Here is a 72089-nt window from a genome sequence, read left to right on the forward strand (position 1 = left end):
GGGCATAAGACCAGCACCAAAAATGTTCCAGAGAAGACTCACACAAGTGCTGGAAGGGCTGCCTGGAGTGTAAATGATGACTGATAGTATTCTCATTGTAGGCAAAGGGAACAATGATAGAGAAGCTGAACAAGCCATTACAGAAAATTACAAGTTTTACTAGAGCAATACAGGGACATAAAACTCAAATCGCAACAAATATGACTCAAGCCATACGAGATGAAATACATTGGACATCTGCTCCCAACAGAGACACTGATAACAGATCTCAATCAAATCCAGGCACTCAGAGACATACCAACTCCAGTAGATGTAAAAGGGATACAGCGCTTCATAGGAACGATACATTTGCTATCCAAGTTCTGTCCATACCTGGCTGCAGAAATGGAACCCATATGTCAGTTCACAAGGAAGGATGTGGGTGCGACTAGGAAGGTCTTCTACAGAAAATATGTAATATGCTGAAACAAATGATAACAGCTGCCCCTATCCTGAAGTACTTACCAGCCAGGAGAACCACTGACATGCCAGTGCGGTGCATGAGAAAAAGGATTGAGTGTAACTCTTTTGCAAGGACACTTTCCAAAGACTGAACAGGGGTAAACCCAAACAGAAAAAGAGCTTCTGGCTGTGGTATCTGGAGTGGAGTGAGTCTATCAATACATCTATGACCACCCAGTAACAGTGCAATCAGACCACAACCCCCTAGAGACAATTATGACAAAGCCCCTTCGTAGTTCTCAGAAAAGATTACAGTGCATGGTGATTCGTCTCCAGTACTTCCAAGCAGAGGTCAGATATTGTCCAGCATAATTACTGGTGTTAGCTGACACTCTGAGCAAAGTATATATACACCCACCTTCAGGGAAAGGGTAGCAGGAGATTGAATCCTGTAATATGATGCACTATCTCCCAGTTTCATAAGCAAAGCTGATAGAAAACAAAGGATGTCCAACTACAGGGAGTCAAGAAAGTGGTACTAGTGGGGTGGCCAGAAGACAAAAGCCACGTACCAGTAGCAGCAGAACCATATTTTCAAATTAAAAATGAGCTAAATGTGCAGGATGGAATAATATTTTGCGGACAGACAGCTATTGTCTTTGTTCATCCAAGAATATTAAAGGAATTGGCACCTGAAATTGCAAGCCCATTAGCAAGAATTTTTAATGAATCTGTAAACTCAGGAATAGTACCGAATGATTGGAGAATTGCTAATATAGTTCCTATTTTTAAGAAAGGAAAAAAAAGTGATCCGAGTAACTACAGGCCAGTTAGTTTGACATCTGTAGTATGCAAGGTCCTGGAAAAAATTTTGAAGGAGAAATTAGTTAAGGACATTGAAGTCAATGGTAAATGGGACAAAATACAACATGGTTTTACAAAAGGTAGATCATGCCAAACCAACCGAACCTCCTTTTTTGAAAAAGTAACAGATTTTTTAGATAAAGGAAATGCAGTGGATCTAATTTACCTAGATTTCAGTAAGGCATTTGATACCGTGCCACATGGGGAATTATTAGTTAAATTGGAGAAGATGGGGATCAATATGAACATCAAAAGGTGGATAAGGAATTGATTAAAGGGGAGACTGCAACGGGTCCTACTGAAAGGCGAACTGTCAGGTTGGAGGGAGGTTACGAGTGGAGTTCCTCAGGGATCGGTTTTGGGACCAATCTTATTTAATCTTTTTATTACTGACCTTGGCACAAAAAGTGGGAGTGTGCTAATAAAGTTTGCAGATGATACAAAGCTGGGAGGTATTGCCAATTCGGAGAAGGATCGGGATATTATACAGGAGGATCTGGATTACCTTGTAAACTGGAGTAATAGTAATAGGATGAAATTTAATAGTGAGAAGTGTAAGGTTATGCATTTAGGGATTAATAACAAGAATTTTAGTTATAAATTGGGGACGCATCAATTAGAAGTAACGGAAGAGGAGAAGGACCTTGGAGTATTGGTTGATCATAGGATGATTATGAGCTGCCAATGTGATATGGCTGTGAAAAAAGCTAATGCGGTTTTGGGATGCATCAGGAGAGGCATTTCCAGTAGGGATAAGGAGGTTTTAGTACCGTTATACAAGGCACTGGTGAGACTTCACCTAGATACTGTGTGCAGTTCTGGTCTCCCATGTTTAAAAAGGATGAATTCAAACTGGAGCAGGTACAGAGAAGGGCTACTAGGATGATCCGAGGAATGGAAAACTTGTCTTATGAAAGGAGACTTAAGGAGCTTGGCTTGTTTAGCCTAACTAAAAGAAGGTTGAGGGGAGATATGATTGCTCTCTATAAATATATCAGAGGGATAAATACAGGAGAGGGAGAGGAATTATTTCAGCTCAGCACCAATGTGGACACAAGAACAAATGGGTATAAACTGGCCACCAGGAAGTTTAGACTTGAAATCAGACGAAGGTTTTTAACCATCAGAGGAGTGAAGTTTTGGAATAGCCTTCCAAGGGAAGCAGTGGGGGCAAAAGATCTATCTGGCTTTAAGATTCTACTCGATAAGTTTATGGAGGAGATGGTATGATGGGATAATGGGATTTTGGTAAGTAATTGATCTTTAAATATTCAGGGTAAATAGGCCAAAACCCCTGAGATGGGATATTAGATGGATGGGATCTGAGTTACTATAGAAAATTCTTTCCTGGGTATCTGGCTGGTGAATCTTGCCCATATGCTCAGGGTTTAGCTGATTGCCATATTTGGGGTCGGGAAGGAATTTTCCTCCTGGGCAGATTGGAGAGGCCCTGGAGGTTTTTCGCCTTCCTCTGTAGCATGGGGCATGGTTGACTTGAGGGAGGCTTCTCTGCTCCTTGAAGTCTTTGAACCATGATTTAAGGACTTCAATAGCTCAGACATGGGTGAGGTTTTTCATAGGAGTGGGTGGGTGAGATTCTGTGGCCTGCGCTGTGCAGGAGGTCAGACTAGATGATCAGAATGGTCCCTTCTGACCTTAGTATCTATGAATCTATGAATTGTCCCCACTGCTTTACATAAGGATGTCATGCAAAAAATACATCCCATACATGGGCATTGACAGCTGTCTTAGAGTTTGTTTACTGAGTATGAATGAATACACAATTTCACTCCTTGATTGAAGGATATAACACCTGCTGGTCATGTAATAACCACCAGCAGAAAGAAATTGTGTTACTACATGAGCTGCCCACCTGATGATAGGAAAAGGTGGGATTGGACTTATTTACCTTTAATGAAAAGCAGTACTTGATTACAGTGGTCTACTATTTAAATTTTTGGGAGGTTGATGACCTGATTGATACAAGAAGCAAGTCAGTGATTGCCAAACTAAAGGCCTGCAATATATGCCATTCCAGAGACTGTATGTTCATCCCAATGGACCACAATTTGCTTTGGAAGAATTCACAGAATTTGCATGCAAACAGGAGTTTGATTCCTGCAGAGTAATGGTAAGGTGGAATCAGCTATCAAAACAGCTAAGAGACAGAGCTGTTTCTTCTGATTCAGATCTGTTATTAGTATTTTTGGCACACAGAATACTCCATCACAGGGGTGCTAAAACGGTCCAGTGCAGGTACTGATGGGACAAAGGACCAAAACTCTGTAACTAATGAAGGGAGACCTGTTGCAGTCAGAAGGATGGAGGTACCACTGAGAGAAGATGGTCAACAATCAGAGAAAGCAGGTACTAGAATACAACAGGTCATCCAAGAAGCTATTGGCTTTGGAGAAAGTCCTTCCTGTGAGGATCCAGCCATTAGAGAGACACCAGAAGGAGTGGACTAAAGGAGTCATGAAGGGTGCACTGGCACCCTGGCCATGTGAAGTGACTACCCAACAGGGACAAGGGATCTGAAGGAACAGGAAGCGCTTGTGAGCCAGCAGAAACAACACCCAGAGAGACCCTACAGAGATCACCATGAAATGGAGAGTTGGAGAACCACCCAGAAGACACCACATAGTGGGGGAGGAGACTCCACACAGAGATAGTTTACTACACTCAGAGACAGGTGACAAAGATAGGTCACTCCTGGTGTGGTTGCCAGTTGAGGAGACCAAACTGTTTCAAAGGCTATGAGTACATGGTAAAGGTGAGACTCCAACTTGGCCATGTGCTAGTAACCTCTGCCTGAGGGGGCATAGGCTGGGGGTTTGGGTGTCAGTTATTTGTTTTTAGTGTTTATATTAAAATGTTTGTAAAATAAGGATGATGTATCATGATCAGTGGAACTGGAGTCAGAAGGCCCATGTTCCCTGGAGGTATGTTATTGAGGTGACACCAGGAAAACAGGGAACAGGAGTTGGGTTGGAGACAACTCAGCTGCATGGACAGAGCATCCCTCAGGACTTAATGAAGTTCCATTTGTTCAGTTTAACCTCCATCTAGCTTCACGCTTGACAAATGAAACACTGGGGACCATGGAATCAGGGGCAGGAGTTCCTTGGGCAACTTAGTGAGAAAAAAAATGAAGGGAGAAGACAGTAAAACACCCGTGGGGAACAGGGTTCTCTAGAGTAAGTGGACACTTCTATGAACACAACACTTTGGGTGGGGATAGTCTAACACCTGCAATAGCGGCTCTCTTTATGAATGGGGTTCCTCCTGGGGATCTGTTATTGCAAGGCTAACTGGAGTGAACCTCTTCTGGTTGCAGTAATGGGGGCCATGGGCAGCTGACTGCTATTCATTCCACTCCTCACTTACAAGCCTCGGGGCACTGGTAGGGTTGCCAACCCTCCCAGTTTTGCCAGGAGTCTCCCGGCATCGGGCTCTATCTCCTGGAGGCTACTGCAGCTAAAACGGGATATTCTAGGCACTAACAGTTTGGCAGCACAGTGGGGCTAAGGCAGGATTCCTACCTGTCTTGGCTCTGCGTCACTCCTGAAAGTGGCTGGAATGGTCCTATGGCCCCTAGGAGGGCCCGGGGGTGTCTCCACGTGCTGCCCAGGCCCTAAGCGCTGACTCCCAGGTCTCATTGGCCAGAACTGTGGAACTGCAGGGGCGGTGCCTGTGGGAAGGAGCAGCAGCGTGTGGAAACCCCCTGGCCCCCCAGCCTAGGAGCCGCTACCGGAGGAATGTGCCGATTGCTTTCGAGAGCTGCCAAAGGTAAGCACCGCCCGCAGGGTGCCCTCACCCTCTCCCACACTCGACCCCCTGCCTCAGCCCAGAGCCTGCATCCAAACTCCCTCTCCGAGCTTGCACCTCTCACCCCCTTCTGTACCCAAAGTTGTTCCCAGAACCCTCAACTCCTCCTGCACCCAAACTCCCTCCCAGAGCCCGCACCCCTTCCTGCACTCAAACTCCCTCCCAAAGTGCACCTCCTGCAGCCTGACCTCCTGCCCCAGCCTGGTGAAAGTGAGTGAGGGTGGGGGAGAGTGAGCAATGTAGGGAGGGGTGATGGAGTGAGCAGGGGGCAGGGTCTCAGAGAAGGGGCAGGGCAGGGGCATGGCCTTGGGGAAGGGGTAGGGCAAGGGTGTTTGGGTTTGTGTAATTAGACAGTTGGCAACATTAGGCACTGGTAGTAACCCAATGTGGTTGTTCTGGAAAAACCAGTGGGGTGGCACAAGCAGATACTACAGGTTCCCTGACTATTGTTCAGCTGACTATGACAGTGATGCCAGAGGCAGCTGAACCCACCCTTTCCAGAGAGAAAACTCCCTTTTATCCAGCAGTTGCTTCAGGTCCTATTTTGCCAAGTCAGTTATGGAAAACACTTGTAAGGGGGGGAATATATGAATGTGTTTTTCCCTTGCACAAGGGACACACTTTGTAGAACAGAGGGTGATAAGCTAACAGCCCTGTAGTAAGAAAACCCCCATAAAACTATACATTGTTCCTTGCTTAGAATTATTACTGATGCTCCTGTGTTAATTCACTTAGTCTGCTCTCTGGACATTATTTACAAAGCCCAAAGAATTTATGAGGCTATGGCCGGATATAGAGAGGATGTCTGCAACAAGGTAGCTGTTTCCCCTAGTTATATGTGTGAGATAGTGGACTGTGGCTTGCTTACATGATATCTCATTGACTAATCATCCCAAACTACAGTCTGTGGCCTTTTGGCAGTGACATATGAACTTATTTGCAAGTAAAGAACTCTTTTAGAGTCTAGACAGATCATCAGGTGGTGTAAATTGGTGCAGCTTCATTGTAGTCCACTGAAGAGTTGGCCATGGAAGTATTTCCATGGAGTCCAGCTAGTAGCCCCCCCCACCGAGATATTACATTATTTTTACAAAAATTCTACACTTTAAAAAATAAATAGACTGTCCGGAAATGAGTAGCAAAAATGCTCAGCCTATTCCCCCTACACAGAATTCTCTCACTCATTCTCACTGCATCCAGATAATACCACCCACACTCCTCAGCTTATTTTTGCTCCCCCAAAGTTTGCAAAAATATGTGCAAAGGTCAAAATAACAAAGGAGTAGGAGATTATTAGAAATAGATCCCTTGAAGAAGAAATGGGGTTTTATAATCTACATGTGCTAATATTCCTATAAAGCACACACAGTGGCTCATGGAGTCATATCACATGGTCTGTCTCAAAATTGGAGACAAGTGGGGAAAAATGAAACAGTCAAACAGAATATATGTAAATAGGAAAATGTTAATACAGTAAAATAAATTGCGGTGCATGTTCATTACATTGTATCTATCAACCTATAGTCTGGACCAGGGCATCTACTTCTTTTATTTAACTGCAATCATACACCATTCTGCTTTTATAATGAATGCATGGAAAAACAAGCATAAACTTTAGCTGACAGCATACTGCTCTACAGATGTTACAAGCAGAAGGAAGGTCTTGTTCTTAGGACACTGGACTAGAGAGAAGGAGATCTGTTCAGTTCTTGACTTTTTTGCAGACTTCTATGTCCTTTGGCAAGTCACTTAATATCTGTTACCTATCAGCAAAATGTGATAGTTAAAGTTTCCTGCCTCAACAGTAGTATTGAATTAAAATGTTTGTAAAACACTCACATACTGTGGGGATGGGATAGATACGATAGGTTAATATTATTTCTCTGTTGATCCTTTCTCCTGCCTTTCAGGTAATCCATGGAAAAGAATCTACAGAAGATACCAATTTATTTCAGCCCCATTTTCCCCCAAGTCCTCTGCAGTAATCTCTAGAGATTTGCAGTTTTGGAATTACATTGAGAGGCAATGCAAATTTCCCTCCACTCCCATAGAAGCTCACAGTCTCCATTCCTGGATGTCTCTGGTATCTTCTGTGAGAATAACTCCATTCAAATTTATCAGTCTGGCCTCTGAGATTTGGCTTTCCTTTTCCTCACTCAGAGTTGTTATTGATGCTCTTGTATGAGTTCATTTAAAATGTAATCTCATCAAAACCAACCCCACATTGCACCTAATCCCCCATTAACCCTAATCTTTTTTCAGCAGTCTGTTATGTCAGTATCATTTGGAATCCCTGTGTAGCATTCCTTGCAAAAAGGCACTTGAATGAGAAACAGAGCAGAACCTGTTACTTTTATTACATGCACACTCTTTCCTATTCCAAGGTTGGATATGCCACTTTTATAGTTATTAGTCCTCTTGTTTCTGATCAGTCATTTCAGCAATCATTACTGCACCAAGGACAGCACAGAACAAGCATGGCACTAGGTGTCCTGTATTACAAGTGGTCAAGAGCTTTACCAAACTAAGGGAATGCAAAAGGAAAGCAAGAGGGGACTCTTTTCTTGAAATGCAGAGGGAAATGAAAAGGGACTCCAGGATGTTTTTGGACAGACAGGACTTGATTTAGGCAGGAGAACCAAGATTCTGTGATGGGCTACATCTGGTAAAACTGAGAAATGAGGTTATCAGAGCAGAAATCTCACAGGGAACTGTTGAAAGAACATATGAAGGCAAAAAAGAAAATTGCAATGTTAACCCATCAACAAGCCTCTTCACTGTTACCCCAACAACTGGTCCCCCCACCCAGAGCTGGCCCACAACATTTTGCCAGTTGAGGCAAGGAGCTCAAATGATGCCACCATGCCCTCCGCTTGGGCCAAAACCTTGAAAGGTCTCAATTCTGCCTTCTTCCTGTTCTATTCCTGTCATGGTACTGCTCTGATACCTACCCCAATAAAGAAGAACAAACAACTTAAAATGCCTTGTTCAAAAATTTTAAGTAACACTTAAATTTCAAATGCCTGCACAGCATATGCAACTTTTCTTGTCTGCATAGTAAACACTGGCATTTTTATCTGTTTGGATAATCGAAGTGATGCTTTCCATGCCTTCTTGGTTTCAAAGATTTGAACTGCTTCCTGACGAAGGTCCACAGTCTGGGCCAGCTCATGCTTTATTGAGATGGTTGCAAGGCCAACCAGCCTCTCCTGTGCCATTGTGGAGTGTAGATGTGTTTTTATTAACTTCAGCTTAGAGAAGCTGCTTTCTCTACTGGCAACTGTTACAGGAAGTGTTAGAAGTATGCACAGAGCAACAAAAGCATTTTCAAAGAGGGTGGTCATCTTATTTGTGCACATATATTCCAGAACAGCCTTTGGAGTTGATCCTGCTGAAATGTATCTTGAAAGGACCTTCAGTTCATCACCTAAATCACTCGCATCAATATCTCACATGTCATCATGTATCAACACTGTCTCTAGTGCTCTGCATTGCTGGTGTAAATCTTCTTCAGGTATAGTGAGGAGTTTTGGAATATCATACCACATCCCAAATATACTGCTGTGTTCCTTGAGCTGCATGAAATGTTCTTCAACCGACTGTATTGCACAATCTAGCACCTGGTTAAAGAATTCAACTTTGAATTTTTGTTTGAGGTCTCTTATGGGATTATCCTATGTCTCGTAATCAAAATGTCTTCTTCTTCGGTGACTTGTATTCTTGAATGGTTGGGAAAATAGCTTCAGTGTGAAGTTCCTCTGCCAACTTCTGTGCACTCTTTAAAGTGAACATTTTGAAATCCCTCATCTGACTGGTAGACTGTAGGTATGACTTTGCTTTGTGCAGTTGTTCCATTACTCCAGATATATCAAGGTCAACACCTTGGAGTACCTTGCTTAAACATTTATTTCAAACAGTATGTCATGCCACAACACTAAGACACACAGAAATTTGAAGTTATGTATGTTTCTGGTGATTCCATTTCCCTCTGCCACTCTTCTCCCACAAACAGTTCCTGTCATAGCATTATCCTCCATAATGGCAACTATGGCATCATCTATCTTCCCAATTTGATGTTTGATAGGCTTTATCACTTCCACTCGACTTTCCCATTGTGTGGCACTCAGTGGTTTGAGTGTCAGAGAGGATGTTCCCAGATGTTGCTTCAAAATTTGCCATCAATGAGTTGATGCAGAGAAAAATACATAGATGCTTTGAATTACATTAAAAAATTCAGCAACCTCACTAGAAGCTGATGCTGCATCACTGACCACCAAGTTCAATGAATGAGAACTGCATTGGACAAAAAAAGCTTGAGGGTTTAACTCGTGGATCCGTGTCTGCACTCCTCTATTCTTTCCTCTCATGTTGGCACCATTATCGTAGCCCTGACCTCTCATTTCAGCTATCGCAATTCCCGTAGCTTCCATCCTTTTAAGAAGCAAATTTGTCATATCAGCTCCTGTAGTATCATCAATGTCAATAAATTCTAGAAAATGCTCTGACAGTCACCATTTCAGGGACATTTTCACTAGACTAATAGAATATCAGGGTTGGAAGGGACCTCAGGAGATCATCTAGTCCAACCCCCTGCTCAAAGCAGGACCAATCCCCAACTAAATCATCCCAGCCAGGGCTTTGTCAATAATAATTGACCTTAATAACTTCAAAGGAAGGAGGTTTCACCACCTCCCTAGGTAAAGCATTCCAGTGCTTCACCACCATCCTAGTGAAAAAGTTTTTCCTAATATCCAACCTAAACCTCCCGCACTGCAACTTGAGACCATTACTCCTCGTTCTGTCATCTGCTACCACTGAGAACAGTCTAGATCCATCCTCTTTGGAACTCCTTTTCAGGTAGTTGAAAACAGCTATCAAATCCCCCTCATTCTTCTCTTCCGCAGACTAAACAATCCCAGTTCCCTCAGCCTCTCCTCATAAGTCATGTGTTCCAGTCCCCTAATCATTTTTGTTGAACCTCATCAGATTTCTTTTGGCCCAATCCTCTTATTTGTCTATGTTTCTCTGTATCCTATCCCTACCCTCCAGCATATCTATTTCTCCTCCCAGTTTAATGTCATCTGCAAACTTGCTGAGAGTGCAATCCACTCCATCCTCCACATCATAAATGAAGATATTGAACAAAACCGGCCCCAGGACCAACCCTTGGGCCACTCCGCTTGATACCAGCTGCCAACTAGACATCGAGCCGTTGATCGCTACCCATTGAGCCCGACAATGTAGCCAGCTTTCTATCCACCTTATAGTCCATTCATCCAGCCCATACTTCTTTAACTTGCTAGCACAAATACTGTGGGAGACTGTGTCAAAAGTTTTCCTAAAGTCAAGGAATAACATGTCCACTGCTTTCCCCTCATCCACAGAGCCAGTTATTTTGTCATAGAAGGCAATTAGATTAGTCAGGCATGACTTGCCCTTGGTGAATCCATGCTGACTCTTCCTGATCACTTTCCTCTCCTCAAATGCTTCAGAATTGATTCCTTGAGGACCTCCTCCATGATTTTTCCAGGGACTAAGGTGAGGCTGACTGGCCTGTAGTTCCCAGGATCCTCCTTCTTCCCTTTTTTAAAGATGGGCACTACATTAGCCTTTTTCCAGTCATCCAGGACCTTCCCCAATCGCCATGAGTTTTCAAAGATAATGGCCAATGACTCTGCAATCACATCTGCCAACTCCTTTAGCACTCTCGGATGCAGCGCATCCGGCACCATGGACTTGTGCTCGTCCAGCTTTTCTAAATAGTCCCAAACCTCTTCTTTCTCCACAGAGGGCTGGTCACCTCCTCCCCATGCTGTGCTGCCCAGTGCAGTAGTTTGGGAGCTGACCTTGTTCGTGAAGACAGAGGCAAAAAAAGCATTGAGTACATTAGCTTTTTCCACATCCTCTGTCACTAGGTTGCCTCCCTCATTCAGTAAGGGGCCCACACTTTCCTTGACTTTCTTCTTGTTGCTAACATACCTGAAGAAACCCTTCTTGTTACTCTTAACATCTCTTGCTAGCTGCAACTCCAAATGTGATTTGGCCTTCCTGATTTCACTCCTGCATGACCGAGCAATATTTTTATACTCTTCCCTGGTCATTTGTCCAATCTTCCATTTCTTGGAAGCTTCTTTTTTGTATTTAAGATCAGCAAGGATTTCACTGTTAAGCCAAGCTGGTCGCCTGCCATATTCACTATGCTTTCTACACATCAGGATGGTTTGTTCCTGTAACCTCAGTAAGGCTTCTTTAAAATACAGCCAGCTCTCCTGGACTCCTTTCCCCCTCATGTTATTCTCCCAGGGGATCCTGCCCATCAATTCCCCGAGGGAGTCAAAGTCTGCTTTTCTGAAGTCCAGGGTCCGTATTCTGCTGCTCTCCTTTCTTCCCTGTGTCAGGATCCTCAACTCAACCATCTCATGGTCACTGCCTCCCTGGTTCCCATCCACTTTTGCTTCCCCTACTAATTCTTCCCAGTTTGTGAGCAGCAGGTCAAGAAGAGCTCTGCTCCTAGTTGGTTCCTCCAGCACTTGCACCAGGAAATTGTCCCTACACTTTCCAAAAACTTCCTGGATTGTCTGTGCACCGCGGTATTGCTCTCCCAGCAGATATCAGGGTGAAGTCTCTCATGAGAACCAGGGCCTGCGATCTAGTAACTTCATTAGTTGCCGACTCTCACCATGACATCACCCTTGTTGCTCACACTTCTAAACTTAATCCAGAGAGACTCTCAGGTTTTTCTGCAGTTTCTTACTGGAGCTCTGAGCAGTCATACTTCTCTCTTACATACAATGCTCTTCTTTCACTTATGACTGCTGTTCTCAACACTCAATTGAAGGGGACAAATAAGCCGGCTGGTAGCGGGGCCTGAGTGAGGGAAGATATTAGCTTCTTAAGGGCCTAACTGGCTCCTACTACTTCAGTTGACTGTCTTTTCTCCTCAAGTGGGTTCAGGAAGCAGCAGAAAACAGGAAGCTCCTTGAGAAGCTGGTGTTAATCAGTTCAGGCTCCTGGGGGTGCTAGAGAGGTACATAAGAGGCTCCTTGTCCGCTCTTTCCCTGCAGCTCCTGCTGCTTTCTGTTATTCCTCTCACCTTTTCTCCAGCCTGCCTTCCATGTCTCTTGTGCCCTCCTTCCTCCAGCACAGCGCTCCACAATCTCTATGCATCTAGAGCATAGAGAATACATATGCACCAGCAGCAGACACAATTTTCTACCCCCTGGGTCCTAGTGGCACCCCCCACAGTCCGGCATCTGAAGTGGCTGCCTCAATTTGCCTCATGGTAAGGCCAGCCCTGCCCCTACCTGTTCATCATGTACCATCTCTGTTATACCATCAAATAACAGAAAAATAGGTAGTCAACTGATTATATTTTATCTATGTGTGGAATAGCTATATGAAGGATTACTGGTAGATTGGTAAAGCTTTATCGAATATGGGCCCTGCCTTGAACTGTTTAAATATTTCACTGAAAAATCTGAGAATGTCATTCATATTTTGAGAATGGTTCTGTAGCTATGTTTCTATAAGGCTTTATTCAAAAGGAACAAGGGAGATCTCAAATACCTTCTTGTCACAGAGAAGGAATTCTGAATAAATTTACTCCTAAAAGGAATTTTTCATATATATTTATTAGGTGTTCACATATTTTTAAACAAAGATATGTAAAATCAAAGAGAAGCCTTTTATTTACTTATTGACATATCAATCATTTTTACCATACAATAATTCTAATGCTTAGAGAAAAATGACTCTGTAAACATTCTTGCATTGCTAGTACACAATGGTAAGCCTCCAAATGACCTCAAGATGATTTATGAGACAGATATAGATTATAAATGATCTTCTAATTTCTTATGTCATACTAACAAAATCTAATGGCATATCCTCCAGTAGGTTTTGTACCTCCATGATGTGTGGTAGCCAATAGCTGTTGATATATTCCTTACCCTTGACAGAAAATAGAGGACGTCTATGTTCTTTACAAAACATTAAAAATGAGCAAAGGAGTAGATTATCATTTCAAGTCAAACTTTGTGAAATTTAAATTTTTGTAATTTACTTTTTTTGTAATATACATTTCAAATACCATACTGGATATGTTACATAGGTAGATGAGTGAAATATTTTCTTGGAATTTGCTTCTGCTTATCCAAATCTAAAACTAACACATTTTGCTAAATCCCAATCTGTTATGCAACTTTTGGATCATCTCTACAAAACTCCTTGAACTGTGTCCAGACAGCAGCTATAGTTCTGTCCTAATTGGATATCAGAGCTGGCAAATTAACATACTGTCCTGGTTTGAAGATTGTTGAGTTTTACTGCTGTGGATTCTGAAATTATAATGCATGTAGAACAGATCTTCATTCACAACAACTTGTGTGTCCTCAAGTTACATTTTCTAATAAATGATATAGCACTAAAGAGCTCTACCTTTTCATGTGGGCGTACCACTTTTAATGACTATGAAATTGCAGAACTATTAACTAGAGTATGCAACCTATAGCTAAAACAAGCAGCTGTGCCAGATGACTGAAAGGTAGATAATGCAACATTGACTTTTTAAAAGGGCTCCAGAGGCAACCCTGGCAAATACAAGCCAGTGAGCCTAACTTCAGTACCGGTTAAATTGGAAGAAACTGTAGTAAAAAAAAGCAGAACTATCAGACACATAGATAAAAATGATTTGCTGGGGAAGCATCAACACAGATTCTGTAAAGGGAAGTCACGCTTTGCCAATATATTAGAATTCTTTGAGGATGTCAATAAGCATGTGGATAGTGGTGGTCAAGCTGGTATAGTGTACTTGGACTTTCAGAAAGCCTTTGACAAGGTCCCTCATCAAAGAATCTTAAATACACTAAATAGCTATGGGATAACAAGGAAGGTCCTCTCATGGATCAGTAAATGGTTAAAAGGTAGGAAAGAAAGGGTAGGAATAAATGGTCAGTTTTCACAATTCAGAGATAAATCACAAGTTCCCCCAAGGATCTATACTGGGACTCAACATGTTCATTAATAATCAGGAAAAGGGAATGAACAGTGAAGTGGCAAAGTTTTCAGATGATACAAAACTATTCAAGATCGTAAAAACCAAAGCTGACTGTGAAGAATTACAGGGGGATCTCCCAAAAATGTGTGACTGAGCAACAAAATGGCAGATGAAATTCAACATTCAAATTCAAAGTAATGCACATTGGAACAAAATAATCCCAACTACACATAGGGGTTCTAAATTAGCAGTTACCACTCAAGAAAGATTTTGGAATCACTGTGGACAGTTTTCTGAAAACTTCAGCTCAATGCACAGCAGAAGTCAAAAAGGCTAACATAATGTTAGGAACTAATAGGAAAGGAATAGAAAATAAGGCAGAAAATATCATAATGCCACAATATAAATCCATAGTGTGCCCATGTCTTGAATACTGTGTGAAGTTTTGGTCACCCTATCTGAAAATGCATACAGTAGAACTGGAAAAGGTTCAGAGAAGGGTAACAAAGATGAGCAAGAGTATGGAATGGCTTTCATAAGAGGAGAGGCTAAAAAGATTAAGGCTGTTCAGTTTAGAAAAGAGTGGACTAAGAAGGGATATGATAGAGGTTTATAAAATCATGAATGGTGTGGAAAAATTGAATAGAGAAGTGTTACTTACTCTTTGCTACATACAAAAACTAGGGGTCACCCAATTAAATTAATAGGCAGCAGGTTTAATGCACACAAGAGGAAATTTTTTTCACACAACACACAATTAGCCTATAGAACTCATTGCCATGGGATGTTGTGATGACCAAAAGTATAACTGGTTTTTAAAAAGAACTAGATAATTTCTAGATAACTAGATAAGTTCTGTCAGCCAGGATGGCCAGGGATGCAATCCCAAAATGGGGATGACCCTAAACCTGTAACTGTCAGAAGCTGGGAGGGGAAGTCAGAGGTGAATCACTCCAACTGCCCTGTTTTGTACACTCTGGTACTGGCCACTGTTGGAAACTGGCTACTGGTCTAGACGGACCACTGATTTGAGGGACCCAGATCTTATGTTTGTTTAACTCACTCATTTCTACTTGCATTGTTAATGTTTGCACCAGTCTTTTTCAGAAGTGATTGTAAGATCCCAAATGTCAGGTTCATCAATGCAGCTGAATTTCTTTTCCTCATGTGGGATTCCTCAGTTTGTTGCCACTTATTGCTGGTATTGTCACTTGTCTTTACAGCAGCATTTTTTTCTAAATAGACTTACATCTCCATCTTGCTACTTCCTTCTTCAAAGAAGTTTCACCAATATTAGTCAAAAATCAAGTTTTTAGGCTAGGTAGTCAGGAAAAGAAAGACATACACCTACTTCATTTACATAGGAAAAGCTTGGTAACACATTAGTCCTAACAAAACAAGTTTAATTGGATGGACTTGAAAAAGGAAATCACTAGATCTATTGGTTTGTGAAAGGAATAAAATCAACACAATGATGTTCTAATAGTTGTGATAAATGCAAGCAGGCATATATGTAATCTGGAAGGGGAGCACTGTTGAAATGTAGACCTTGAAAGATTACTTTCAGGATGAGCCCTAAGTGGAGTTCTCTTTGAGTTTTGTGGATAGTGCCTATTATAAGCTCAGGAGAGGAGCTCCAAAAGACTGAAGTAGAGCAGAAAATTTGGGTGTTGTGACAGGGTGGGCTAGGAGGAAGAGGGGCCTGACAGTTACTGAGAGAAAGGGTCTGAGGGACAGTCAGACTGAGTCTAAAGAGGCTGAAGGATTCTGACAATGGAGGGTTGACTAGGAGGCTGGGGCCCCGTTTCCAGCAGGGCATCTCTGTTTACATCAAATGAAATGTATGGTCCTGTAATGATCTGGTTCGTATTTTGCTTGTGTGTGCTATTTGTCTATTGTGAGCTTTAATTGAAAATAATATTGTCAATCTGATTTCATTTAATATCCAATTGCACCTTGTTGCGGGGTAGGTACACCCCATCCTGGGTACTGAGTCACCTATGGGGTGAAGAAGGGAAAAAGAACCGAATAGCTGTTTGTCAGGTCCTGTGTTTGTGACCCTGATTACAAATGTGGCAGCACGACCCAGGGGCTGGAGTCTGTGAGTGGCCCATCCACTCAGGGCAGCGCATCCTAATGGCTAGAGTCAATAAACAGCCCTTCAGCTCGGGCAGCACAGCCTAATGGCCAGAGTCAATAGGGTAGCCCACCTGCGTGGGACTGTGTGGCCTATTGACCCGTTGGTGGGGAATAGGGCCCAGGGGAAGAGGACTCGGGCTCTCCCTGCTCCTCCAAGTCCCAGTCCAGGGCCTTGGCGGTGGTGGGGGTGCTCACCACTGAGTCAGTGGAGATCCTCCTGAAACATGCTGACTGGTTCCCCCTTTCACTCATCGGAGAAGATTCGAAGTCCCCTGGGCTGCTTCCACCCCTCTGTAAATATATATAATATTTCTTATGAGAGGTTCAGTACGGTGTGTGTCCACCATGAATGGACGAAAAAGGTTTGTGTTGTTTAATATCAGAAGCTTTCCTGAAGTTATTTTCAAAGGAAACATTTTCAAAGTGCTGCTAGAATATATTCATTGAATTGGCACTAAGATTGGTAAATATTTTTCAACAAAAGTTTTTCCATCAAAAAATGAGGGTTTGTTGAAAACAATTTTTTTTCATGAAATAATAGTTTTCAGTGCAATTTTTTGTTTTTCAAAATATATTTTAAATTAAAAAGTCAAGTACTCAAAAATTAGGAAATGCCAGTATTACTGTTGCCTGTCTAGGAATAAATCAGAGTAGTTTGGTGAAGGTGGGTATTGTCTGTAGGATGCTGTGTCATTTGTTGCAGAAGTTGGAAAGTGTGTAGTGAATGAGGACAAAGGACAGTCTTATGGTTAAGGCAGTTGCTTGACACTCTGGAAAAATGGATTCTATCCCTGCCCCAGCCACAGAATTCCTATGTGATGCTAAGTAAGATGCTTAAAATCAAAATTTTAACAGATGATCACTAATTGTGTCTTCTTCATTTTCTGGATACCCAACCTGAGAATCAGGGGCCTGATTTTCAGAAGTGCTGAGAGCTCACAATTGGAACTAAAGTTACTGCGGTGCAGTAGTCATAGATTCATCTATTTCTGGGCCAGAAAAGGACCACTGTGATCATCTTGTTTGACCTCTTGTATAACACAGGCCATAGAACTTCCCCAAAATAATTCCTTTTGAACTAGAAAATATCTTTAAAACAAAAATCCAGTGTTGATTTTAAAATTGCCAGTGATGGAGAATCCATCTATTGTTAAATTGTTTCACTGCTTAATTATTCTCACTTTGTTTGCCTTTTTAAAGATAGGTCCTATGTTTGCCCTCTCCAGTCCTCTGGGTCCTCACCTGTTCTCCATGAGTTCTCAAAGATAATTGCTAAGGGTTCCAAGATTGCTCCAGCTACTTCCTTAAGTACCTTAGAATGAAATTCATCAGGCCTGCTGATTTTAATACATCTAACTTATCTAAATATTCTTTAACCTGTTCTTTCCCTATTTTGGCTTGTGTTCCTTCCCCCTTGTTGTTAATATTAATTGTGTTTAATATCTGTTCACCAGTATCAATTTCTCTAATATCAACTTCCAGCCATTGGATCTTGTTATAATGTTGTCTGCTAGACTGAAGAGTCCATTATTGAATCTTTGCTGTCCATGTAGGTATTTACACATTGTTAACAAGTCACCCCTTAACCTTTTCTTTTTTAAGCTAAATAGATCAAGCTCCTTGAGTCTGCATGCTTTCTAATCCTTTAATCATTCTCATGGCTCTTCTCTGAACCCTTTCCAATTTATATATTTGTAAGGAGGAGTACAAAAGAATAGCACAACCATCTAGTGACAAAATCGGAAAGCCTAAGGCACAAAGTGAATTACACCTACTAAGGGACATAAAAGGCAATAAGAAAAGGTTCTTTAAATACATTAGGAGCAAGAGAAAGACAAAGGAAACTGTAGGTTCTCTACTTAGTGAGAAAGGAGAGCTAATAACTGATGACATCAAGAAGTCTGACTTGTTTAATGCCTATTTTGCTTCAATCATCACAAAAAAGTTTTATGGTGACCAGATATTCAACACTATTAATATTAACAACAAGCCAAAATAGGGAAAGAACAGGTTAAAGACTATATAGATGTTAGATATATTAAAATCAACAAAGCCTGATTAATTAAATCCTAGGGTACTTAAGGAAGTAGCTAGAGCAATCTTGGAACCCTTAGCAATTATCTTTGAGAACTCATTGAGGGCAGGGCTGTAGAAGGATAGCACCTGTCTTTATAAAGGGGAACAAAGAGAATCCAGGGAATTATAGACCAGTCACCCTAACTTTCACACCTAAAATATTCTTGAACAAATTATTAAACAATCTTTTTGTAAGCACTTAGAGAATAATAGGGTAATAAACAATAGCCAGCATGGATTTGTCAACAACAAATCATGCCAAACCAACCTAATTTCCTTCTTTGTCAAGATTACTGACCTAGTGGATAGACGTGAAGGAGTAGACATCATACATATCTTGATTTTAGTAAGGCTTTTGACATAACCCATATGACAGTCTCATAAGCAAACTAGGGAAATGTGGTCTAGATGATATTACTATAAGATGGATCCACAATTGGTTCAAAGACCATACTCATAGAGTAGTTATCAATGGCTTGCTATCAAATGGGGAGGCCACATTTAGTGGGATCCCAGAGGGGTCATTCCTGGGTCTAGAAGCATCAATATTTTCATTAATGACTTAGACAATAGAGTGGAGAGTATGCTTATAAAATCTGCAGGTGACACCAAGCTGGGAGGGGTTGCAAGCACTTCGGAGGACAGGATTAGAATTCAAAATGACCTTGACAAATTGGAAAATTGGTCTGAAATCAACAAAATTAAATTCAATATAGACAAGTGCAAAGTACCCTCACTTATGAAGGAAAAATCAAATGAACAATGACAAAAAGGGGAGTAACTGGTCAGGGGGTAGTACTGCTGAAAAGGATCTGGGTGTTATAGTAAATCACAATTGAATAAAAGTCATCAGTGTGATGCAGTCGCAAAAAAGGATAATATAATTCTGGGGTGTATTAACAGGCGTGTTGTATGTAAGACACAGGACGCAACTATCCCCTCTTGGCCCTGGTAAGGCCTCAGGTGGAGTGCTGTGCCGAATTCTAGGCATCACACTTTAACAAAGATGTGTACAAATCAGAGAGGGTCCAGTAGAGAGCTACAAAAATGATAAAAAGTTCAGAAAAACTGACGTTTGAGAAAAGGTTAAAAAAGTGGGAATGTTTAGTCTTTACAAAAGAAGATTGAGGGGGTAAACTGATAACAGTCTTCAATATAGAATCATAGAATCATAGAAGATTAGGGCTGTAAGAGACCTCAGGAGGTCATCTAGTCCAACCCCCTGCTCGAAGCAGGACCAACACCAACTAAACCATCCCAGCCATGGCTTTATCAAGCTGGGCCTTAAAAACCTCTAAGGATGGAGATTCCACCACCTCCCTAAAAAAAGAAAAGGAGTACTTGTGGCACCTTAGAGACTAACAAATTTTATTTGAGCATAAGCTTTCGTGAGCTGAGCTGTAGCTCATGAAAGCTTATGCTCAAATAAATTTGTTAGGGCTAAAGGTTATAAGGGGGTATCAGCATGAGCAGAGGGAGGCCATCAGTTAGGTGCCTAAATCCTTTTAAGAGGTAAAGCATAGTTAATGTCCAAAATATGAGATGAAAATTCATGATTATCCTCTATATAGAGACCTACATGGCTTGAGGGCTGGTTACTTGAGGGCTTGTCTCTCTCCTGATGCAATATTAGCAGAGTGGAGATCAGTGGAGGTACTTGAGTGGGCTGCCTCATTCTAAATAGGAGGGAATTGTTGGCAGGATGTTTTCTGTGAAAATCACTTGACTTAGGAATTTCCTCTCCCCAAGGCCCTAATTCCCATATTTACCTTTCAGGAACACTGCAAAGATCTTTTCCCCTGCTCCTATCCTCTCCACAGACTCTGGCCCTCACCCTGTCCCTCTGCCCTCTAGTTACTGCCCAGGTCCTCCCCCATTGCTATCCTGCTCCCCACCCCATGACTCCTGTTTTCCCACCCAGTGAGCTCCTGCTCTGTCCTCCTCCCTGCATCTTTTCCCCCATTCCTCACCTCTCTGCCCTTAAGCCAAGCTGTTTCCTCCTTTTTCTCCTTGTTTCTTGGGTGCCAGCAGAGGCAACATTAAGAGCACAGGAGACAGGCTGCCTGCTCTCAGTTCTGGTGCTGGATGCCACAGCATCCTCTGGCAGCTGGAAGGAGCAATTGCAGAGAAAGTTCTGCTCAGCTCTTGCATCCCTGGGATAGAGCATGCTCATGTGGGATGGTACATGCATAATCTGGAAGTAAATAGGAGCTGTGACAGGCTTGCGCATGCTCAATGCAGATGGATTTTTCAGAGAAATAAGCTGCCAGACTCTAAGAAGTCAATTTTCCAAAGCTTTACATCCAGGCCAAAAGTGTGTATTTCTTCACAGGACTGGCTAGAAGCACATCCCTGGCACCATGGCAACCTCTCTGCCTAATTCCAAATTCCTGCTCCAAAGCGTAGAGGTGTATTACAGCTTTTAATTAAAAAAAGGAGTACTTGTGACACCTTAGAGACTAACAAATTTATTTCAGCATAAGCTTTCGTGAGCTACAGCTCACTTCATCGGATGCATCAGCTCACGAAAGCTTATGCTCAAATAAATTTGTTAGTCTCTAAGGTGCCACAAGTACTCCTTTTGTTTTTGTGAATACAGACTAACACGGCTGCTACTCTGAAGCTTCTCATTGAAACACTGGTAAGATATTTTTACTTGTTCAAAACAGCATATTTTCCCCAACCTCATTCTTGTAAACAGCCGAAACTTTTTAACTGAAATTTCCCCCCCAAAATCATAAAGTCATAGAGTTTATGGATAAAAGGAACCACCAGATCATCTAGTCTGACATCCTGTATATCACAGGACACCAGTACCATGCAGCACCTGCACACTCACCCAGCAACTTAAATTATACCAACATATCATAGCCCACAGGAGACTAAACTGTAACATACCACGGGCAGAGAACAGGAAGGACCCAGGTTCACCAATGCCTGAGGCCCCTGCAATGACAGGAAATTGATTAAGTGAGATACCTAAATAATTCTGGCAAATGACCTGCACCCATATGCTGCAGAAGAGGTGAAAAAACCCCCCAAAACCCACGGTCACTGCCAGTCTGACCTGGGGGAACATTCCTTCCCAACCCTACATATGGTGATCAGTTAGACCTGAGCATGTCAGCAAGAGCCAGCCAGCCAAGCAACTGAGAGAGAGAATCTGTGATGCCATCTCAGAACACTGGCCCGCCCCGTCCAATGTCCCTTCTCCAGCCCTGGCCATCTCTGAAGAAGACAAAAACAAAACAAAACACAAAATACGTGGGGAGGGGAAGGGGAGAGGAAGTACTTTCCTGACCCCTGCAGGTGGCTGGCTGAAGTCCTAAACTGTGAGCTTTTAGGAACATAAGACATCAGTTAGAGACAATACGTGACATGAAAAATATCAGCCTGAATGGTTTAAGTCTGGCAAAGTTATACGCAATTGAAAACAGAGTCTTATAATAAAAAGTGTTAAGCAACTTTAACTATAGGTGGTGCTTCCTGCACCATCTACCATTTTATTTTAAAAATGTCACTATATTTTGACAAGAAATTAAAAAGAAAATAATCAAGGGTTTATTTAGGGTCTGCACAGGAAAATTTTTCAAAACTGACCACCAAAAAAGTATCCACCAAAAAAGTACCCACAAGTATTCAAATCTTGTGTACTTTAGAAATCTCACTTGTTAGAACAAACAGACATGTATGTAGTCAAATTTTGTGTTGTGCAAAATAGAGGATTTGAAAGCAGACCAGCAAGGAAAGTGATAACACAGAGTAAAAATGAGGGAGCTGAAAGGTAGCTTTTTACATTTACACTTCTCAAAATTCTAGTTACATTGACAAATTTGTATGATCTTTAATTGCACTAAATATAAATTACAATATTTATTTATTGAGCAGAAGTGTATTTTAATTAAAGGATGTTAGTTAAAACAAGGAAATTCCATAACTAAATAAATAGTTTTCTTTTATATTAAATGAATGCATTAGATTAACTACTTTTCTACTATAGCAAAAGTAGAATACTGTTTGATCACTAATAAAATACAATAATCATTCAGCTCAAGAAATTAGCCTGAGAAATGCTGCCATGGGGTGAGTTATTCTGTTAATCCATACTCATGGGATTAACATACTCATCATGATTACATCCTAGGGGAAATCATGCATCTTTCTAAATATATTTCTAGTTTTCTTCAGAAGTATTAGTAAGAAAACTAGAAGTAAATGGAGTATACAGAATGATTTCCCATGGTCTTTGAAAAGCAATTCATCTAACTGTATTACATTTACATAACTCCTAGGCCTTTTGCTCAAAAACTGGGCTTCTTTTAATCCATCTGTCATACCTTATTCTACTACAGGACAGAATCACATGTTTCAGAAGGTTAATCATTAAAGACATGAATTGCAGTTGTATACACAATAGGGCCTCGGTACTGGCACAAATATACATGATCTTATCTTATCACTCTATCTGCTGCACGTTTAACAGCCTTTGATCTTATCTAATAATAGATATATTGCTGAAATAATCACCATTTAAATATATTAGGTTGTTTGACATAGGTACTATACACAAGGAAAATCAATAATGATTATACAATCACTAGATACAATGTAAACTGCATACCACAAATGTCTTTACAGGGTTAGATAACAGCACAGAAATCCTAATGAAAGTCAATAGCCATTAGTTTTTAGAAGCAGCACTTGAACTTTTGGGTTTTTTTACAGTAACTAGTAGAACCATGGGTGTAAGATTTAAAACAAATGAAGATGAAAGAAAGAATGACAAGTAGATTTGACACATCTCAGGAACTGGTTAATATTTGCTGGTCTTTTGAAAAACAAGTAAATATACATTCATTTTCTGTAGTAAATGAATTTATCCTGATCTCTGGAGTGAAAATATTACTGCAAGGTCCATTCACAGTGATAGCTGATGTTGAGATCCCAAAACACCCGTTATTACCCTAAAATAGAGAATTAACTTTTGATTTCTACAAAAGAGATGGTGTCACCTCATGCAAGAATTACTTTAGCTCATTTTTTTTTCAGTTTAGAATACAAGAACTACATGAATGCATGTTTACAATCAGAATTTATCATATAATTCAGCCTCTATAAAAGTTGATGTTCTGTTTCTCTTATTTTTCTTTAAAGCTATAATACTTTCCCCTTCCTGTGCATGAACTTTCATTGTGATATAATTTTGAACAGCAAACACTCAAAAAGTGAAAAATTGATCTTTACGTATAAAGATTGTAATACTTAAGTAGTGATAATTATAACTATATATAATATTTCTTCAGAAGTAGATGAAACTCAAAGCCATTTTAGATTATTCTGGTACAATAAGAAAAGGATTTCAGCAAGATATAAATGATTTGTATTTCTTTCAAGAATTTACATAGTTTTACCCATGTGTAGATGGAATAATAATGATCAGTTGGTAGTGCTCAATACTGCCAGTGAAGTAAAAGAGAGTGCAAAGATATTCACACTCATGTGAATGTCCTACTATATTTTCTATCCAAAGATATATGGAGAGGATTTTATAAATAAGCAGCCTTTTAAAATAGGCCTACAATTGTAAAAGAATTTGGTCTTCATTAAGCAACCTTCAAAAAGAAACTAGATATTATTTTATAATTACATTTCTCTAAAGCTAGGAGCTTTTCAAAACTCAATTTATAAGTAAACACCAAAGGAAGATAAAAACAAGTTTGGCAAAAATATAATCTACTCATTCCTGTCTTCGTATAAAATTAAAAGCTTTTTGAAGGTAGAGAACCAACACTTTATAACCCTTATCTTCTGTCCACTCTTACATGGCTGTCAAATTTACTATTTAAGCTTTTCTTTGTAATCACACTATTACGCACTTCATCACCTTCCCCACCCCCATCATTCGATCTAATGGTTTTAAGGGGAAAGGAAATTACTTGTCTTCACTGCCAGCACTTGACACTTTTATGGATCATTTGTAATGAAGCTATTCTTTGGTTTTAATGGAGACTTTGATTTGGACCAATGTGAATAATTGTCAAAAGGTGATTAATTAAATAATCACTGCCACCCTGTAAAATGGATCAACATATTACATTACACTGATCCAAAAGTTATTTTATTCCTGCATTAGACTTCAAATGCTATGCATTTAAACAAGCTTTAAACTAGGACATATAATTTACTATACATTAATTATACATATAGTGTGGCTAAAGTAAGAAAAAGTTTTACACCTTTTTTAACTTTGTAAAATATGTTGCCATGGTTTATAATAATGATAAGATTTCTTTTGAAAACAATATACCTGACCGTTAAATAGAGGTATGTAAAAGACTCCTATCTAATCAAACATAACTTCTGGAAATGTCATTCTGTTTTAGAAACGTGCAGCTTTAGCTATCAGATAAATCTTTAAAGAAAACAATTTCTAAACATACAGTCATGCTGCTTATAAGGAACAGAGAGAAGCATATTTAAAAGCTATCACTTTAATATTTAAAGCATATTTAAAAGTTATTTAAATTAATATGTGCTGTTAAATTATCAAGTGCTATTCTTAAATATCAGGAATCTTATAGAAATTACTGCACTGATAACTTTTTCAAATAAAAAACTTTGTCATATCTTTTTGCTATATCTTATTGCTGTTAATTCCTCTAAGACACTTGAAATAGTAACTATCTAAATGTGAAATGTGCTTATAAAAGAAGGTATCTTCCTCCCCAAGAAAGATTGTTATTGGACAGATTAGTTATTATACTTATAATTTTCTCAATAGTTAAGGCAAGTGAAATATAAAAATGAAATGTCACTGTTATGAGTCACATTTTTAAAACTAAGCAAGATACAGGGATATTTTAAAGTTTTGAAGTTTTTTTACTTTGAACTTTTGCAGTGAAAATTAAGTTTAAAAGTACAGATGCTTAAGATAGCAGGAGATACCAGATGCACTGAACCAGTCATATCAGGAAAACTGTAGATTATTTTTTCATGCAATATTTATGCACTTGTTCCAGTGTCTACATAATACGTCAATAGATTGACAACAGAGTCACATTTCAGACAAACATTAAAAGCACCAACATGTTAAATGATGATAGAAAAGGAAATACTTCACATAAATATGTAGGTATCTGCTATACACAAAAGGCAAATAGCTGTTTTGAACTGTGAAGACTATTTAAAGGTTTAGTGTACACCTTGGTTTCCTGCTGTCTACATAAGTACAGAGAGACCTAAATCCACTGCATACTGGGACTAACTGATCAAAGCAGTAGTTAAATCTATCCATGGAAAATCTAAGTAGTTTTTGGAGGCAACTCTTTGAATGCAGATTAGTGATTTCATTGAAGTAGTCAATCAACTGCTTTTTTCTGGCTGTTAAAATGTCATTGAGTGAACACAGTAGATAAAAAAATGATGAGCAAAAAATAATATTTCAGCTAGAACAAACTTGCTATTTGTAGACTGGATCACATGAATCTGCTTCAGTCAAGATCATTTCAGAGGTAGCTACAGGAATGAATCCCACAAAGGGACTAAGTTTAATCATCCAATCCCAGACTGTATTGATTTTGGAACTACTTGCAATGACTATATAAATAAGCCATTTCTTTGCAACTGTATCTGGAGTCGGTCATGAACCCAAAACCTTCACAACCTGGTCCAAAGTGAATTATGCCCTGCAGAAATAAATTAATAAAACTAACACAGCTAGGCATCTCTACCAACTTATTTTCACGTTTCAAGAGCTTAAAAATATAAAATCAATAATCATTTAGTCATAAGGGTAAATGAAGCGACATAACATCAAAGTATACCCTTTAGCCATTTAAGACATTCTAGGTAATTTATCTCATCAAAAGGCAGTGGTAATAATCCTTTCCACTCTGAGACAAGCCACCGCACAGCTGCTGTATTATCCTAGAGTAAACAAGTTTGGAGAAAATATTAAAAATCAATATCTGTTTCCTTCTATCAGGCCGGATGGCATCCATCATAAATCTGCCTTTGTAAAGAGTTCTTTAGGTTTAGTAGCAATAGTGTGAAAGACAACTGAATTAACAATATAAAACTCAACCAGTTTAATAGGAATTGATAGCTGAATTTCCTTAAACTTACAATACTCAAATTAAATAGCCATGCAAAACCAATCCAATATGTTAATATGCTATCCAAAGGAAGCTTGTGACTAATCTTAGAAACTCAAAATAGTAACACTAACTTTGCAAACTCCATAATAACACAAACATACTGTCATTGTCATTTTTGCATTGCTATGATTTACATGTCACAAAGGACAGCAAACACATCTAATTTGAAAGTCTGTCACATGATCTTATTGCTCTCATGTTCCCAAGATACTTACAAAAAGTTCTGAAAACCAACAGCCTCATCACAACATCCGAAGAATAATAGCTCTGATTCTAAAAAGATCTTGTAGCAGCTGTTTAAATCATCATTACAGTAAAGGAGAAGCAAATCTTCAGGATCACATTAGTCCTTAAAGTGCAGCTTTATTGTATGCCACTAGTAACTGGCCAGCTAAGTAAGGTCCAACAACTTTATTCATCCCACAGCCCAGACTAAGGCATAGAGCACAAAGGACTGCCTTAAGAATTGCTGCAGATCATGATAGGTACCCTACTAAGGAAATACTAGTGTTCAGCTCCAGCAAGCTCTTCTCAAGAGCTCCACACATGAGCAATATATAGTCCTTTGATTTTCTGTAATATTTTTTAAGAATGATATGCATGGCAGTCACTTACTTGACTGGTATTGTTACCCAGTGGGTGCAGATGGGTTACAATGCTCCTGAGGCAGAGCAGGAGACATGAGGTGTTTGGGTCACAAAGCTGGGTGGGGCAATATGAACGGTCTTTTGGGACTAGCTAGAAAAAGCCCATATCAATGGAGGATCCAGACAGACAATGGGAACCTAAATGACTGAACAATTGACACCTAAGTGTGGGAAGCTCCAGCAGGCGGAACATGTGCACTAGCCCAGGTCTGCAGGAGCCGGACAATGGACCAAGAGGTGTCATATATCCGTACTAGGAGCTGAGCTCAGAGAGACACAGGAAGTTGTCACATGGATGGACAAAAATAGGGACAGAAAGCGAGAGAATGGAAAACAAGATTGTACCGAGAGCCATATGGGTCAAGGAAGCCCTGGCTTCATCATATATGGACTATGTCTTAACTTTTGTTTCTGAATGCTAATCTAAGGACTTCCTGATGATGTGTTCCAGTTACTCTATTTTGAAAAGGCTGCTTGGTGTCACTGCAAATACTTGCTGAGGTTCATTGATCCCTGTAGAGGGCAAAAAGTCTCTGAACAGGAGGGTGTCTGAGTTGGACTCACTGGACAGAGCTCACAGTGTGAAACAGGAGTGCAGGAGCCCAGAAGCTCAATTTAGGAAACATTGAGGCCATCTGGCCTACCCTTAAAGAAGAGTGAGAGCTCATGGCACACTGAAGGGGTACCTCCAAGAGACTGTTTAAAAGCTTTGGCATAGCCATATCCTGTGGATCCATGAAGGCCTCCCAGATAACATCTTGGAGATAGGCTGGCTGGGACATGTCCCAGAGGCCAGGCAGGGGGTCTCAAACTTTTTCACAGTGTGGACCACATCATGTGCCTTTCACAAATGGGTGGACCACTTCTCCCCATTTATAATCTTATAACATCACTGTCACAACTACAACAATTGCTGATTTGGAGAGGTAGTGTTAGGATAGTAGAAGTTAATCACGCTGCCTATCTCTGTTCTTCACTCCTCCCATCTATTCTGTTAATCTCTTTCCCCTGCAAATATTTCTTTCCTGCCTGGATCCCTTATGCTCCTATTCCTTTCCACATGCTTCCCTATTTCCTGGTCATTATTTCCTATGGCACATGCTTCTCTGTTACTTGGTTCCATACTCCCTTGGACCTGCCTAAATGTATTTTGTACATTCCGGGATACAAAATATATTGGAAGGACAGAACAGGTCGTGCAGGTGGGGGCAGGGGATAAGTGGCACTATATGTGAATGAAAATGTAGAGTCAAATGAAATACAAATCTTAAATGTTCCATAGAATCTCTATGGATAGTAATTCCATGCTCTAATAAGAATATAACAGTAGGGATCTATTATTGACCACCTGACCAGGATGGTGATAGTGATGATGAAATGCTAAGGGAGATTAAAAAGGCTATCAAAATGAAGAGCTCAATAATAGTGGGGGATTTCAATTATCCCCATATAGACTGGGTACATGTCACCTCAGGACGAAATGCAGAGACAACATTTCTCGATACTTTAAATGACTGCTTCTTGGAGCAGCTGGTACAGGAACCCACAAGGGGAGAAGCAACTCTCAATTTAGTCCTGAGTAGAGCACAGGATCTGATCCCCTAAGAGGTAATTATAACAGGACCGCTTGGAAATAGTGACCATAATATAATAACATTTAACATTCCTGTTGTGGGAAGAACACCACAGCAGCCCAACACTGTGGCATTTAATTTCAGAAAGGGGAACTATGCAAAAATGAGGAGGTTAGTTAAACAGAAATTAAAAGTGCAGTGACTAGAGTGAAATCCCTGCAAGCTGCATGGACACTTTTCAAAGACACCATAATAGAGGCTCAAATTAAATGTATACCCCAAATTAAAAAAAAAAAAAATTAAAAGAACTAAAAAAAAGAGTCACCGTGGCTTAACAACCATGTAAAAGAAGCAGTGAGAGATAAAAAGGCATCCTTTAAAAAGTGGAAGTCAAATCCTAGTGAGGTAAATAGAAAGAACCATAAACACTGACAAATTAAATGTGAAAATGTAATAAGAAAAGCCAAAAAGGAGTTTGAAGAACAGCTAGCCAAAAACTCAAAAGGTAATAACAAAATATTTTTAAAGTACGTCAGAAGCAGGAAGCCTGCTAAACAACCAATGGGGCCCTTGGACGATTGAGATACAAAAGAAGCATTTAAAGACAATAAAGTCATTGCAGAGAAACTAAATGAATTCTTTGCTACAGTCTTCATGGCTGAGAATGTTAGGGAGATTCCCAAACCTGAGCTGTCTTTTGTAGGTGACAAATCTGAGGAATTGGCACAGATTGAAGTGTCACTGGACGAGGTTTTGGAATTAATTGAGAAACTTAACAGTAACAAGTCACTGGGACCAGATGGCGTTCACCCAAGAGTTCTGAAAGAACTCAAATGTGAAATTGCGGAACTATTAACTATGGTTTGTAACCTGTCCTTTAAATCAGCTTCTGTACCCAATGACTGGAAGATAGCTAATGTAACGCCAATTTTAAAAAGAGGTGATCCTTGCAATTACAGACTGGTAAGTCTAACATCAGTACTGGGCAAATTAGTTGAAATGATAGTAAAGAATAAAATTGTCAGACACATAGATGAACATAAATTGTTGCACAAAAAGTCAACATGGTTTCTGTAAAGGGAGATCATGTCTCACTAATCTATTCGAGTTCTTTGAGGGGATCAACAAACATGTGGACAAGGGGATCCAGTGGACATAGTGTACTTAGATTTCCAGAAACCCTTTGACAAGGTCCCTCACCAAAGACTCTTATGTAAATTAAGTTGTCATGGGATAAGAGGGAAGATCCTTTCATGGATTGAGAACTGGTTAAAAGACAGGGAACAAAGGGTAGGCATAAATGGTAAATTTTCAGAATGGAGAGGGAAACTAGTGGTGTTCCCCAAGGGTCAGTCCTAGGACCAATCCTTTTCAACCTATTCATAAATGATCTGGAGAAAGGGGTAAACAGTGAGGTAGCAAAGTCTGAAGACAATATTAAACTGCTCAAGATAGTTAAGACCAAGGCAGACTGAAAAAACTTCAGAAAGATCTCACAAAACTAAGTGATTGGACAACAAAATGGCAAATGAAATTTAATGTGGATAAATGTAAAGTAATGCACATTGGAAAAAATAACCCCAACTATACATACAATATGATGGGGGCTAATTTAGCTACAGCTAATCAGGAGAAAGATCTTGGAATCATTGTGGATAGTTCTCTGAAGACGTCCACACAGTGTGCAGCGGAAGTCAAAAAAGCAAACGGGATGTTAGGAATCAATAAAAAAGGGATAGAGAATAAGATGGAGAATACCTTATTGCCCTAATATAAATCCATGGTATGCCCAAATCTTGAATACTGCATACAGATGTGGTCCCCTCATCTCAAAAAAGATATACTGGCATTAGAAAAGGTTCAGAAAAGGGCAACTAAAATGATTAGGGGTTTGGAAGAGGTCCCATATGAGGAGAGATTAAAGAGGCTAGGACTTTTCAGCTTGGAAAAGAGGACACTAAGGGGGGATATGATAGAGGTATATAAAATCATGAGTGGTGTGGAGAAAGTGAATAAGAAAAAGTTATTTACTTGATCCTTTAATATAAGAACTAGGGGCCACCAAATGAAATTAATGGGCAGCAGGTTTAAAACAAATAAAAGGAAGTTCTTTTTCACTCAGAGCACAGTCAACCTGTGGAACTCCTTGCTTGAGGAGGTTGTGAAGGCTAGGACTGTAACAGGGTTTAAAAGAAAACTGGATAAATTCATAGACGTTAAGTCCATGAATGGCTATTAGCCAGGATGGGTAAGTAATGGTGTCTCTAGCCTCTATTTGTCAGAGGGTGGAGATGGATGGCAGGAGAGAGATCACTTGATCCTTACCTGTTAGGTTCACTCTGTCTGGGGCACCTGGCATTGGCCACTGTTAGTAGACAGGATACTGGGCTGGATGGACCTTTGGTCTGACCCAGTATGGCCATTCTTATGTTTTTAGGTTCTTATGTTCTCGTTCCCTTACCCCATGGGCATTCCTTTCCTTCTGATGGGTAAACCTGTGTTTCTTCTCCTCTTATACAGCTAGTGGCTGCTGCTATGCTGATTCTTCTTGTATTCCACTGCCTTTACATACCTGCAAGCTCTGCTTTTTAATGGACACCTATTGAAGCATCTTAAAAAGAGGAACTATCAGTACCATGTAGCCTCTTCGGATCATGAGCTAGTGATTCACTGACCACTACTTGTCTATGGTTCACAGTTTGGGAACCTCAGCCAGAAGTAAACCAGGGTGGCTGATATGTGATTTCCAAGAGCAGTATAATTTATGCAAACACAATTATATATATAGGAAGGAAAGCACTGGTTCATAGGATTAATACAAAATTACAAATCATACCTGCAGATACAGCTGTTATAAGCATGGCTATATTTTACATCATTATTATACTTAAGCAGCTGAAAACTAAAATTCTTAGGACTGTATGTGATACTACACCCCATATTCTCCATAGATATATTGTTAAGATATGAATATGGCATAACTAAGATATGTTTTATGCAAGATAGATCATGTGAGGCATCAATGGAAAGGTTATGATGTACTGACTATGATTATCCTATTTATATGCATGTATCATTTTTGTATCTGAAGTTGGGAATATTGTCTATGTACCTATTACTGTGTTTACACCTGGGGAATGCCCACCAGACAAAATGCAATCAGCCTGGATGGGCCATTGTGGGGAACAATAGGACTCTGAAAATGCTAATCTCCCACCTTCCTGAGAAGTTTCCTGGGATGCTGCAAACAACCTTGACTCATGGCTGCTTTGACACTGCAGGGTCATATGGTCATGTCACCTAGTACTGGATTCCATCTTGGACTACTAATATTTGTCCACTAATAGGAGGTGAGGATCAAACTGGGAAACAAAGGATTCCTGCCATATGTAAATCCCATTTAAGGCAGGGAATTGAGTTAATCTTTGTTGTTTTTTCACTGAATCCATCCCAGGATGACTGCTGGAAACATCTGAGAAACAAAGAGAAAGGTGGAGAGAAGGACTGAGCCCAGGCTCGAAAAGGTGTCTTTCCTGTGAAAGAAATGGTTAAAACAATATTTAGGGTGAGAAATTACTACTTGTAACCAGTTTCTTTAATGTATTGAGCTGAGTTTGCAAATTTGTTTTATTTGTTTGCTAGAGGAGGTTTGAGAACCTGGCTCAGCAGGGCAGTGTAAAGGAGCCCAGGCTGGTGGAACAGGTGGGCTCAATGGTACCCCAGTATATCAGGTGGCACCCCAGAGTAAGGGGGAACCTGTCATATGTAGTACTGGTAGAGAATTTTAGAAAGGATAGGCTCTGGGCATATACTTCTATACACATGGAAACAGATAACATATTAGAGGCCTGGAGTCAATACCAGCATGGGCCAATGGATAGTGCATTGAGGTGGGAGGCTGGCATTCTTGTCTTGCCTCTATTTTTGATTTTCTCTATGACTTGGGTCAAAGACTTTGACCATATTCTGTCTCATTTTCCTTATATGTAAAATGGGGATAATAATACTTTGGGTTAATTTGTTCCCCGGGTATAGTTTCAAAAGATCTTTTCAAAGTTGGCATAAGCTATCTTGTAGCAGATAGGGGATTGCCTTGTTGTTAAGTTTAATTTCTAGAAAGCATGATATGATTTTGTTTTATTTGTAACCATTTGTTTCCAGTATTCTTACACTTGAATCTCTGTTCTTTGATAATATAAGCCCTGTGTGTTAAGCAAAGTGGTGATCCCTAGTTGCATCTTACAAGCTGCTGTGTATTATTCATGTGGGAATAGTAGATCTAAGAAATCTGTTAGTGTTCAGTGGAACAGGGGCTGAGCACTTCAGAGGAACACTCAGAGAACACAGGAATTAGTGTGTGCCTATCGCTAACTTGGAGAGAGAGAGAGAGAGAGAGAGAGAGAGAGGCTTCTGGAGGCCTGGAAAGCAATGCTTGTGTTGCCAGAGGCTGGTGGTTTCAGGAAGATGACCCACAGCAGACACAGATGAGACTCCCTCACAGAAGGGCAGGTGGTAGCGAGGTACCTCACAACCCAGGGTACACCTGGGAAGTGGAATGCTGGGAACTTTAAGTTTACATGGTAACTGTCCCCCTCACCCTTTTGGCACGTAATGGTGCATTATGGTGGACCTTATATGATTAACCTTACATTAGAAACATTCATATATGCGGCTACAGATCATGCTTTAAGATGAGTTCTATAGTTGCATATTAAAAATTGTAAGCAACAAAACAGAAGTAATACAACTATTATCATCAGTACAAGAAAAACCTTAAATCCAATTTATGTATGTTCTTTAGACTGAGCCATACTGTTATTGATTGGATAAAATGAATATCCTTCTTATTTAATAACTTCTTAAAATTTTGAGTTAAACAATTTATGTGGACATTGAACTTGGGTTTATGTCAGTCAAGTTCCATCCATTTTGGAATACCATCAATTGTGGTTTCTTTTTCTCAACTGAGACAGGAGTAATAACTGTGTGCCCAACAATTGTTTTCTTGTGGTGTGTAAAAGAGAAGTTGTTAGTAAGGAACACATTAGAGTTTCATATTGATAATATTTATGGTTAGTTACCACATAGTACTGTCCCTTCATATTATAGATCACCCTCAGAGCCATTTGACAAGCCACACTGGGGTAAGACACAGTAGCTGCTAACTGGTCTTGTTGGACTCTTTATAGTCCAGCGTATCCACAGACTGGTGTTGTGATGTCAAATACATTATACCTGCATATGTAGAAATATCCCTTAACAGACCAACAGGCCATATGAGAGGGTCTCCAAATTCTGGATTCTTTATGACATACAAAAAAAATCTGGTAACTCCAGGCTTTCCTTATAAATGTTTCATTCCAGGTAACCAACTGAATGGACAACTGCCAATTTATCAAATACTTTGCCAAAAGGATTAAACACAGGTAAAGACAAAGTAGAAGAAATACATAAGAGACTGGCCATTGTGATACAGTTAATTTTACAGGCATTTTCATTGGGATGTGATGTTACTGACCCCAAGTTTCTGATGGTGTTAAATGGCTTATATGTTCAAACATAAGCCCAATCTATAGGCTGATTTCCCTTGGCACGTTTAGGACAATACCACTTGGACATTTATTCATCTTTATTAAGCTAGGCACTTTGTTTCCCTTAAGATACTTTAGTATCTCATCTACTACTTGTAATATATAATGATCACCATCAGTACAAATTGTTTCCTTACCTATAAATTTATCTTTCCACTTTGAACCTTTAAGAGTAATTATTTCTTGGGTTAACCCGTCTATTTCATTGATCATTGGTGTAAGTACTATATCAGCCTCCTTATAATTAAAATAGCTAACCTGTCTTTTGATATTTTCTATACTTAGAATCATAGAATCATAGAATCATAGAATATCAGGGTTGGAAGGGACCCCAGAAGGTCATCTAGTCCAACCCCCTGCTCAAAGCAGGACCAAGTCCCAGTTAAATCATCCTAGCCAGGGCTTTGTCAAGCCTGACCTTAAAAACCTCTAAGGAAGGAGATTCTACCACCTCCCTAGGTAACGCATTCCAGTGTTTCACCACCCTCTTAGTGAAAAAGTTTTTCCTAATATCCAATCTAAACCTCCCCCATTGCAACTTGAGACCATTACTCCTCGTTCTGTCATCTGCTACCATTGAGAACAGTCTAGAGCCATCCTCTTTGAAACCCCCTTTCAGGTAGTTGAAAGCAGCTATCAAATCCCCCCTCATTCTTCTCTTCTGCAGACTAAACAATCCCAGCTCCCTCAGCCTCTCCTCATAAGTCATGTGCTCTAGACCCCTAATCATTTTTGTTGCCCTTCGCTGTACTCTTTCCAATTTATCCACATCCTTCTTGTAGTGTGGGGCCCAAAACTGGACACAGTACTCCAGATGAGGCCTCACCAGTGTCGAATAGAGGGGAACGATCACGTCCCTCGATCTGCTCGCTATGCCCCTGCTTATACATCCCAAAATGCCATTGGCCTTCTTGGCAACAAGGGCACACTGCTGACTCATATCCAGCTTCTCGTCCACTGTCACCCCTAGGTCCTTTTCCGCAGAACTGCTGCCGAGCCATTCGGTCCCTAGTCTGTAGCGGTGCATTGGATTCTTCCATCCTAAGTGCAGGACCCTGCACTTATCCTTATTGAACCTCATTAGATTTCTTTTGGCCCAATCCTCCAATTTGTCTAGGTCCTTCTGTATCCTATCCCTCCCCTCCAGCGTATCTACCACTCCTCCCAGTTTAGTACTTGATTCAGAAAGCTCAAAATAGATATAATTATTTTGTTGAGGCTTTGTACCCTCCTGTTCTAAAAATAACTGAGAAAAATACCTTTTTTTACCCCCAATAGTACCACTTTTTTGATTATGATATACAGCTATTTTTTAAAATAACCCAGAAGTGTACCATCTGGACACACTAGTAGCATTACAAAAAACGATCTCTGCCATATTCCAATGTGACAAATTTAAAAACACATAAATTGTAAATTATTAATCAAAGTCCCAGGTATGGGAGTACCGGTGAGTTCACTCTTTGGACCTGGTTCAACTTCTGGACTAGAAGTGTGTTCTACAGTTCTCTCCACAGTAGTTGCTGTGAGCAGGTCCATCACCCATAGGATAATTCTTTTCATTTCTGGTATGTGGACCCTGTGGGTCTCTCTTTCCATTGGGAGGTTATTAATACTTCATAAAGTTAAGTTCTTAATCAACAAGGGACTGTTATTGGCAAAACCATACACCCAATGAATATTTGTACTTTCAGTTGCATGTTGTATTTCATTATTACTTTTATCAGTGCTATCATGTTTAGACATAAAATACAATACAGAAGATTTTGTACATATAATATGTACAACTCCCAGTGGAGTTGTGCATTCCTGTGAGATCATATGTTACTGGGAGTGTCATAAATATAAAGGGAAGGGTAAACACCTTTAAAATCCCTCCTGGCCAGAGGAAAAATCCTTTCACCTGTAAAGGGTTAAGAAGCTAGGATAACCTCGCTGGCACCTGACCACAAAGACCAATGAGGAGACAAGATAAGGAGACTTTCAAAGCTGGAGGGAGGGAAAAACAAAAGGTCTGTCTGTCTGTGTGATGCTTTTGCCAGGGACAGAACAAGAATGGAGTCTTAGAACTTAGTAAGTAATCTAGCTAGATATGCGTTAGATTATGATTTCTTTAAATGGCTGAGAAATTAGACTGTGCTGAATAGAATGAATATTCTTGTCTTTGTGTCTTTCTTGTAACTTAAGGTTTTGCCTAGAGAGATTCTCTATGTTTTGAATCTAATTACCCTGTAAGGTATTTACCATCCTGATTTTACAGAGGTGATTCTTTTTACCTTTTCTTATATTAAAATTCTTCTTGTAAGAAATTGAATGCTTTTTTCATTGTTCTTAAGATCCAAGAGTTTGGGTCTGTGGTCACCTATGTAAATTGGTGAGGATTTTTATCAAGCCTTCCCCAGGCAGGGGGGTGCAAGGTTTTGGTGAGGATTTTGGGGGGAAAGATGTTCCCAAACAACGTTTTCCCAGTAAACCCAGTCAAACATTTGGTGGTGGCAGTGGAAGTCCAAGGGCAAAGAGTAAAATAGTTTGTACCTTGGGGAAGTTTTAACCTAAGCTGGTAAAAGTAAGCTTAGTAGGTTTTCATGCAGGTCCCCACATCTGTACCCTAGAGTTCAGAGTGGGGAAGGAATCTTGACAGGGAGCAACACATTGTTTACTACCATCCCCATTACTGCAGAATTATGAATGTTGAGATATGCATTTCCTTTGCCAACTGCTGGGAAATAGATCCATAGGAGCAGTGCCAGGAGCACCTTGCCATCCATGGCTTCTCTTTCTGCCAGGAAGAGAGTTGTCCTTTTCCTTTGAACAGCTTAAATTGGTTAACATAATACATTATATGAGTATCACTTTTAGTACCAATAACCTGATTTTATACACAGATGATCTTTATGCAAAAAAGTTTACTTTTGCCCCCTGCTTCCACTTTTTGTTTGGGGAGAAAAAACATTTTTTTTTAAGAATAAAGGAAGGAGAGGAAGGAGGTAGAGAGGTTACACATTTAACTTTAAAATCCAAATTAACATAGTTCTTTTAGTATTTGAAATAACAATTGAGTTATTTGAAACATAGTATAATGTTACCAAGGAAAGAAATTTAAGGAAGCTTCTTTCATTCTTATTGCCTGGTAATTTTATTCTTATGCAGAGACAGTCTAGCTACAGGAAGTGAGTGTGTAATATGCAGGGCAGATTTAACAAATTAGCTGCTTTATAGTAGCCCCCATAGTTAAACGACAAATACAAGATTAACCATGAAATGATACATTTTCACAAGTGTTAACAATACGGAACAATTCCACATTTTGAAAAAATACATAACAAGATAATTATAACCTTAGTGTTAATCATTCAAGAAATAACAAAATAGTTTTAGTAGCAGGTAACTGCTAAATCAGCATTAATATATACAAATGCAAAAATTACACTGATCACTAAATAAAAATAAATGATTGAATTTAATTGCAAGATGCTAGATGTAAAATCTATAACACAGTCCAATTATAAATCCTAGGATAAAATGTTGTGTTTAAGACTGCTTTCAAGGCAAGCAAAATAATATTCAGATAATAGTAATACATGAGCTGCTGGGTACCCATTGAAAAAATAATCTCAGAGAGAAAGGAATTTCTAAGGGTATGTCTACACTACGAAATTAGGTTGAATTTATAGAAGTCGTTTTTTTAGAAATCATTTTTATATAGTCGATTGTGTGTGTCCCCACACAAAATGCTCTAGGTGCATTAAGTGCATTAACTCGGCGGAGTGTTTCCAGTGCCAAGGCTAGCGTCTAGACTTCCAGAGTGTTGCACTGTGGGTAGCTATCCCACAGTTCCCACAGTATCCTCCAACCATTGGAATTTTGGGTTGAGATCCCAATGCCTAATGGGGCAAAAACATTGTCGCGTGTGGTTCTGGGTACATGTCGTCAGGCCCTCTCTCCTTCCCTCTGTGAAAGCAATGGCAGACAATTGTTTTGGGCCTTTTTTCCTGAGTTACCTGTGCAGATGCCATACCATGGCAAGCATGGAGCCTGCTCAGCTCACTGTCACTGTACGTCTCCTGGAGGCTGGCAGACGTGGTACTGCATTGCTACACAGCAGCAGCTCATTGCCTTGTGGCAGCAGACGGTGAAATAGGCCTGATAACCATCATCATCATATCCGAGGTGCTCTTGGCCGCCTCGGTAAGATCGGTCAGGAGTGCCTGGGCAGACATGGGCACAGGGACTAAAATAGGAGTGACTTGACCCGGTCATTCTCTTTAGTCCTGCCAGCAGTCGTATTGCACCGTCTCCTGGTGAGCAGCCAGGAGATGAGGATGGCTAGTAGTCCTATTGCACCATCTCTGCTGAGCAGCCAGGAGATGAGGATGGCTAGCAGTCCTACTGCACCGTCTGCTGCCAGCCAAAGATGTAAAAGATAGATGGAGTGGATCAAAACAAGAAATAGACCAGATTTGTTTTGTATTCATTTGCTCCCCCCTCCCTCTCTCCCTCCCTCCATGAAATCAATGGCCGACAATCATTTCGGTGAGGTCTGTCAGGGGTACCTTGAAAAGTTTAATGGAGATTCAGTCCTGTCTGGAAGACCAGGGGGAGGGATAGCTCTGTGGGTTGAGCATTGGCCTGCTAAACCCAAGGTTTTGAGTTCAATCCTTGAGGGGGCCATTCTGTATGACAGTTGTTTTTGTTTCTCCTTGATGTAAAGCAACCCCTTTGTTGATTTTAATTCCCTGTAGGCCAACCCTGTAAGCCATGTCGTCAGTCGCCCTTCCCTCCATCAGAACAATGGCAGACAATCATTCTGCACCTTTTTTCCGTGCAGACGCCAGACCACAGCAAGCATGGAACCCACTCAGATCAATTTGGCAATTAGGAGCACATTAAACACCACGTGCATTATCCAGCAATATATGCAGCACCAGAACCTGCCAAAGCGAAACCGGGCGAGTAGGCACGGTGACGAGAGTGATGAGGACATGGACACAGATTTCTCTCAAAGCACGGGCCCTGGCAATGTGGGCATCATGGTGCTAATGGTGCACGTTCATGCCATGGAACACCGATTCTGGGCCTGGGAAACAAGCACAGACTGGTGGGACCGTTGCAGGTCTGGGACGATTCCCAGCGGCTGCAAAACTTTCGCATGTGTAAGGGCACTTTGTGACTTGCTTTCCCCCTGCCCTGAAGCGCCAGAATACCAAGATGAGGGCAGCCCTCACAGTTGAGAAGTGAGTGGCAATAGCCCTCTGGAATCTTGCAATGCCAGACAGCTACTGGTCAGCTGGGAATCAATTTGGAGTGGGAAAATCTACTGTGGGGGCTGCTGTGATGCAAGTAGCCAATACAATCAAAGATCTGCTGATATCAAGGGTAGTGACCCTGGGAAATGTGCAGGTCATAGTGGATGGCTTTGCTGCAATGGGATTCCCTAATTGTGGTGGGGCCATAGACAGAATCCATATCCCTATCTTGGCACCGGAGCACCAAGCCAGCGAGTATATAAACTGCAAGGGGTACTTTTCAATAGTGCTGCAAGCATTGGTGGATCACAAGTGACGTTTCACCAACATCAACATGGGATGGCCGGGAAAGGTGCATGACGCTCGCATCTTCAGGAACTCTGGTCTGTTTGAACAGCTGCAGGAAGGGACTTTCTTCCCAGACCAGAAAATAACCGTTGGGGATGTTGAAATGCCTATAGTTATCCTTGGGGACCCAGCCTACCCCTAAATGCCATGGCTCATGAAGCCATACACAGGCAGCCTGGACAGTAGTCTGGAGTTGTTCAACTACAGGCTGAGCAAGTGCAGAATGGTGGTAAAATGTGCATTTGGACGTTTAAAAGCGTGCTGGCGCAGTTTACTGACTCGGTTAAACCTCAGCGAAACTAATATTCCCATTGTTATTACTGCTTGCTGTGTGCTCCACAATATCTGTGAGAGTAAGGGGGAGATGTTTATGGCAGGGTAGGAGGTTGAGGCAAATCACCTGGCTGCTGGTTCCTCGCAGCCAGACACCAGGGCGGTTAGAAGAGCACAAGAGGGTGCGGTGCACATCAGAGAAGCTTTGAAAACCAGTTTCATGACTGGCCAGGCTGCGGTGTGAAAGTTCTGTTTGTTTCTCCTTCATGGAAAACGCCCCCCCTTGGTTCACTCTACTTCCCTGTAAGCTAACCATCCTCCCCTCCTCCCTTCGATCACCGCTTGCAGAGGCAATAAAGTCATTGTTGCTTCACATTCATGCATTCTTTATTAATTCATCACACAAATAGGAGGATAACTGCCAAGGTCGCCCTGGGAGGGGTGGTGGAGGAGGGAAGAACAAGGCCACACAGCACTTTAAAACTTTAAAACCTATTGAATGCCAGCCTTCTGTTGCTTGGGTAATTCTCTGGGGTGGAGTGGCTGGGTGGCCAGAGGCCCCCCCCCCACGTTCTTGGGCGTTTGGGTGAGGAGGCTATGGAACTTGGGGAGGAGGGCTGTTGGTTACACAGGGACTGTCGCGGCAGTCTGTGCTCCAGCTGCCTTTCCTGCAGCTCAACCATACGCTGGAGCATATTCGTTTGATCCTCCAGCAGCCTCAGCATTCAATCCTGCCTCCTCTCATCATGCTGCCGCCACCTATCAGCTTCAGCCCTCTCTTCAGCCTGCCACTTACCCTCTTCAGCCCGCCACCTCTCCTCCCGGTCATTTTGTGCTTTCCTGCACTCTGACATTTTCTGCCTCCATGCATTCGTCTGTACTCTGCTAGTGAGGGAGGACAGCATGAGGTCAGAGAACATTTCATTGCGAGTGCATTTTTTTGCCTTCTAATCTTTGCTAGCCTCTTGGAAGGAGAAGATCCTGTGATCCTTGAAACACATGCAGCTGGTGGAGAAAAAAAAAGGGACAGTGGTATTTAAAAAGACACATTTTATAGAACAATAGGTACACTCTTTCATGGTAAACCTTGCTGTTAACATTACATACATAGCACATGTGCTTTCATTACAAAGTCACATTTTGCCTCCCCCACAGCATGGCTAACCCGTCCCCCCTCCCCGTGGCTAACAGCAGAGAACATTTCTGTTCAGCCACAGGCAAACAGCGCAGAAGGAATGGCCACCTCTGAATGTCCCCTTAAGAAAAGATGAAGTGAGCTGTAGCTCACGAAAGCTTATGCTCAAATAAATTTGTTAGTCTCTAAGGTGCCACAAGTACTCCTTTTCTTTTTGTGAATACAGACTAACACGGCTGTTACTCTGAAACCTATTTCAACCAGGTGACCCACAAATGATATCATTCTCCTGAGGATAACACAGAGAGATTAAGAACGGATGTTGTTTGAACGCCAGCAAACATACGCTGCAATGCTTTGTTCTGCAATGATTCCTGACTATGTGCTACTGGCCTGGCCTGGTAAAGTATCCTACCATGGTGGACAGAATAAGGCTGACTTCCCCAGAAACCTTTTGCAAAGGCTTTGGGAGGACATCCAGGAGAGCTTTATGGAGATGTCCCTGGAGGATTTCCACTCCATCCCCAGACACGTTAATAGACTTTTCCAGTAGCTGTACTGGCTGCGAATGCCAGGGCAAATTAATCATTAAACATGCTTGCTTTTAAACCATGTATACTATTTAAAAAGGTACTGGCTCCAGGTAAGAAACAGTTTCTGGCTGTTGGGAAAACTGGTTTCTCCACTTGCTTGCTGTGAGTTATCTACAACCTCATCATCATCATCTTCCTCATCCCCAAAACCTGCTTCCGTGTTGCCTCCCCGTTCATTGACGGAGTCAAAGCACACAGTTGGGGTAGTGGTGGCTGAACCCCCTAAAATGGCATGCAGATCATCATAGAAGCAGCATGTTTGAGGCTCTGACCCGGAGAGGCTGTTTGCCTCTCTGGTTTTCTGGTATGCTTGCCTCAGCTCCTTAAGTTTCACGTGGCACTGCTTCGGGTCCCTGTTATGGCCTCTGTCCTTCATGCCCTGGGAGATTTTGACAAATATTTTGGCATTTTGAAAACTGTAACGGAGCTCTGATAGCACGGATTCCTCTCCCCATACAGCGATCAGATCCCGTACCTCCCCTTCGGTCCATGCTGAAGCTCTTTTGCGATTCTGGGACTCCATCATGGTCACCTCTGCTGATGAGCTCTGCACTCACCTGCAGCTTGCCACGCTGGCCAAACAGGAAATGAGATTCAAAAGTTTGCAGGCCTTTTTCTGTCTACCTGGCCAGTGCATCTGAGTTGAGAGTGCTGTCCAGAGCGGTCACAATAGAGCACTCTGGGATAGCTCCCGGAGGCCAATACTGTCAAATTGTGTCCACACTACATCAAATTCGACCCTGCAAAGCCATTTTCAGCTCTAATCTCCTTGTCGGGGGTTGAGTAAAGAAATCGATTTTAAGAGCCCTTTAAATCGAAAAAAAGGGCTTCATCATGTGGACGGGTGCAGGGTTAAATTGATTTAATGCTGCTAAATTCGACCTCAACTCCTAGTGTAGACCAGGGCTAAGTGCATTAGAATTAGATGGAAAGAGCAAAGCATTTCAATACACAAGGCATACCAAGAAGTTATGTTTAAGAGTGCTCATAAGAGGTTACCTGTCTGCATTTAGCATGATTTCTCAAGGTTTTCTGACTCACCATAGTGATTTTTCTTAGTAGTTTCATAAACACCTTTAAAATTGTCAGCCTTGCACTCTACCATTCTAACTTCCTCCCATTCTTTTGGGTATGCTGTGGCTGACTTTCACTGATCTTATCTATTGCTTTTTGTGAAACGCATGAAAGTCTAAATGAAATTTTTATGGTCAAAACAAAATAAAACATTTTGTTTCAACATTACCAAAATATTTTGACTTTTTTTTTTGTTCAGTAAAAATTATGTGGCAAACTTGAACCATGTTCATAAATAATTTTGGGTCTACCAAAACTGCATTTTGGCAAACTGTTTATCCAAAAAAATTGTGCAGCTGGGAGATGGGGGGCAGAGGTAGGACATGAAGTTGCACAAAACTTGTAAGTCTTAGTAGGGTGGGTGGTGTGAAGTACTGACATAGGTGTTTGTGTTTTGGAAAGTGTTGGGGCATGGGTTAGGTGGTTGTTTGGGGGAGAGCTGGGTAGGTAGATGTGTCTGGGATAGACTACTGGACCCCTTACCTTCTGTTCCCTCCACCTGCTCCTCATATCTAGTTGGAGGTGAGGCTAGAGGGATTACAGAGTGTCTGCCTGGCTGCTTGTAGAGCAGATGTCACATCCACCTCTAGAACAACTTAACAATGGTTGTGATGGATTCTCTACAAGATATGCTCCAGAGTCTAGTTCAACCACAGCTACCGGACTTGGAGCAGGAATTAATACAGGGAAGCCCTATGGCCTGCATTATCCAGAAGTTCTGTCTAGATTATCAGAACGGTCCCTTCTGGCCTTAAACTCTATAAATCCAATCTATAAAAAGAGGAATAAGAACAACTCAGGGAATTAAAGACCAGTCCGTTTAACTTCAGTACCCAGAAAGATAAAGGAGTAAATAGTCAAGCAAGCAATTTGCAAACACCTAGAAGATAATAAGGTGATAAGTAAAGTCAGAATGGATTTGTCAAGAACAAATCATGTCATACCAACCTCACAGCTTTCTCTGACAATGTAACAAGCCTTGTGGATGGGAAGGAGTGGTAAACGTGGTATATCTTGACTTTACTAAGGCTTTTGATACTGTCCTGCCTGACCTCCTCATAAACAAACTAGGAAAATACAACCCAGATGGAGCTTCTATAAGGTGGCTGCATAACTGGTTGGAAAACCATTCCCAGAATGTAAGTTATCAGTAGTTCACCGTAAAGCTGGAAGGGGATATTGAGTGGAGTCCCACAGGGATCAGTCTTGGGTCTGGTTCTGTTCAATATCTTCATAAGTGATTTAGATAATGGCATAGTACACTTATAAAGTTTGTGGATCATACCAAGTTGGGAGGGGTTGCAAGTGATTTTGAGGATAAGATTAAAATTCAAAATGGTCTGGAAAAAAATAAAGAAATGGTTATGACATAAATGGAATGAAATACAATAAAGACCAATGCAAAGTACTTCACTTAGGAAGAAATAATCAATTGAACACATACAAAATGGGAAATGACTGCTTAGGAAGGAGTACTGCAGAAAGGGATCTGGGGGTCATAGTGGATCATAAGCTAAATATGAGTTAGCAGTGTAACCCTGTTTTTTTTTTAAAAGCAAACATCACTCTGGATGTATTAGCAGGAGTGTTGTAAGCAAGACTTGAGAAGTAATTCTTCCACTCTACTTTATGCTGATTAGGCCTCAACTGAAGTATTGTGTCCAGTTCTGGGCACCACATTTCAGGAAAGATGTGGACAAATTGGAGAAAATCCATAGAAGAGCAAGAAAAATGATTTAAGGTCTAGAAAAGGTGACCTATAAGGGAAGATTGAAAAAACTGGAGTTTATTTAATCTGGAGAATGGAAGACTGAGGGGGGAAATTATAACCGTTTTCAAGTACATAAAAGGTTATTATATGGAGGAGGGTATCAAATTGTTCTTTTTAACCTTTGAGGATAGGACAAGAAGCAATGGACTTAAATTGCAACAAGGGTGGTTTAGGTTGGACATTAGGAAAAATTTCCTGTCAGGGTATTCCAGGACTGGAACAAATTGTCTATAAAAGTTATGGAATCTCCATCATTGGAGGTTTTTAAGAGCAGGTTAGACACACACCTGTCAGGAGTGGTCTAATAATTATTTAGTCCTGCATGGAGTACAGGGAAATGAACTAGATGACCTATTGAAGTTACTTGCAGTCCTACACTTCTATGATTATATGAAATCTGTGATGACTGGCAGAAGCAGCAATGGCAGGCCACTCTTTGATGCCCGCTGAATGTGTGACATTACAGCATGGTGGCAGTGTTCCATGACAGAGCAGGCAAATGTGTGAAACTTGGCAGCCTTACCGGTATGTCCTGTCTTCCTATTTTTCTCCCACTCCACTGCCAGCTTCCTTTAATTTCTCTACACGGCTTCTGAGTCTTAAACATTTTCCTGTGAATTTTCGTCTGCAAAGAGGGTTAGAACAGAGGAACACAAAGATGAGGAGGAAGGAAATGTTGCAGGAAGGAGAGGCATTGCAAGGGGATTAATGGAGATGATGAGGAAAAGATAGAGGTATCAGGAATGGTTTTGTTAGAGGTAGGAGAGACAAAGATCACAGAGGAAATGTTGTTGGGTCAGGGGAAAGAAACAGTGGTGACAGGAAAAAAGCTGTTGAGAAGAAATGGGGAAGGAGGATGATATAATAGACCAAAGATTATTAAAGAGGAAAGGGAAGACTCAGTAGACCAGGGGGATAAAGAGGAGATATAAAGAGGAAACAGAGGGGGCAGGATGAGGCAGGCAGAGGGGCGATGAAGGGGAGGGAGAGGGAATAAGCATGTGGTAAAGGAAAAAAAATAGGGGAGAGGCAGGATCAGAGAATGGAAGCAAAGCAGAAACACAAAAAAGGAGTAGGGAAACAAAGTCCAAATCTCTGTCCAGTCCTGTAAAATCTCCTTCCATTACTGATGAAATTTCCCTCAAATTTCCTGCTGGAACCTGACAGCTCTGAATTAATTATGTGCAATGTACCTTATTTGTGACTGTTCCTACAGATTCCAATTGCTTTCAAAATGTTCTCTGAATCAAAAAGATTTTCTTGGAAAATAGATTTTCTGCTATGACTAACTAAAAAACCCAAAGAAAGTTTCCTTCCCAAAAAACAATTTTATGCCACAGCTTTGTATAGTTACCCTTTTTGACCTGAGCAACTATCTGAAATTTTGGGTCCTGGAGACTGTTTCTTTCAGAAAGAGAAATTGATTTTGGAATCAGGTATTTCTTTGATGCAATTCTGTTTATTTACAAAGAATTTATAAATTCCTGTTTCCCTGAACACAGGAGAAATCAAACAGCAGGAGATGTTTCTTTGCTCACAGCTTCAAGTCCTTTTCATGCCAGCACTGAGCCTCAATCCTGCAAGCAGCTGCACATAGATGGACCTCTGTATTCATGATGAGCCACATTGATTTCAGTGGCATTCCACTGGGGGTAAATTTTTGCATGGTGAAGTGCAGGATAGGGACATAGATTTTACCTGTAATTAACTGGGTAAAAAGAGAAAGGCAGGAAGGGCTGGGTTGAAAACCAGGCTTTGTATTTATTCTGTTTACAAAATACAGGCAGAGTTACTCATTCCTTGATAATTCTGGACAATTGTATCACCAGTTGCTCCGACGTGCGCTTTTCTCATACTTCTACAATCCAATGTTCTCCAAATGACTCACCTTAGAGTATGCTAAAGTTGTGCTTAATAATTTTGCTGAAAAGTTTAAATTCAATCCATGTATGAACAGAAAAGCATGTATATGGCATAATCCTAACTTTAAAGTGGAACATAAAAAATTTATATGGACCCATAGGAAAAACCAAGGGTTGTTATTTTTAGATTTTTTTATTTTTTAATGAATATGGACCCTTTTCTTCTTTTGATAACTGTCATAAAAATTTAACATTCATAATTTCCACTTGTGGTGATACTTTCATAGTAGACATTTATTTACACAAATTACTGGTATTGAATTGAATTATATTCCCTCAACTCCTCTATTCATTGAATACTTTTAATCTTAAATAGAAACAGACCAGCTTCTCATTTATACAGTATGCTTAAGCTATGAAGTCAGAACAGATAAACAAAAATGCCTTTAGATTAATTTGGAGCAGAGAACTAGATTATAAATGCTCTGATATATCACATATAGTGTCATACAGAGGACTATTCATTTTCAAATAGATACATATTTATATAAATAGATACACAGATATTAGTAAAAATACGATCTACTTAAAAATAAGGGATGAAATCCTGACTCCACTGAAGTCAATGGCAAAACTTGGATTGACTTCAGTGGGGTCAGGATTTTATCCAAGATCTGCAATCCTGCATATATTACCAATTTGTGGTTGGACTGTCGATGGTGTTTACTGGCACAATAAACAAAGTTGGTCTCATTGTTGATACAGTGTTTGGGCTAGAGTTGAAGGTTAGGCTGTTAAAATTAGGCTCAGGATGTCTTTTGAGGATGAGATATTGTATTGTCAAGGGGTAAGGAACTTGTTCTGATGGCCCATTCTCAAGGGCTAATGGAGTGCTTCTAGGAACCCCATCAGGAAGATATTATTCCTCTGACAGACTATTCTATCTAAGTTTTGGTAGGATCTTACAATAATTGTTTATCCTCAACTATCAGTAGGGAGGCCAGTTCAGCGCTCTCTTCTCCAGTTTTTTTCTCACAGCTCATCTGCAGCAACTGAAGGAGGTTGGAAGATGTCTAGAGAATCAGTAAAAGAATTCTCTGGCTAAAGCTGATTCACTTTGCTATAGAGGGCTGGATCCACAAGCGGTCCACTACCATTATAAATGCTTACACTCCCACCATGACAAATGCTGACAGTGAGAAAGAAAACTTCTATAGTGACTTAGACAAACTCATGGTGTCCACACTGGTCCCAGATAAAGTGATCATCATGGGGAACTTCAATGCAAGAGTTGAAAGTAATGCAGTAATCTGGTGGCATGCCATCAGACAGTATGGGACTGCGAAAGAGAATAGCAGGGGAACTCTGCTACTCAGTGAATTTGTCAAGCGGCAACTAGTGATCACAAATCCTTTTTACACCAACTAGACAAAAAGAAAACATCATGGATGAACCTTAAATCCAAACAATAGCAACTTACTGCCTACATCATTGTCCAGCGGCGAGATCTACAGCATTGAATCCCTGCGCGGGGCAGACTGCTGGGCATTGGCATGAGCTACTCCAAACTGTTATTGGTAATACAACCAGTGCAGTGCATGTCATCATCTAAACCAATCAATTGGCTCAGTGTAAAGCCATTACAAGATGAAGCTACATCAGTGCAGTGGGTGACTCTTCACAATATCAAGCAGCTCTCACTGAGGCTGGCTCTAGGTTTTTTGCCGCCCCAAGCACAAAAAAAAAAAAAAAAGCCAGAGTGCTGCCGAAGCAAAAAAAACCCGGCGTGCTGCCAAAGCAAAAAAAAAAGAAAAAAAAAAAAGGGGGGGGGGCAGAGTGCCGCCCCTTGAAAAGTGCTGCCCCAAGCACATGCTTTGTTTACTGGTGCCTAGAGCCAGCCCTGGCTCTCACCACAGCAAAATGATTTCACCAAGATTGGTTCGATGAGAATGACCAGAAATACAATAGCTATTCACTGAAAAATATGACATACACTGTCAAATTCTTGCATCCCATGTCCCTGTGAGCATTGCAACAACATACAGGCTTGTGTGTTATGACATCCAATCTAAGCTTAGAGACATACAGCATCAAGAGTGGAATGCCAAGGCAGGTCATATCCAGGCTATTCTGACCATCATGAGACCAAGACTTCTATGCTGGTTTGAAAGATGTATATAGTTCTACCCACAGCACAACACTGCCTTTGAAGAATGTGTATGCCTAACACTAATCACTGACAAAGGATAAATCATTCAGAAGTGGCAGCAGCATTTCAGTGATTTTCTGAACACACTGTCCAATATAGTAGACAAGGCACGAATAAGAGTAGTGATTAGCCAACAAATAATGACAATCAATGTCATGAAGAACTACAGGGCACAGGATCTGATGTTATTCCTGAGAAAATATTCAAGTATGGAGGTGTGACCTTACTGAGATGACTGAATGGACTCCTTCTCAATGTACATACAAACAAGGCCTCAAAGATAGCACCATTGTCATGATATACAAGAAGAAAGGTGAAAAGTCTGACTATGGCAACTATTGTGGCATCTTGGTGTCAAACTGTCTAGAGTGGCTCACGACCATGAATGCTAACCTCAGGAAAGATTGTTAAGAAACAGGGCATGAACCCCAAACTCTGTGTGTTCTCCACTTATATTTCACCAAACAAGTATCAAATGTGAGTTCCTCAAGCACTATAACAGCCTTAGCATGGAGTCACAGACAATCCCCTTGCTTACTCTTGTCTATTTTACCACCAAGGCAAGCTTGCCTTTTTTTTTTTTTTTCAAAGATGGTCCCTTACACTAAAAATAACAACAATATTCAGGTCGAGTCACTTATCCCAGGTCAATTGTATCTGAGACCCTATACCAAAGATAATGCTTGTTGCCAATCCTATAATTAATTAACTAAAGAATTATTAACTAAGAAAGAGAAATGAGAGTTATTTACAAGGTTAAAGCAGATAAGGATACACACACAAATGAGTTATAGTCTTAGGTTTCAAAAAGTGATAGCAGTTGCTATAAAATGCAAGCTCTATATGTCCTCTAGGGCTAACACAAACCAAGCTCTGGGGATCCCTTACTTATGCTTAGAAATCCTGCCCTTCCAACTCTAAGCAGCACAGAGATGCAGTTTCTTCCTGTGAGTGATTTTTATTCCATTCCGCCAGAGTTTAAGCTGATGGAATAAGTCCCCATGCATGTCTGCTCTTCATGGGTGTTGGAGGAGCAATCAACAGTCTTTCATCCACTGAAGTTCCACAATGACTTGTCTGGTGTATATGAACCTCCTTTTGTTGGAAAGAAGATGACACTTCTTGTGGTAAATTGGGGGTTTACAATTTTAGGGAAAACACTTAAATATTGCCATATAACATGGGTTACAGATGTTTTAAGTAAGATTAATACATGCAGCATCCTACAAACATTTCATAAAGTCTAAACACCAAACACATTCTTAAAATTCTAATATCTGTTTTAACAATAGTAACACACAGGTGAACCAGGCTGCATTCCAGCTATGCATTGTTCAGTGAGGCCTAAGGGCCTTGGCATGAGCTGGCATCTGGTTTGCCAGCATCACACTTGGTACTCTCCATTGATGGAAAGGTTCTGGCCAAAATATTCTTTGATTTTCTGCTAGACAACATTGCTAATTGTATGCCATTGGAGTCACAATGTGGTTTCAGGCCAACAAGAGAAATGGTAGACAATATTTGTAGCTCATCAGATTCAGGAAAAATGCAGAGAACAGCAACAGGACCTTTATACTGTCTTAATCTATCTGGCTAACACATTTGACACAGTCAGTTGACCTGGATTTTGTCAATTATTACATAAGTTTGGCTGTTCAGAAACATTTATCAACAATCTGAGGTTATTTTATGATGGAATGCTTGGATTAGTCTGTGTAGATGGTTTTTTTGTCTGACCCATTTGCTATCACTAATGGTATGAAGCAGGGCTGTATAACTGGTCTAATCCTGTTCAATCTATTCTGTGCAGAAATGCTAGATGATTCTACAGGAGACCTAAACGCAGGTATCAGGATGTTTCTGATCCTCTGGAAAATTATGCAACCTGAACAGGTTCTGATCTTCCATGAAGGTCTTTGAGACAATTGTCCATGAGCTGAAGTGTGCCAATGACTGTTCTCTAGAGGCACATACTCACAAAGAGATACAATTGATTAAAAACAGATTTACAGAGTCTGCAAAAAGGTATGGGCTGACAATCCGAAACAGACAGAAGTTATGTATTAGCCTGCACCAATGAAACCCTATGCAAAACCAAAAGTCATCATCAGTACCATAGAGCTGAATGCTGTAACAGACTTCTGATATCTTGGCAGCACTTTGTCAAATTATGCTACTATAGACAAGGAGCTAACAAGGTGCATTAACAAAGCCAGTTCATCATTTGGGAGAGGATGATGACACCAAAATGCCAAAGCAGTTGCTGTACGGCAAACTGAAAGTGGGTAACTGCACATGAGGTGGCCAAAAGAAATGCTTCAGGGACACATGGAAGCATAACTTGAAGCAGTGCAACATTGATGTTGACAGCTGGAAGTCATCAGTAAAAGATAGATCACGCTGGTGAGCAGCAGTCAATGATGGGGTTATTCAGTTAGAGATTAATCACTGTATGGATCTTGAAGCACAGAGTCTGAATCAAAAACAGCGGCAGATTCAGCAGGCACAGATTGTAATCCCTTCCTTGATAGTGAGCTGTGCCTGCATTCAGTACAGAAAGGACTGCCACTCGCACATCGGCCTTTTAGCTACAATTGTAAACCCCAAGACATATTACCTTCATAAGTATCATCTGAGGTCATGAAGGACAGCAACAGGGGGCTATATCCACAAAGGGACTTAGGTGCCTAAATCCAACATTTAGGCACCACTAAGATCCTCAAAACCCCTATTCAGCTGCTTCCTAAGTTTCTGTTGCTAAAGTCCCCGTGATACCTAACTTTCCATTGGTGGACATGTGCCAAACTGCCTAAATCCTGATGCAACTGAATAGCTTGGCATACTAGCTCACACTTAAGCCCCATTAGGATTCTCAAACCAGGCATTTTCTTGCCTATCTTGCTGCTGGCAGAGTGTGATCTAATAGGTTTTCTCAGCATACACGTAAGCCAAACAAGCAACATCCAGGGCCAATCAGACCAGGATATTTTTCAGGTAGGTGGGTGTGCATGAATACCCAATAGTCCAGTGGTTAGATTTAGAGAATTCCCCTGGGTGGCAGGGTGCCTAAAAGTTGGGCATGGCAATGCTCAGCTCAGTCCCTCTGTGTATCTAGCTTAATGTACACACACAAGCACCGTGCCTAGCTGAACCTTCTAAAAAACTCCTGTTCCTTATGAGACATCTGTCCTGACTTTTTGGATGTTTGGATTGTTGGATAGCTAAGTTATTTGCAATGAACATTTGAAACTCTGAGACCTCCAAAACTCTGTGAGGTCTCTGCAGAGTTTGTAAACTTCTTAATATCTCTGCTAGAATGCCTATGAAAATAGAAAACTCTATAAATCTAATAGCTTAGATCAGTGGTTGGCAACCTGCGGCCCGAGGGCCTCACGTGGCCCATCAGGGTAATCTGCTGGAAGGCCATGAGACAGTTTGTTTACATTGATCATCTGCAGGCACGGCTGTCTGCAGCTCCCAGTGGCCACAGTTCGCCGTTCCCGGAATTTACTCTTAGCAGACACACAAAGTGTAATTTTTAAGCTCCATAAACCAAACAACTTCCGTTCAAGGAGCTTACAAACATCACAAGCATAGCCTGCATAGTTTGTAAGTCCTTAAACTAAATAGCTCTGATTCCAGGAATCTAAAAGCTAGTTAGTAATTGTTTAAATATTTCTTGTTCTAGTTTAATGTTTGCTAAAATTATTCAAGACTATTTGGAAACAAAAATGTTTTTAAGGTGAAAGAACATTGTTTAGTTTAGATAAGTGCATCCAGAATGTAGAGATGATAGGCAGGGGGAGCATTCTCTTTTGTTACATTAAATATTGTGATTTGCAAATACATTACAGTATACTGAATGTATATAATGCACTGAATGCATAGTATTATAAACCTTGTTACTGTGATTCTCTACTAGACCTTTTAATGTCCTTTTCAGATACAGAAATTGGTAATATGTAGGATGGGGTCATCAGCAGACCTGGAAAAATGCCCATCAGTGCCCCATCTGAAATATCTACACTTCAAAAGGATGTTGAAAAATAAGAAAGGGTTCAGAAAAGAGCTACAATATTGATTCAAGGTCTAGAAAATCTGTCTTGGAGTGAAAGACTATAGAAGCTCAATCTATTTAGTTTATCCAAGAGAAGGATAAGAAGTGATTCGATCACAGTCTACAAGTACAAACATGGAGAGAAAATTTATCATAGAAAGCTCTTTCATTTAGCAGCAAAAGGTAAAAGAAGAACCTGTGTTTGGAAGCTGAAGTGAAATAAATTCAGAAGGGAAATTCAGAATGGATAAATTTCCGTATCTGAAAAGCACAACTTTTCAACAGTGAGGACAATTAATCATTGGCACAATTTACCAAGACGTGGGTGGATTCTTCCTCACTTGAAATCTTTAAATCAGGACTGGATATCTTTCTAAAAAATATGCTTTGGTTACATCAGAAATTATGGGCTAGATGTAGGAATCACATGTTGAAATTCTATGACCTGTGTTTTGCAGAAAGCTAAACTTGATAATCATAATGTTCGCTTCTGGCTTTAAAAACCTATAAATCTATTAAATCCTCCACACATCTTTTTTTCTCAGGCATCAATATTGACTATGATTTAGGTTCTTATTGGTACTGATTACTGAAGTCTGCAGGCTCATAGGAGAAAATAGAATTCTCTGAGGAATTATGTGCCAAAAAATTTAAAATAATGCACACAATATTTTAAAATTCCGCAAACTTCTGCAAAATTTTATTTGTCAATAAATAAATGTGGCTCTAGTATGGCAGTGGGGAGCACAGGCCACTGACTGCATTGAGGTACAGGGACTTGGCAGTGAAGCTGCACCTGACCCTGACACAGTGCAAAGGCTGGGCTTGACCCAGAAACACCCTGGGTTCCAGGTGCACGAGGTGTGGGTGGGCAGGCTAAGCCCAGCAGGATCCAAGTGTGGAGGGGCTTAGTGTGGGGAGATCCAGGTGTGGGGTGAGAGGTTTCTGTGTGGAGCAATCTGGGTGCAGGCAGCTCAGTGGGAGATCTGGAAGCACAGAGGTTGGTTGTGTGTGTGTGTGTGTGTGTGTGTGGTGGGGGGGAGGGTTCCAGGTGCAGGGGCAATGGGACTCTGCAGGGATCCAGGTGAACATAGTTGGGGCTGAGCAGAGGGAGTAGGGCTTTATAGGGTGGGAGTGGGAGGGAGTCCAGGTGTAGGGCAGTAGGGCTTCTCAGGGTGAGGGTTAGATGGGCCTACTTAATGGGGTAGCCCCAGCTGCTGACAAAGGAAAGCTGCATGCTCCTGCTTCCCCCTGTGATTCCCATATCCACTTTTCTTCTCTATTCCCCTCCCTTCACTCCCACATTCCACTCTTCCATACCTGTTCTATCCCCTTCCTTCCCTGCTACTCCCAGACTGCTGCACTGGGCAGCACAGTATAGGGAGGAGGTGAGCAGACCTCAGTGGTGAAAGAACAGGTTAAGGACTATTTAGAAAACCTGGACATGCACAAGTCCATGTGGCTGGATACAATGCATCTGAGGGTCCTGAGGGTGTTGGCTGATGTGATTGCAGAGCCATTGGCCATTATCTTTGAAAACTTGTGGTGATCGGGGGAGGTCCCGGAAATTGGAAAAAGGCAAATATAGTGTCCATCTTTAAAAAAGGGAAGGAGAATCCGGGGAACTACAGACCGGTCAGCCTCACCTCAGTCCCTGGAAAAATCATGGAGCTGGTCCTCCAGGAATCCATTTTGAAGCACTTGGAGGAGTGGAAGATGATCAGAAACAGTCAACATGGATTCACCAAGGGCAAGTCATGCCTGACCAACCTGATTGCCTTCTATGATGAGATAACTGGCTCTGTGAATATGGGGAAAGCAGTGGATGTAATTTACCTTGACTTTAGCAAAGCTTTTGATATAGTCTCCCACAGTATTCTTTCCAGCAAGTTGAAGAAATATGGATTGGATGAATGGAATATAAAGTGGATAGAAAGCTGGCTAGATCGTCGGGCTCAATGGGTAGTGATCAACGGCTCGATGTCTAGTTGGCAACCAGTTTTGTTCAACATCTTCATTAATGATCTGGATGATGGGATGGATTGCACCCTCAGCAAGGTTGTGGATGACACTAAGCTAGGAGGAGAGGTAGTTATGCTGGGGGGTAGCGATAGGGTCCAGAGTGACCTGGACAAATTGGAGGATTGGGCCAAAATAAATCAGATGGGGTTCAACGAGGACAAGTGCAGAGTCCTGCACTTAGGACAGAAAAATCTCCTGCACTGCTACAGGCTAGGGACTGACTGGCTGGGATTACAGAGGATGAGAACCTGGATATGAGTCAACAGTGTGCCCTTGTTGCCAAGAAGGCTAACTGCATATTGGGCTCCATTAGTAGAAGCATTGTCAGCAGACCAAAGGAAGTGATTATTCCCCTCTATTAAGCACTGGTGAGTATTGAGTCTAGTTTTAGGCCGCCCACTACAGAAAGGATGTGGACAAATTGGAGAGAGTCCAGCGGAGGGCAACGAAAATGATCAGGGAGCTGGGACACATGACTTACGAGGAGCGGCTGAGGGAACTGGGGTTATTTAGTCTGCAGAAGAGAAGAGTGAGGGGGGATTTGTTAGGAGCCTTCAACTACCTGAAGGGGGATTCCAAAGAGAATGGAGCTCAACTGTTCTCAGTGGTAGCAAATGACAGAACAAGGAGCAATGGTGTCAAGTTGCAGTGTGGGAGGTCTAGGTTGGGTATTAGGAAACACTATTTCTCTAGGAGGGTGGTGAAGTACTGGAATGGGTTACTGAAGGAGGTGATGGAATCTCCATCCTTAGAGGTTTTTAAGGCCTGGCTTGACAAAGCCCTGGCTCGGATGATTTAGTTGGTTTTGATCCTGCTTTGAGCTGGGGGTTGGACTAGGTGACCTCCTGAGGTCTCTTCCAACCCTAATTTTCTATTATTCTATGTAGGCACTAAAGTTTTACATTGTTTTGTTTTTGAGTGCAGTTATGTAAGAAAAAAAATCTACATGTGTAAGTTGCACTTTCACGATAAAGAGATTGCACTACAATACTTGTATGAGGTAAATTGAAAAAATCCTTTTTCTGTTGCTTATAATTTTTACAGTACAAATATTGTAATAAAAATAATAATATAAAGTGAGCACTGTACACTTTGTATTCTGTGTTGTAATTGAACTCAATATATTTGAAAATGTAGAAAAATGTCCACAATATTTAATACATTTAAATTGATATTCTATTGTTTAGTGTGATTAAAACTGCAATTAATCCTGATTAATTTTTTAACTACAATTAATTTTTTTGAGTTAATTGTGTGAGTTAACTGCGATTAATTGACAGCCCTGCTCTAAACCTTTAAATTTTCTAACCTTTTTTGTCTTTCTCATACAGAACTCTTTTCATTTCCATAATCATTTTCATTGCCTGTTGTGGAATAACTTCTCTTTTTTCTCCTCTTTTTGAGATGGCGTGATCAGAGCTGAACACAGTATTACCAGTATATGATTAGTTTTTATAATCATATATGCTATAATTGAATATTTTCAGTTTTATTTCCTGTTCCATTCTTTTAACATCATAATATTTTGTTTGTTTTTGTGACCATCAATGACCATTAGGCAAAGGTTTTCATTGAACTGTCTATAATGGCACTCAGGTCTTATTCCTGAGCGATTACCGTTAATTTAGAATCCAACAATGTGGGCGAGTTGTTCAGTTATTCCCTTTAATGTGCATTACCTTGTACTTATTTACACTGAATTTCTGCTTCAATTGTGTTGCTAATTGCCTAGCTTTTTAAAATCCCTCTGGAATACTCTAGTCTTGAATAATTTAAATAACTTTGTGACATCTGCACATTTTGCCTCCTCACAGATCATTTATATTATTAAATAACATTTATCTTAATTACAGATCATTGGAGAAGCCCACCTATTTTAAATTGGCCATTTATTTCTACTTTTTCTGTCTTTTATTCAGTTTCTAATAGATGGCAGAGCTATTTAGTTTTCTTAGCTTCCTGTGGCGGGATCTTTTTGAAAGTCTAAATATTCCTACAACTACAATACCCACCTGCTGAAGTGAAGAAACAGATTGACAGAGCCAGAAGAGTACCCAGAAGTCACCTACTACAGGACAGGCCCAACAAAGAAAACAACAGAACGCCACTAGCCATCACCTTCAGCCCCCAACTAAAACCTCTCCAACGCATCATCAAGGATCTACAACCTATCCTGAAGGACGAGCCATCACTCTCACAGATCTTGGGAGACAGACCAGTCCTTGCTTACAGACAGCCCCCCAATCTGAAGCAAATACTCACCAGCAACCACACACCACACAACAGAACCGCTAACCCAGGAACCTATCCTTGCAACAAAGCCCGTTGCCAACTCTGTCCACATATCTATTCAGGGGATACCATCATAGGGCCTAATCACATCAGCCACACTATCAGAGGCTCGTTCACCTGCGCATCTACCAATGTGATATATGCCATCATGTGCCAGCAATGCCCCTCTGCCATGTACATTGGCCAAACTGGACAGTCTCTACGTAAAAGAATGAATGGACATAAATCAGACGTCAAGAATTATAACATTCAAAAACCAGTTGGAGAACACTTCAATCTCTCTGGTCACTCGATCACAGATCTTAGAGTGGCTATACTTCAACAAAAAAGCTTCAAAAACAGACTCCAACGAGAGACTGCTGAATTGGAATTAATTTGTAAACTGGATACAATTAACTTAGGCTTGAATAGAGACTGGGAATGGATGAGTCATTACACAAAATAAAACTATTTCCCCCTGGTATTTCTCCCTCCCACCCCACCCCCCACTGTTCCTCTGATATTCTTGTTAACTGCTGGAATTAGCCTACCTTGCTTGTCACCATGAAAGGTTTTCCTCCTTTCCCCCCCCCTGCTGCTGGTGATGGCTTATCTTAAGTGATCACTCTCCTTACAGTGTGTATGATAAACCCATTGTTTCATGTTCTCTGTGTGTGTGTGTATAAATCTCTCCTCTGTTTTTTCCACCAAATGCATCCGATGAAGTGAGCTGTAGCTCACGAAAGCTTATGCTCTAATAAATTTGTTAGTCTCTAAGGTGCCACCGGTACTCCTTTTCTTTTTGCGAATACAGACTAACACGGCTGCTACTCTGAAACCTGTAAATAAATTATGTTAATCAGTTCTCCTTTATTTACTCTTCAGTTGGCACGTTCAAAGAATTCCAGTAGAGTGGTGATGCATGATTTACCTTTACAGAACCATGTTTGGTTTGTCCCTTTTGTATCATGTTTTGTGATTGTCTTTTCTGTATCATTTCAGTTAAATTACTTGGGAGTCCCTTTACTACCTAGCAATCTAATTGAGCCACTGATTCTCTGAACTCTTATGCTTATGATAGACTTAAATAATTTCTTATTTATTTGTTTTTCTGTCTTTGGTTATTTGCTCTTCAAATTCTTTCTTAGGCCTCCCTAATTTCCAATTTACATTTTACATGCCATAATTTGTTCCTTTTTATTTGCTTAACTTGGGATCAATTTCCATTTCCAAGGATACTTGTTTGGCTAGAATAATCTCTTGTATTTCATCTCTGACATTTTATCATGTAAAAACATTCCTGAAGAACTGACAATTTCCTTGTGTTACCTGAATTCTTTTAATAACTAAATATTGTATTCTCTTTAGCCATGTGGGTACTTACTGAAAGGAGAGAAGGAGAATTACATAAGGGATAGGGAAACTAGATTGAAAGTCACCCAAGAAAAGCTGAGGCACCTTGTCTCTTTCAATTGGCAATCCTTGGGTTCTTCTCTGTGCATGTGTATAGTGGGTCAATTCTGGTAATGCCCTGTCATGTTGTCCTTCAAAGTTGAAAGCAAAATAACACTTACGCTATTATGAATCAAAAGCTTTTACTGAGAACAGTATAGCCGACATTAACCATATTTTTGGCAGGCAAACTGCAACATAATAAATCCAGAGGCTCATAAACAATGAAGGAAAGCTTCACCAGTCTGATTTTTTTTCTGTGTCAATTTTAGTTACTTTATAAATCTGTGTTTAGAAAAATCATCCAGCTTGGCCTGAATATTTCTTGGAAACCAGTTTCCCCCAGTCCAACAAACTTTTGTTTATTAGTCCAGGAGTTGTAGTTTTCAGAAAAAAAATAAATTTGTGAGAGTGCAGGGAGGAGGTTTTCTACCAGACTTTGGAATATCTTCTTGTCTCTGACTGGACTGAAATTTTCAATATTAATGCTATATGTAGGAAACTGATTCACTCAATTTAGGCTTAATCAATTTTTGCCTCCATTTATACAATTTCAGACAGAATTATTGTCAATTATAGTGTGTGGACATACATTTATGCCAGACAATAACAGACAAGATGGAATTGGTAAATGGGCTAAAAATACTGCATTCTGGGGCAGTGGAAAGTCCTTCCACCTTCCATGTTGATTGTCAGCTCCTCTGATCTCCTGGTCTGGACCTTCAGTCCTGTCCTTCAGTTTCTAGTCCAGTGTTTTTCCAGTTTGGGCCCATGTTCACTTGGATTTTTATATATTTTCACATTTCCCATTGCTCAACTTTTCTCCAATCAATATCTAAGACATTACCCATTGATTTTTTTAATGTAAACCATACATTACACATGCACAAGCTTCAGTTACCCAATTTCTGCATTTTTCCTGACGGTTGTGCAGTTTCTGGGTCATGTTGTTCTCTGTCATCCTGTTCACAGAAAAGGGATTTTTTTATTTATTTATCATTACATGTTTGTGTACCTCTTACTTACATCTTCCAACATGACCCATTACTTATCTTGCCCGCAATAATATCATTTTAAACAAATCAGCAATTTATATAAAAGAGAAATTGGCAGTAACACACTCATGCCAAGCAAGGACTTATTCATAGATACTAAGGTCAGAAGGGACCATTCTGATCATCTAGTCGACTTGTCCTAAGTGTTACCTTATCTATAAAAACAACGAGGAGTCTGGTGGCACCTTAAAGACTAACAGATCTATTTGGACATAAGCTTTCATGGGTAAAAATGCAATCTTCTTCAAATGCAATCATGTAATCATGTATGGCAGGGGCTGGCTGCAGGCGGAGGGGATGCGGAGGTGGCTGGAGGCAGGGCAGAGGGTGCAGGGATTGGCTGTGGGCAGGAGGTGTGGGGGTGACTGGAGGCAGGGGCTGGCTGTGGGCAGGGGTTGCGGGGGTTGCGGGGGTGGCTGGAGGCAGGGCAAGGGGTGGCTGGAGATGGGGGCTGGCTGCAGGCAGGGTGGTGGGTATTCATGGGGAGAGTGGCTTGGAGCAGCCTGAGCAGCAGGACACAGCCCAGGCCCAGCAGAGCAGCCGGGGACCCACCAGGCAGCAGCGGGAGCCCCAGGGCCAGGGGTCGGGGAAGCAGCAGCAGCAACAGGGCTCGTGTGCAGGGCCAAATGGGTCCAGCAGTGCAGCGCCCCTGGTGGCTGGAGGAGGAATTACATCACTTCCCAGCCAGAACCCATCAAAGCCTCAGCGCCCCCTGCAGGGAAGCGGGTTAACAACCGGTTCTAAAACTGCTTCAAAATTTAACAACCGGTTCATGTGAACCTGTGCGAACTGGCTCCAGCTCACCACTGGTTATACCCCACATTCCCAGTAGACCAGCTAGCTTGATTTTAAAGCACCACTTAACTTGAATTAGAGCTTTCCGTGTGAGGGAAGGAGACAGGTTTAGGGGGGAGCATTCAAGCTAACAACGCAGTGAAGACACATCCTCAGTCAATTGTGTCCCATGCCAGAACACTCTAAAGAGATGTTTTGGGATGCCTGTGTGTGGCCTAGAGCAAGTTTCTAAATCAAGAAAGGTGTAGAAAGGTCTTTTACTGAATCTACCCATTAAATTCTAACTGAATCATTTATATTACATTGAAATACACATAGGAAGGTATTATTTAATGACACATCTTAATATATCATATGTGCATGATTCCATTACATTTATCTGGCACAAAAGGTATTTTTTAAATAAAATTCATTTAACTAAGTTGGCAAGAATAAACTAAAACTCATACAATGTATTTACAGTAGATTATTTATAGGGCTGTCAAGCAATTAAAAAAATTAATCGTGATTAATCACACAATTAAAAACTAATTGCATGGCTTTTTTGTACATAATTCTACATTTGAAAGTTGCACTTGCACGACAAAGAGATTGCATTATGGTACTGTATTAGGTGAATTGAAAAATACTATTTTTTGTTTATAATTTTTACAGTGCAAATATTTAGAATAAAAAATAATATACACTTTGATTTCAGTTATAATGTAGAATACAATATATATGAAAATGTAGAAAAAACATCCAAAATATTTAATAAATTTAAAGTGGTATTCTATTGTTTAACAGTGTAATTAAAACTGCAATTAATCGTGATTGTTTTAATCACAATTAATTTTTTGAGTTAATCGCGTTAGTTAATCTACAGCCCTAATTATTTACCTTTTGATCTTTCAAACTATTGTATTTTAAAGATAGTTTACTAGTGTGGCTTAGTTTCGGTTCAGCAAATGCTATCCTAAAATATTTGAAAGAAATGCTATACATAAACAAGGCAAGCACATAGAACTGCTGATTTTCACAGCGGTGGAATGCTGTCAGTGAAGTGAAGCTTAATGTTATTAAACCATAATTAAGCACTTGAAGTATAGTCTTTTACACTTGCTAATCTTGGTGACTGTTTACATGCTACTGTTAGTTAAATGGCAACGTTTATTGATTTGGCAAATTCAGTACTGCATTGTATATTTCCATTCAATCTGTGTTCCTACATGTGGTTCAGCATTTTTAAATGTCAACCGCAAAGTATTATTGATCTGTAATTAAAAGTGCAGATAAAAATTAGCATAGTAGAAGTTTATGGTCATTAGTACAAGTACTGTTAGGCAATTATTTAGCTTGTTTTAGCATCTCTTTCTTTTCAGGTATTGACATATAGTATGATACCCACCTGAACATTTTTATTTTGCTAAAAAGGCAAGTTTAATGATCGCCAAACCCTGGCATTTTATTAGAGTGTTGATATCAGGATTATGTTGTATTTCATGATGTTAATTTTCTCTGAAGGGTTTTCTCAGATACGGGAATAATGAAGAAAAGAAAAAATATTTTACAAAATATTGGAAGTGCACCTCTAACCCACAGGTGCTTGTGTTTTTCCAGGTCCCCTTCTGTTCTGATTCCCAAAGGATAGCTGGAGGTCTGTCACAACTCATATCCTTTGTGGATTGGCACAGAGGGGGACTTATTATAACACACATTAACTGGTGGGTTACAAACCAGTTATCCAATATATATTTGCTGTATGAAATAAGATTTTACTTTTCCTGTATCAACATTGATTTTCTTCCGCTGTTTGGGATGAAGATACCTTAATGGAAAACACACCATAGAGTATATTTTCTTTTTCCCCATATACCACTTTGTCTTTTTGGATTTATATGTATTCTTCGATAATGCTCTAACGTGAAAATTGTAATTGTTAATAGATTAGAAAACTTTTTCATTCTAAGTGGCTGGTTCATTTCCAGATCAGTCAGTAAGAACTGAATGTTATTAACAACTCTTTGGCAGTTGAGGTAAGAGAATTTGATGATCTCAGTCCAATCCCCACTCAAAAAGTGGCTGAAACCCACTATAATTAGTACTAATTGGTAATTGTTGGCAGTTAGACATACTGGAATAAAGTGGCTTTAAAAATTACTATGTGTTTGCTGGGATTAACCAAGGATACCAAATGATTTGAGAACAAGATTAATTGTACCTCTCTGGATGGGTAAAGGTGCTGCAAATGATCCAAACACCTATCAGGGTATCACCTTTTAAAGTCAGTATCTTAAAGTCCTTGAGAGGGTTTGGAGGCAAGGCTGAGAAGCAAGGTGGGGGGAAATATATAGGAGAGGTGCAACATGGCTTTAGGTGGGGAAGGAGTACTATAGATGCAATATTAGCAATAAGAGAATTTTGAAAGAATGTTAAATGGAAGGTGTAATTGCTATGTAGCATTTATTCATTGTGAAAATGCATATGAGTCAGTTCTTTAGGACTTGGCATTTGGAGTATTGAGATGATGAGAGGAGAACTTCAAGAAGAGGAGTGATAGAGGAGCTGTATTGAGGGCCAAGAGCTAAGCTGGTAAAAATACACAGAATTTTGGAGAGTTTGGAGGTGATGGTGGGATTAACATGGGGCAGTTTGCTGAATCCACTTCTCTTTATCCTAGTTATGGAGTTAATTAGCAGGAGAACCAAGCCTGAAAGAAAACTAATGGGTCCTGATGATATGGCTCTTTTGGCTGATAGGAAAGAAGAATTAGTAAATATGAGTGGGCACTAGTAATCAGAGAGGGCATCTGTGTTTGAAGACATGGTTTGAAGGTAAACACAAAGAAAACTGAGGTTATGCAAGTAGGGAAAGTGGAAGAAAATCTGTTGATTGACATTTCTGAGAGGAGATGAATCAGAAGGAAGAATTTGTGTACTTGTGAAGTATACTTAGTGTCATCACAGTGTGATTTGGAGAATTAAAAAGAAGAATCCAATGTGCATGGGTGGCAGTGAAAAAATTGGCAAGAATACTGTGGAACTGGCAGTTAAGTAACAAACTGAAAGGAAAAGCGTATGCTGCATGTGCTTGTCCCTGCCTGTTCTATGGTTTGGAAATGGTGGGTCTTATGGAGATGGAAGAAAAAAAAATACAGAAAGATAATAATATACTGAGTAGAATGGTAGGCAAGTGGAGGGTAGATGGAATGTGCATGCAAGAAATTAGAGGGAAGAAGAACTTTGAATTCTCCGTGCTGAAGTGTGCATATCTGAGGTGGGCTGAACATGTGATATGAATGGGAGAAGAATGACCAGCAAAGAATGCATGGGAAGAAGAGGACAGCAAGAAAGGATATGGTAGACTGAGAATACAATGGAAAGAGAAGTGTGAAGCAAAAAGATACCATCAAGATACCACTTAAATATTATAACCTTGCTGATGTATTTGACAAAGGAAATGTGGACACCCTACTCTGCACTGGAAGTATGATTATTTTATCTACCTTCAGCTCATAGCTGAGATTACTTTTGACTATATATACCCTCTCTGAACCAGAGCTGCAGGAACTTTGCATCTATCTGTAGAAAAATCTGCAGAAAGGATTCATTGATCCATCCATGTCTCAGGCAGAAACTCTAGTCTTCTTTGTTAAGAAGAAGGATGGCTCCTTGAGGGCCTACATTGATTGTTGGGCACTCTACAAGGTGACTGGAACCACTATCCTCTCACTCTGATTCATGGGGTCTTAGACTGTCTACACTCAAATTTTTACAAAGCAAGATCTGTGCAGGGCCTAGAATCTGGTATATGTGGGAAAGGGAGATGAATAGAAGACCACTTTCCACATTTGGTAAGGCCAGTTTCTGCAACTTGACATAGCATTCGACTTATACAATGCCCTTGCAACCTTCCAGCACCTTATTAATGAATATCTTCCAGGGCATGCTCGCCTGATTCATTAATATTTACCTTGATGACATCCTTATTTTCTTGGATGACCAAGCACATACCAAGCACATTATGACCACCACCTACAAAGCATCTTGTTAAGACTTCACCTGAAACACCTGTATACCATCCTAGAGAAATGCCAGTTTCACCAGAATTCAGTGTGTTTCTGGGTTATGTCATCTCTCCTAATGACTCATGTAAGATGGCAGTCATCACAGACTTAATTGCATCAAAATATATCCATGGAATACAGTGCTTCTTGGGCTTTCCCAATTTCTACAGATGATTTATCAAGAGATTCTCCAGCTTGATTGCCCGTATGATGCCACTCTCATACAGAAAGGATCCCAAGTTTTTTTTGGTCCCCAGAAGCACAGACTGCATTTGATCACCTAAAGCATAATTTTGTCACAGTCCTTAATTCACCCTGACCTAGCTAGATCTTTTACAGTAGAGGCAGATGCTTTGAACTTTGTGTTGGGAGCGATCTGTAGACTGTTTCCAAGGTCATTTTACCCTGGTGCCTTCAATTCATGCAAACTTATCCCACCAGAGTAGAAGTATGACATTCTAGATAAAGAGTTATTGGCCATTAAAGTGGCCTGTGAGGAGTGGTGGCAACTCTTGGAAAGAACTAAGTTCTCAGTTAAAGTTCTTACTAGGGCTGTCAATTAATCGCAGTTAACTCATGCAATTAATTCAAAAAAATTAATTGTGATAAAAAAACTAATTCCGATTAATCACACTGTTAAACAACAGAATACCAGCTGAAATTTATTAAATATTTTAGATGTTTTTCTACATTTTCAAATATACCTATTATAATTACAACACAGAATACAAAGTGTACAGAGATCACTTTATATTATTTTTATTACAAATATTTGCACTGTAACAATGATAAACCATTATAAACAAAATAAATAGTATTTTTCAATTCACCTCATACAAGTACTGTAGTGCAATATCTTTAGCATGAAAGATTTACAAATGTAGGTTTATTTGTTACATAATTCCACTCAAAAACAAAACAATGTAAAACTTTAGAGCCTACAAGTCCACTCAATCCTACTTCTTGTTCAGCCAATCGCTAAGAGATAATGCTGCTCATTTCTTAATTACAATGTCACCTGACAGTGAGAACAGGCATTCACATGGCACTCTTGTAGCTGGTATCACAAGATATTTATGTGCTAGATGCGCTAATGATTCATATACCTCTGCATACTTCGGCCATCGTTCCAGAGGACATGCTTCCATGCTGATGATGCTTGTTAAAAAAATAATGTGTTAATTAAATTTGTGACTGAACTTCTTGGGGTAAAATTGTATATCTTTTTCTCTTTTTTACCCGCATTCTGCCATATATTTCATGTTATAACAGTCTCGAAAGATGACCCAGCACACGTTGTTCTTTTTAAGAACGCTTTCACTGCAAATTTGATAAAATGCAAAGATACCAATGTGAAATTTCTAAAGATAGCTACAGCACTCGACCTGAAATTTAAGAATCTGAAGTGCCTTCCAAAATCTGAGCGGGATGAGGTGTGGAGCATGCTTTCAGAAGTCTTAAAAGAGTGACAGTCAGATGTATAAACCAGAGGAAAAAAAACCCACCAAAAAAGAAAATCAACCTTCTGCTGGTGGCATCTGACTCATGATGATGAAGTTGAACATGCATCAGTTTACACTGCTGTGGATGATTATCAACCAGAACCTGTCATCAGCATGGACACATGTCACCTGGAATGGTGGTTGAAGCATGAAAGGACATATGAATCTTTAGTGCATCTGGCATGTAAATATCTTGCGACCCTAGCCACAACAGTGCCATGGAAACACATGTTCTCACTTTCAGATGACATTGTAAACAAGAAGCAGGCAGCATTATCTTCTTCAATTGTAAACAAACTTGTTTGTCTGAGCGATTGGCTGAACAAGAAATAGGACTGATGTGACTTGTAGGCTCTAAAATTTTACATTGTTTTATTTTTCAGTACAGGGTTTGGGTTTTTTTTTTGTAATTCTACATTTGTAAGTTCAACTTTCATGATAAAGAGATTGCACTACAGTACTTGTATTAGGTGAATTGAAAAATACTATTTATTTTGTTTTTTACAGTGCAAATATTTGTAATAAAAAATAAAGTGAGCACTGTACACTTTGTAGTCTATGTTGTAATTGAAATCAATATATTTGAAAATGTAGAAAACACCCACAAATGTTATTCTATTATTGTTGAACAGCACGATTAATCACGTGATTAATCATGATTCATTTTTTTAATTGTGATTAATATTTTTAATTGCTTGACAGCCCTAGTTCTTACCAATTATAAGAATCTGGAATTTGTAAAGAAGTCCTGCTAGTCCCTCTCCTTTACAAGCTTAATTTTGTGGTCACCTACTAGCCAGAACCAAGGAAGGGGAAGGTGGATGCATTATCCCAAAAGGATGAATATTGTGAACCTGGCATGGAAACCATATCCATGATCCTAAAATCCTTCAATTTTATTGCTGGTAACACAGTTCACAACCTGATACCCTCCATCCAGTCCCTGCTGCTCAATGATCTTTTGTAATTCAAATTCATTGGGCTTTAGATGATGCTAAAGTTCAGTCCAACTTGGCATTCATTTTCCAAGATGAACTCCTCTACCATAAGGGGTGCATCTATGTGGTTGAGGGCCCACACAGGCTCTAAGTCCTAAGATTCTGCCATGACTCTCCTCTGGCAGGCTACTTCAGCTGGTTCAAGATCCAGGACTTGGTGTCTAGAAACTTCTGGTGGCCAGCCCTGCATGCTTCCAGAGTGACTAACATGATGTCTTGTGATCTCTGCATTAGCATGACAGCCTCCCATGTGAGACTGCTTGGTATCCTCCAGCCCTTGCCCACCCATCTCACCCATGGGCCATCACTTCCATGGACTGTGTCATGGAACTGCTGCCTACACAAGGACACACCACAATTCTTAGTAGTTGTGGATCTCTTAACAAAGATGGCACATTTTGTACCATGACAGGGTTTCACCACTGCCCGAGACACAGCCCGACTTTGAAGACATCTTTTACCTCTATGGATTACCAATAAGCATAGTGTCTGATCCAGTTCGGTTCTCATTTCTGACAGGAATTACTATGTCTCCTGGAAATTGAAACACATACCTTGATTGCTTACCACCCAAACGCCAGTGATAATACAGAATGGGTCAGTCAGGGTCTGGAGCAGTACATAATGTTTTCTCAGTTATCACCAGGACAATTGGCTGTTGTTGATACCCCATCTGGAATTTTCCCGCAACAATGCCATGGACATCTCAACCCAGCAGACTCCCCTTTTTTGTGCTTATTATGAGCTCCATCTTTGTTTTTGTCCCAAGGCCCTCACTGAGTCTCCAATGCTTACCATTGCTGACCTCACTACTTCCATCCAACAGGAGTACCAAGAGCTTAAATGCCAGTTAGAAGATACTAAGGCAGCATACGCATGGTACACATAGTACCACATATACACATAGCATTGATACCATCAGTAGGCCCCCAGCTTCACAGTAGGGGATAAGGTCTAGCTGTCTGCCCAGAACCTTAGATCTACTCACCCAACCACGAAGCTGTACTTGGGGCTCTTTCAAATTACAGAACGGCTTAACCTGGTAATATTCAGGCTACAGCTACCAGAATCGCTTAAGGTTCACCACATTTTCCCTGTTGAAGCCTCATACCAAGAATCCCATCCCACAACATACCACTGCTGATAATCTTTCAGGAGCAAGAAGAATATGGGATTTGGCCAATACTGGACTCTTGCTGATGATGGGGAGGATAGCAATACTTAATTAATTGGGAAGGAGATGGTCCAGACGAATGCCCATGGGAATCTGTGGAACACATCCAAGCCCTGGACATCCTGAATGCTTTTCAATATACCTATCCTGAGAAACCAAGCCCAAAGCATCTAGGAGGAGCCCTTGGTCAGGGGGAGGGGATACTATCAGGTGTCTGGGCCTGCAGCAGAGTCATTCTCCTGCCAATCCAACAAGCACAGATAGCTTAAATTACCTGCACCACCTGACTGGTCACCTGCTGCTGCTGCTGCTTGTAGGTCAGCAGCAGCAGCTTTCCATCTGGTCAATGCACTCACGCCCGCTGCTGCAATCCTTCCTGTGTCTGCTACTCCTCGTCTTGCTCCTGTCCTGTTCCAGCTCTGATCCTTCTTATGTTGCTGCTTTGTTCCCCAACCTTGCTCCAGCTCAGTCCTTGGTACCTCAACTTGCTCCTGGCTCCAGCTTTCTCACTTTAAACCTGTTTTTTGACCTGTGATATGGCTACTGGTTTCTGATCTTGGCCCTGAACCTTGGCTTGGCTCTTAGTTCTTGGTTCCAGCTCTGAATACTGGCATGGCTACTGGTTCCTGACTCTGGGCCTAGCCTGAGCTTGGATTTGCTTCCTGGGTTCAACCATTAGGCGTGACTCCTTCTCCCACCACTATGTCTTACCATCCACGGCCTGTTCTCTAACAAGCTCCCATTAAAGATAATTTCAGAAGAGAGTAATTACATGGGATTGACTATATTTGATTACTTTACACAAATGGATTAATTAATAACATTTAATATTTATATTACAATACAGTAGAAGCTCAGAGTTATGAACACCAGACTTATGAACTGACTGGTCAATCACACACCTCATTTGGAACCTGAAATATGCAATCAGGCAGCAGTGGAGACCAAAAAATAAAGCAAATACAGTACAATACTGTGTTAAATGTAAACTACTAAAAACATAAAGGGAAGGCAGCATTTTCTTCACTATAGTAAAGTTTCAAATCTGTATTGAGTCAATGTTCAGTTATAAGCTTTTAAAAGAGCTTTTAAAATCATAATGTTTTGTTCAAAGTTGCGAACATTTCAGAGTTATGAACAACCTCCTTTCCTGAAATGTTCATAACTTTGAGGTTCTACTGTACCTTGCATGGCCTCCCATCAGGATCATGCCCATAATATGGTTGGTATTTTGTAACACAGGAAGATATGCCCTCTAGTCAAAATACTTGGGCATGTCTACACTTACAAGCTTGCAGCCGCACAGCTGTACTGATACAGATGTGCTGCTGTAAAATTGCTCATGTAGCTGCGTTATGCTGACAGGAGAGAGCTCTCCCATCAACATCATAAAATCAGCTCAACAAGTGGTGGTAGCTATGTTGGTGGGAGAGTGTCTCTTGCCGACATAGCACTGTGCACATGAGTGCTTAGGCTGGTAAAACTTATGATGCTCAGGGGTTTTTTTTTTTCACACCCCGAGCAACAAAATTTTTGCCAACATAAGTGCTAGTAGAAAGAAAAGGAGTACTTGTGGCACCTTAGAGACTAACAAATTTATTTGAGCATAAGCTTTCGTGAGCTACAGCTCACTTCATCGGATGCATTTGGTGGAAAATACAGAGGGGAGATTTATACACACACACAGAGAACATGAAAGAATGGGTTTTATCATACACACTGTAAGGAGAGTGATCACTTAAGATGAGCCATCACCAGCAGCGGGCGGGGGGAAAAGGAGGAAAACCTTTCATGGTGACAAGCAAGGTAGGCTATTTCCAGCAGTTAACAAGAACATCTGAGGAACAGTGGGGGGTGGGGTGGGGAGGGGAGAAATAACATGGGGAAATAGTTTTACTTTGTGTAATGATTCATTCATTCCCAGTCTCTATTCAAGCCTAAATTAATTGTATCCAGTTTGCAAATTAATTCCAATTCAGCAGTCTCTCATTGGAGTCTGTTTTTGAAGTTTTTTTGTTGAAGGATAGCCACCCTCAGGTCTGTAATCGAGTGACCGGAGAGATTGAAGTGTTCTCCAACTGGTTTTTAAATGTTATAATTCTTGACATCTGATTTGTGTCCATTTATTCTTTTATGTAGAGACTGTCCAGTTTGACCAATGTACATGGCAGAGGGGCATTGCTGGCACTTGATGGCATATATCACATTGGTAGATGCGCAGGTGAATGAGCCTCTGATAGTGTGGCTGATGTGATTAGGCCCTATGATGGTGTCCCCTGAATAGATATGTGGACAGAGTTGGCAACGGGCTTTGTTGCAAGGATAGGTTCCTGGGTTAGTGGTTCTGTTGTGTGGTGTGTGGTTGCTGGTGAGTATTTGCTTTAATTTATCTGACTGTAAACCTAAGACCCTCTTAAGAAAAAATGAGAGTCTGAACCCACCCATCTACCAATTTTGCTGCCCCAAGCAGTCGCTGCCAAATTGCTGCCATGGGACATGGACTGCTGCCCCATTCTCAATGCCGTCCCAAGCACCTACTTGGAAAGTTGGTGCTGGGAGCCGGCCCAGCCACCCAGGAGATTTTACTAAGTTTTGTTTTGTGTGTGTGTGAGGTTTGTGTTTATATGGAAAGACAGAGCACAAAGAAACTGAAAAATACACAAGAAATACTGGAAAAGAGAAAGAAGCAATTGAATGCATACTGGCTGACCTTGGAAGAAACCTGGGGAGAGGTTTTTGGGTTGGGGTGCAGGTGGAAAAGAGTGCTTTCAGTGCTTGTGAGCAAAAGGAGCTGTTTCTGCTATTTGATTTCCTCTGTGGTCAGAGATACAGGACTTTGTACATTCTTTGTAAATTAAATTGCATCAAAGAAATACCTGACTACCAGCAATTTCTATTCCCAGCTGGAACACCCTTGGGGCCCCAAACTTTGATTACCACTTTGGTCAAAAGGGGCAAAACCAGAAACAAATGTCAAGATTAAGCATTTTGAGTAAAATTAAACAAATAATCTTCAAATGTGATGATAGACAAAGAACATTTTAAGTGTGAACTGGATATTTGTGAAGCCCTTTGAGGTGTATTGATAAAAGAATATATTTTGTCAAAAAGAATTATGGCAATCAGTCTACTGAGCATGCTCTTTGCCAACAATGTTGAACCCTATTTTTTCATCCCTATTGGATTTGGACTAAGGCAACTAATAAATTGACATACCCTACTCAACTCCAAAACATTTTTCAAGGTAATTAGTATTTTTAATGGACTTTGGTGATGCTAAGAAATTTTTAGATTCCTTATTGGAAACAGGAAATAAGAAAATATCTGCTTTGTTTACCCAAAAACAATTTAACAAATAAATCTTACTTCCTGCATTACTAATCAATTTCTCAGTATGCTGTTGATTTCTCCTTGCTAATAATATGTAATATAGGTCTGTCTTCTTTAGACTTTAATACTATGCCATTGCTTTGAAGACTGGCAACATTAATATGAAGCTGTTTGTTTTATGTAAAATTCTCATGAGCCAGTGGATGGCGGTCCTGCAAGGTTTTGTACTTCAGTTGTGCCTTATGCACTCAAGTATATAGCCCAAGCAGCAAGGTCTGGTGCTAGATGAGAACGCAAAGGAGGAAAAAAGAGAAATCTTCTCCCACTCCACAGAGGAGTTGCAAAGCCCCTTTGTAGAGCTTACTGTAGCCCAATGACAGGAATATATGTAACCTCTGCTGACCCTGCCAGGGCAATGTAATGTGAGAAAGAGGAATGGATCTGTTGGGCTCATCCCAGTTCATTCTATCTGCCAATGCTATCCCATCAAGTCCCTGTCCATAGAGTACAGCTCAGCCCTGCCCTTTACATAGCCTTTTCAAATCTTACCTCAATCCTTGCTCACT

This window comes from Dermochelys coriacea, chromosome 2, assembly GCF_009764565.3.
Source record: "Dermochelys coriacea isolate rDerCor1 chromosome 2, rDerCor1.pri.v4, whole genome shotgun sequence".
Lineage (NCBI taxonomy): Eukaryota > Metazoa > Chordata > Testudines > Dermochelyidae > Dermochelys > Dermochelys coriacea.